At 41.8% G+C, this 65,000-nt stretch overlaps 3 protein-coding genes across 5 annotated transcripts; all 3 read right to left on the reverse strand.

Annotated features, from left to right (window-relative positions):
• Positions 1-4,279: 4,279 nt before the first annotated feature.
• LOC128633083 (C-C motif chemokine 3-like) lies at positions 4,280-5,592 on the reverse strand. Its single transcript, XM_053681739.1, has 3 exons — positions 5,455-5,592; positions 4,950-5,061; positions 4,280-4,726 (listed from the first exon to the last, which is right to left on the reverse strand). The coding sequence occupies exons 1-3, from the start codon at positions 5,522-5,524 to the stop codon at positions 4,603-4,605; spliced, it is 306 nt and encodes a 101-aa protein (XP_053537714.1). The 5' UTR covers positions 5,525-5,592; the 3' UTR covers positions 4,280-4,602.
• A 16,127-nt stretch (positions 5,593-21,719) lies between these two features.
• On the reverse strand, positions 21,720-33,034 carry LOC108268303 (C-C motif chemokine 3-like 1). 3 transcript variants are annotated; one of them, XM_053681741.1, is made up of 4 exons: positions 32,739-33,034; positions 32,227-32,338; positions 31,956-32,003; positions 21,720-21,934 (listed from the first exon to the last, which is right to left on the reverse strand). In XM_053681741.1, the coding sequence occupies exons 1-4, from the start codon at positions 32,806-32,808 to the stop codon at positions 21,838-21,840; spliced, it is 327 nt and encodes a 108-aa protein (XP_053537716.1). In that variant the 5' UTR covers positions 32,809-33,034; the 3' UTR covers positions 21,720-21,837. The 3 variants fall into 3 exon arrangements, with proteins under 3 accessions (XP_053537716.1, XP_053537717.1, XP_017328676.2); XM_053681742.1 differs by lacking the exons at positions 31,956-32,003; positions 32,227-32,338; positions 32,739-33,034 and adding exons at positions 22,085-22,196; positions 23,065-23,271; XM_017473187.3 differs by lacking the exon at positions 21,720-21,934 and having other exon boundaries at positions 31,611-32,003; positions 32,739-33,024.
• Positions 33,035-49,084: 16,050 nt separating this feature from the next.
• LOC108268304 (C-C motif chemokine 3-like 1) lies at positions 49,085-50,583 on the reverse strand. Its single transcript, XM_017473189.3, has 3 exons — positions 50,425-50,583; positions 49,459-49,570; positions 49,085-49,308 (listed from the first exon to the last, which is right to left on the reverse strand). The coding sequence occupies exons 1-3, from the start codon at positions 50,501-50,503 to the stop codon at positions 49,212-49,214; spliced, it is 288 nt and encodes a 95-aa protein (XP_017328678.1). The 5' UTR covers positions 50,504-50,583; the 3' UTR covers positions 49,085-49,211.
• Positions 50,584-65,000: the final 14,417 nt, after the last annotated feature.

The raw sequence follows: 65,000 nt of genomic DNA on the forward strand, positions 1-65,000 counted from the left end.
TAGTGTAGTATCTGTAGTATAGTGTAATACCTGTAGTATAGTGTAGTACCTGTAGTATAGTGTAATACCTGTAGTATAGTGTAGTACCTGTAGTATAGTGTAGTAACTGTAGTATAGTGTAGTATCTGTAGTATAGTGTAATACCTGTAGTATAGTGTAGTATCTGTAGTATAGTGTAATACCTGTAGTATAGTGTAGTATCTGTAGTATAGTGTAATACCTGTAGTATAGTGTAGTACCTGTAGTATAGTGTAGTATCTGTAGTATAGTGTAGTATCTGTAGTATAGTGTAATACCTGTAGTATAGTGTAGTACCTGTAGTATAGTGTAATACCTGTAGTATAGTGTAGTACCTGTAGTATAGTGTAGTATCTGTAGTATAGTGTAATAGCTGTAGTATAGTGTAGTATCTGTAGTATAGTGTAATAGCTGTAGTATAGTGTAGTATCTGTAGTATAGTGTAGTACCTGTAGTATAGTGTAGTACCTGTAGTATAGTGTAATACCTGTAGTGCAGTGTAGTACCTGTAGTATAGTGTAGTACCTGTAGTATAGTGTAAAACCTGTAGTGCAGTGTTGTACCTGTAGTATAGTGTAGTACCCGTAGTATAGTGTAATACCTGTAGTATAGTGTAATACCTGTAGTATAGTGTAGTACCTGTAGTATAGTGTAGTACCTGTAGTATAGTGTAGTACCTGTAGTGCAGTGTTGTACCTGTAGTATAGTGTAGTACCTGTAGTATAGTGTAGTACCTGTAGTATAGTGTAGTACCTGTAGTGCAGTGTAGTACCTGTAGTATAGTGTAGTACCTGTAGTATAGTGTAGTACCTGTAGTGCAGTGTTGTACCTGTAGTATAGTGTAGTACCTGTAGTATAGTGTAGTACCTGTAGTATAGTGTAGTACCTGTAGTATAGTGTAAAACCTGTAGTGCAGTGTTGTACCTGTAGTATAGTGTAGTACCTGTAGTATAGTGTAGTACCTGTAGTATAGTGTAGTACCTGTAGTATAGTGTAGTACCTGTAATACAGCTCACACAAACACACAGTTGTTGCAAACCTTTATCATTTATACCATCTTCTTAGGTTGCCCATGTCACCCCATGTCGTTTTCTCCATCTGATAAGGAACTTTTTCAAGCATTACAAGTATTACATTTAAAAATCATGAAGCTTCACTACAAATCTGAGAGCTGAGAGTATATCACCGCCCACTTCATGACCTGTTAAAGTCTGTAATCCAACCTGTTTTCTAAATGTAAAAAGTCTTGTGGATTGTAATTAATTTGAATAGGTTGAAATGTTCAGGGGGAAAAGAGCTGGCCTGTGTTATTCCACTAGGACCGGCTCGTCAAAGTATTTCAGCAGACTTAAAGCGCCTCTGTTATGCTATATAAAAGTGCCTAATTTTGTTTTAGAGCTCTCATACATGAATCCAAGGTCAAACGACTCGCTCAAGGATCCGTTCCCTCTAGACTCCTCCTTTCAGATAGCCTGTTCTGCTCTGATTGGTCAGATGTCCAAGTCTGTTGTGATTGGTCTACCAGTTACAGCTCGTGTAGGAAAGGAAACGCCCACTACCATATCTGAATTTCAGTTCAGGAATAATGTGGTGGGTTTTTCCCTACCAGTTTGACTTCGAGTCCGATAATGATGCATCGGAAGATCAACCCGAGCCAAAATCACAAGCATGACAAGAACAGGACGTCTCAGCGGTAAGTTTATATGTACTTTGTAAATAACGTGAGTTAGCCGGTTAGCAGAGGCTAACAGGCTAACAGCTGTGCACTGGCTGTACACCTATACAACACAAAACCTCGCATTTGGAACACTCGGTAGAAAATATATAAATAAATAAATAATCATACTTACAGGTTGTGATCCAGAGGTGCAAGATGGTCCAAATAAAGTGGGTACGACCCCGTCTTTAACGAATAATTGTTTCACAAATCCCACGTCGACTTCAGCTGGATTTGAGAAGCAGTGTTCAGTGAAATGACCGGAAAACGAACGAAGGTCGGAGTTGAACTGCTGTGGTATCGTTTTAAAATGAATTCTAAACACTGACGCTGTACAACCTCATCCTTTGGGAATCATCCTTTTATCCAATCACATGCATTTATGCAAATTATTTACAGCGGAACAAGAGACTCACTATATCGCGTGAGAAAATCACTTTTTAAAAATGTATTTTATATCCTTTCTGAGCTGATTGGTGAAGTGATGAGTTGGATTGACTGAAAAAGAAAGAGAAGTTGACGATGACAACAGAGTGTTGAAGGATGAATGGACAGAGGAGTAGGTTTATTCTCGTTTATTCTCCTCCATTCAAGCTCAAACCTGAAGTGTTTCATCAAGTGAAGCTCCAACACCGAATCACACACCACTTCAAACTGACTCCTCACACAATTCAGGTCCGAGATCAAACAACATACACCTCAGTTCAGTATAAAGGAGCAGCGGAGTGTTATTTAAATAGTAACGGGTAAAACAAAGCAATAAACTCAGGACCATAACCTCCACTAATCACAAATTGTGTTAATGACGTCACAATTGTTGCTTCAATCACCACATTCACCACATTTCTACTCATGGAAGAGATTTTAGACGTAGCCCCATCATCACAACACCAACTAAGGGAAGATATTCTGGAAGAACTGCATTCAGTTTATGGACTCCTGACCATCACACTCATATGTGCTTGTTGAACATCCCATTCCAGATTTATTCCCCTTTGTTGTTATAATGTGCTCCACTCTTTGGGGAAGGCTTTCCACTGGATTTTAGGGCGTGGCTGTGGGGATTTTGGGGCGTGGCTGTGGGGATTAGTGTTCATTCAGCTACAAGAGCGTTAGTGAAGTTGAGGTCAGGCGCTGATGTTGATGAGAGGAGGCTCCAGTTCCGGTTCATCCTAAAGGTGTTCAGTGGGGTTGAGGTCAGGGATCTGTGCAGGACACTCGAGTTCTTCGAGTTCTTCTTCCAACCTTCACACACCACGTCTTCATGGAGCTCGCTTTGTGCACATTGGGAACGGGTTCCGGCCTCTGAGTTCCAGTGAAGAGAAACTGTAAAGCTACAGCATACAAAGATGTTCTATACAACTGTGTGCTTGTAAACATTTGGAGAAGGCCCACATATGGGTTTGATGGTCGGGTGTCCGTATACTTTTGGCCATATTGTGTATTTCAGCGGTGTGTAGAATTAATGCAAAGGTGTATTGAAGCTGAATCTATTCTAGCGGATTGTGATGGCTAAATAAAACCTTTTATGTTTGTTTCTGTGTTAAATGTCACTGGTCTGTATTATTTAGTGACTGTCACGTCTTTTTCCTAACAAATTCTCTTCCATCTATCCTGCTGCATTAATACCAATGGACTGCAGGTGGCACCAGGTTAACAAGACAAACACACATTTTTAATATTATGGCTGATCTGTGTATTTGCTAATATAACTGTTAAATTCAGTTAAAGTGTTAAAAAAAACTTTTAAACTAAATTGTTAAGGTATTTTTTTTAATCAAAGACAATTAAGAAACTATCAAATAGAGGCATGAATTAGCCACGTTTATTTGAACAACTTTTGCAATTTGATATATTATAAGGATAAACACTTCAAATAAATATCTGAATACATTAAAATGTTTAACCAGTTAATAATTATGTGTTACGTGTGTTCCATTATAACAGTCTAGCCGACTTAATATCTGATAAACAGCTCACATTCTCTGATGAGTAATTAAGGAATAAAACTCTGTGTGTGGTGCTGTTACAGTAAAATAATCAGTAATGAAGCAGAGCTACTGTAACCACCCTGAAATGGATCCCGAAGTGCATCCCAAAACCTTTTATTCCTTTTATATCACAGCAATTTCCCAATTATAATTGTGTATTTATTAAAGTATGACATGTCATACTTTTTATCCATTTATAGTTACATTTAATTTTACGTATTGTCTGCCAAACATGTTAATTACTGCGCGCTGTACAAGTCCCTGTGAATAAGCTGTTACTGTTATTATTACTATTATTATTACTATTATTATTATTATTATTATTATTATTATTATTATTATTATTATTATTATTATTATTATTATTATTATTGCAAGATATAAGCATACTATTTCACTTATTATTTTATTTAGATATTTATTCAGATAACTGTTTTAATTTTTGCTATCGAAGATGTGACTTGAACATTTGAATGTCTTTCAACATAACCCACATGGTTTCCTTTTAAAATGTGAAAGAAAGAAAGAAAAAAACAGAAACAAAGCCAGAGTGTGTAAATAAAAAAAGTCCTTTAATGTATATAAGATTTATATAAAAACGACTTCATGCCCACAAGCCACACATTAATTGAGGTAAATATTGTTAGACTGCTTCAAGCTAAAGTTTATGATGGAATATGATTCATAATAATAATAAAGCATTATTCTGCCTGTCTAAATATAGCAAATTTTATATATATATATATATATATATATATATATATATATATATATATATATATATATATATATATATATGTATGTATGTATGTATGTATGTATGTATGTATGTATATAAATAGTATTATATATATTGTGCATTAACAGAGAGAGGATTTAACGGCTCGATTGAGGTTGGATCAGCTCTGAAAAAAAGCGCAGGTCAATATTCTTCATGTGATTCTTCACCCACAGATCTCCAGGGTCTGCACACACACGACGACCATTGTTTAGGATAAACCTGTAGAGGAGAGGAGATATACATCAGTGTCAAATTAACACTCACACGTCCCAAACCTCCAACATTATGACTTTAAATGTCATAAATTTCAAATACTATCAAGGTCATTTAGAATTATATTCTATTAAATTTAAATGATATTTTATATTACGATGAAATAATGATTGATATAGAGAAAAATTCTTATTATTTATTAAAATGAAAGAAGGGGTTGAAAACTTACACGATTCCAGCTTTTGTACAGTCAAGCCGAGTTTCTTTATACCCCTTAATCACTCGTAGAGGGATTTTATTCGTCTGGAATTTGAAACAGCATGATTCTGGTGTTTTTGCATCTGCAGGGGGAAAATCATTACTGAATCAGTCATGGCTTTGTAAACATGAGGTGATTTTATATCTGTTAGAGATGCTGCCTGTTAGAGATGAAACCATGGTGCTGATGTTCTTTAATAAATGAAAGGAAAACAATCATCTTCATGGTTGTCAGTCAGTATTTTACTGTAACAGCACGACAAACACACAGTGGTTTATTAACTCTGGTTATTCTCAGCAGCCTGGTCGTCTTCAGCATCATTATAAACCACAGGAGTGTTAGTGAGTAATGACTCCGGTATAGACGTTTTAGCGTTCTACTACAAGTCAACTATCTTACTAGTGTCTACTTAGTGCAGATAATAATATGTACAAAGCGACATGTTATAAAGTTGAAATGGTGAACTTTATCTTACTATTGGCCTCTGTGAAGGACTGAAGGCAGCCGAGAACCAGCAGAACCAGCAGGAGAGAACCGGAGGACATGACCGCTGATGGTGATGACGACGTGAACAGAAGCGTATTAATGCAGATATCACTTCAGCACTGGTCTTATAAGCTGATAAGAGGACGTGGGGGGATGTGGTTTGAGTGAGGGGCAGTTCGTAGGTGACAACACGTTTCACTTTGACTCAGACAGATCTAAAGAGCACCTCTTCCACAGGAAACCTGACTGCGGTTTTCACCTAAAACGCGAAAGATCTGATCAGCGCTCAGCACCTCACGGCCAAACTCCCATCTGTGTTAAATTAAATACGTAGAAATAAGTGCAGCTTCACTGGAGTTAAACAGTGAGGATTAACCAACACAATACACAAGAGACTAACAATCATTATTATTATTATTCACCATGCCTAATTATTACCAGCAGGGCCTGTAGTTGTTTACTCCCCTGACTGGGTTTCTAGTGTGAAGTGCTAATGCACAATATTCTGATTTATTTATTTATTTATTTATTTATTTATTTATTTATTTCTGAAGTTAGACTGAAAAGACAGCAGAATAAATGTATTTTTAAAATGTCATTTAAATGAGTGAAATGAAACGATTTACATGAATACGAGAGCGAGTGCTGTGAGGGAAAAAAATGCACAACATTGTTTGTTTTGTGGTGAACAGAAACTTGTGTTGGGGGGGATGGGGGGGATGGGGGGTAGTGGTATTCGAGCTATTTTGCACATCACCACACAGCATGTTTGCACGAGTCTGTCTTTCACATGAACAGCTGACAATATGGAAAGTTCAGTAAGCCACCATCTTAACCATAATGGCTAACAAATTAGATCACGAGCATTCACCTAAAATTTCAGAGGCCATGATAGACAATTCCATGTTTACAAACGGTCCAGATGAGTGATTAACATAATAACTCCAACTGTTGTTGTTTTCTTTGTCATAGTCATGCTTACTAACACTTTTGATCACTTTTGACTTTTCTTTAAACAATCTCTGTCATCATGCCACAAATCACACAGGAGAGCCAGCTCCATCAACCCCCTTCAGATGATTCAGAATGCAGCAGCACGCCTCGTCTTCAACCAGCCCAAAATAACACACCCCTCGTCATCTCCCTGCACTGGCTTCCTGTAGCCGCCCGCATCATATTCATCATGCTCACCTACAAGACCTTGTCAGGAACAGCGCCCCCTACCTCAACTCTCTCCTGAAGGTTTACGTTCCCTCACGCAATCTGGGATCAATCCACGACCGTCGCTTAGTAGTGCCTACTCAGCGTGGCTCAAGGTCCCTTTGCAGAACCTTCACACTAACTGATCCTCAGTGCTGGAATGAACTTCCAACCTCAATCCGGACTGCAGAATCTCGCACCATCTTCAAAAAACAGCTAAAGACCCACCTCTTCCGTCAACACCTAACTAATCCCTAAAACACCAACCCAACATTATCTTATGGCTCTTACACCTCGACTCTGCGCACGTTGCTTCTCTGTAACTCAATTATAAATCTTAGTATAGTACAGTAGCACTACTTGTATTGTTCTGCGCTTGATATATCACTTTGCTTGTATTTCCTTATTTGTAAGTCGCTTTGGATGAAAGAGTCTGCTAAATGAATAAATGTAAATGTAAATAAAGAATCTCTCCTTTTAAATATATAAATATTTACTCAATAACGTATGACTCGATAAACTGATGCAGAAGATCTGCTACAGAAGCCACAGTTCCAGAAGGTTCACGTTTCGAGCTGCTAAACTACAAGGGTTTTGTCATCTCCTTGTTTGAGTGAAATAACTGAAACACTTTGCTGGCTCTGCATCCGGACCACAGTCCTCCAGTCGACGAGTCCTGAACTGCTGCTCAGTGATTAAGGCCTTGAGCTACTGATCATGGAGTCCTGAGTTTAAATCCCTGTGCTGCCAAACTGCCCCTGCTGGGCCTTTAAGCAAAAACTATACATCTCTGGGTGCGTCTCAATCAGCTCCCTATTTCACTAGTTCAGGGCGCTGATCAGCGAGGCGGCCATTTTAAGTTCGGTCTCAATTGCAAAATCCTTCCAGTGCACTGGAACGTTCGATCCCTAAAAAAATCCCACAATGCACCGCAAAAACCAAGGAGCGTCGATGCTCACGATGTTCCCTTACTGTAAATGACACGACGTCATGTTTTCAGAAGCCTCTCAGCTCGAAATAAATGGCGTTGTTGTAGCTCTGAAATGATTGCTCACGTTAGCGTAGGCGTTTTTAACTTCATTTGACATTATATATACGGTTTGTTTAAGTCTAGCAATTTTTAAAATCGTTTTAATCGATTGTTGTAGTCTAACGATATAAGTTTAATGTTGTTGCTTTAAATCCACTAGCTAGCCTACGATCCTGCTGGAAGTACTGTGATAGAAATCCGTGTGATTAATTTAACAAATTGATATGACATATAAAATGTGATGTACATGGTCACGTCACCGGAAATTCAGTTATCAGTGTCCCAGTGTGTCGTGAGACGGGGTCCTTAACCGTGCCGCAACTCCTGTACGTAATGGTGGAGAGATTATGTGTTTGGGATGTCCGTCCGTCTGTCCGAGATTCTTGTTAGCGTGATATATCAAGAACGAGTGGTTCAATGCTTTTAGGATTTATATGGAAATATTCATGCAGCCAGGAGATGAACTGACTAGGTGTTGGAATCGAGCCATACAGGGTCAAGGTCAGAGCAAGGTCAAATGTTAGAATTCGTTTTTCTTCAATAGCTTCCTCCATGGTTGAAGTATATTTTAAGGTGTTTTTTTCCCCCTGGTGTACAGGTTAGTATTTAGTCATTAGTAGGACTAGATGTGATGGTGGAGGTGGAGGTGCAGGTGTCTCTGCATCAGTGCAGTTGGCGTCGTGTTCCACTTGTTCATGGCGTACTCACTTCCCCAACAGGGTTTTTATCTGATGGTTCTTTCAGGCCCTGACGTCTACAGTAAACCAGCATGTGGATGGTTTTTTTTTATTGATAAAGCACTTTTGATACGTTGCTCTGGATGAGGCATCTGCTAAAAGCTGTAAATGTAAATGTACGAACCGTAGCACTCAAGTGCTCGTACTGTTGCATCCTGTCTCATGTGTAAGTCGCTTTGGAGAATAAAAGCATCGGTTAATGTAAATGTTGGGGGTTTTTTTTCAAATTCAGCAAAATAACCTGCTAACAATTAGAGGTTATTATATGTTGTATAACATTTTCGGAAGAAATGGATTTACGTACATTTTGTTTCAACAGTGTTTAGTCTGCGTTTTCGGTCGTGGTGTGTGTGTGGGGAAGTGATATTAAAAGGGAAGTGTGTGGTAAAGGGGCTGTGTTGAATAAACCCATGACCTAATTCACTTCCTGTCCACCCCTCCTCCTCTCTTCCCTTACTCTGTATTTCCATTTCCATAAAGCTCTTACACTCCACTCTTTAACACATTGACCACTACGTGTGTGTGTGTCTGTGTGTCTGTGTGTATCTGTGTGTGTGTGCGTGTGTTTACGTGCATGTGTGTGTGTGTGTGTGTGTGTGTGTGTGTGTGTGTGTTCTCCATACATCCTGAACAGCAGCTCCCTCAAGTGGTGGTTTCATGCAGTAAGAATGACCATGACCTCTGACCTCTGTGTTCTCCCTGAACTGAAGAACTAAGAACTCGAGGAAGTTCTCAAAATGGGGATACATTTCAAATGAGTCCCTGTGACTGAGCTGTTACTATAGAAACGATAACGTACTAGAGTGAGCGCATTAATATAAATAAATCTGTGATTTGCAGCTGCACTTCTGTCAGAGCCGCTGTTACAGGAAATTAATCAACACTTTCTGACCAATCAGAATCCAGAACTCAGCGGGTGTAAATGTTACTAGTTGTTCAAGCTCTAAGACGTCTCCAACATTCAGGAATACCATTCCTGCAACATTCTAAGAACATCTGCTGTAATAAAGCTCTCTGACTGAATGTTCCCAGCTATATAAACAATAACATTACAGATGTTTGTCAGTACTGTAGGATGCAGCAATGATGCATGATAAATAGTATAAAGACCGTACTCAGAACATTCAGAAAACTCGAGGGAGGGAACATTGTTGGAACATAAATGGTTCTAGATCTGTTCTGCTAATCGAACGTTGTTTGAAAAAATAATAATAATAATGAGCAGCTAACGTAGCTCTCTTGATACCATTAAGACTTTATGCAGTTTAATTTAAATTTAAGTTTCGAATCATTAACTGAATAGATATTTAACAGTCTGTCATGTCTTAAGGAAGGAGGTAGAAGAAATTACCTGCAACTCAAATTTGAAAGTAAATAATGGGTGGATGGTGGGTGTAGAACATAACAGACACGACAGTCGTCATAACACAGATGTGTCGTGACGTTATTATCTAACATTATTAGCAGATACACAGATCAGCCATAACATTAAAACCACCTGCATAATATTGTGTAGGTCCTCCTCTCCTTGTGGCCGAAAAATAGCTCTGACCTGTCGAGGCCTGGACTCCACGAGACCTCTGAAGGTGTGCTGTGGTTTCTGGCACCAAGACGTTAGAAGCAGATCCTTTAAGTCCTGTAAGTTGTGAGGTCGGGCCTCTGTGGATCGGACTTGTTTGTCCAGAATATTCCACAGACGCTCGATCGGATTGAGATCTGGGGAATTTGGAGGCCAACTCAACACTTTGAACGCTTTGTCATTTTCCTCAAACCGTTCCTGAAGAGTTTTTGCAGTGTTTAGGTCGGTGGTACGTGTCAAAGTAACATCCACATGAATGCCAGAAGGTTTCCCAGCAGAACATTACCCAGAGCATCACATTCACATTTACATTTATTCATTTAGCAGACGCTTTTATCCAAAGAGACTTACAAATGAGGAAATACAAGCAAAGCGATACATCAAGCAGAGAACAACACAAGCATCACAACAACTCGCATTCTTCCCATAGTGCACCCTGGTGCCATCTCTTCCCCAGATAAGTGACACACACGCACCCGGCCTCCACGTAACGTAAAAGAAAATATGATTCATCAGACCAGACCACCTTCTTCCACTGCTCCATGGTCCAGTTCTGATGTCCATTGTAGGAGATTTTGGAGGTGTACAGGAGGTAAGCATGGACACTCTGACCGCTCTGCAGCTACGCAGCTCCATACGCAATAAGTTGTGATGCTCTGTGTGTTCTGACTCCTTTCTATCAGATCCAGCATGAACTTTTTCAGCAGTTTGTGCTGCAGTAGATCTTCTGTGGGATCGGACCAGACGGGATAGCCTTCAAAAAAGTTGACAGTGAAAACAAAGTGTTTATCGGTGTTTGTACAGAAAAGTGTACATCAAGTTCTGAAGAAGTTCCTCATCCGTTCAGAGCCAAAAGCAGCATCACTACGAATACAACATAGTCTAATCATAGCCAGTCACTTATCTGACGCTTTGTAAACAAGGAATTTTATGTAACTGAACCTTTACAAACTTTAGCTGGATCCCAGGCTGTTACTTAACCTTCAGGATCCACACCGTCTCCCTGTTCATGTAAAAAACAGACGCATTTAAATGCACCTGTGCGTTATATCTGTGCTACATAGCATGCTAATGTCTTTTGCATTACCGCTTCACCCCCCTCCCCCCATAAACAATACTTTCTGTACTGCTGTCATTGTTTTTCTCACACAATGTCCTGCAGTCTTTCTCTCTCACACACCTTCAGTCTTATTCGTGAAAACAGTCTTCAGTTTCAGTTTTCACTTAAGCACGGGGAGAACATGCGAGTGCCGTGCACACGGGGTAGAGGCGGGATTCGAAACCCCCAACCCTGGAAGTGACAGGCAAACTTGCTAATCGCTAAGCCATTGTACCCCCCTCACCAGTCATGTTACAAACCAGTGAACATGATATTTTACTTATTCCATTTATATAATTATTGGGAACTTTTCTAATTGTTCCTGTCAAAAATGTGACATTTCAATGACTTTTAACATAACCAATTTCCTTTAAAAAACAAAAAAACAAAGCCATAATGTGTAATTAAAAGTCCTTTAATGTATATAAGATAAAACGACTTCATGACCACAAGCCATAGATTAACTGAGATAAATAATGCTAGACTGCTTCAGTCAAGAGTTTATGATTAAATATGATTCATAATAATTATTTTTAAAAAGATTTATTCCTCCTGTCCAAATACAGCAAATGAAATGTAAAAAAGTACATTTTGTTAAAAAAATGTACTTGTTATTAACAGAAATGAGGATTTAACGGCCAATGGTCAATTTTCTTCATGTGATTCTTCACCCACAGATCTCCAGGGTCTGCACACACACCATTGTTTAGGGTAAACCTGTAGAGGAGAGGATATATATATATATATATATATATATATATATATATATATATATATATATATATATATATATATATATATATATATATATGTGTGTGTGTGTGTGTGTGTGTGTGTGTGTGTCAGTGTAAAACTATAATCCAAACAGAAAATCTAACACACTCACACGTCCCAAACCTCTAACATTATTTAAACTTTTATTATAATACATTTTTAATACTATCAAGATTAAAATTATATTCTATAAATTTATATAATATGTATAATCATACAATAATGATTGATATGTGGAAACATATTCTTATTATTTATTAAAATGAAACAAGGGGTTGAAAACTTACACGATTCCAGCTTTTGTACAGTCAAGCCGAGTTTCTTTATACTCCTTAATCACTCGTAGAGGGGTTTTATTCGTCTGGAATTTGAAACAGTATTGTTCTGGTCCGTTTGCCTCTGCAGGGGGAAAATCATTACTGAACCAGTCATGGCTTTGTAAACATGAGGTGATTTTATATCTGTTAGAGATGCTGCCTGGTGTATATTTAAATGAAACCATGGTGCTGATGTTCTTTAATAAATAAAAGGAAAACAATCATCTTCATAGTTGTCAGTCAGTATTTTACTGTAACAGCACGAAAAACACATGTGTAATGGCACCAGTCCAGATGTTTTAACTTTCTACTACAAGTCATCTTACTATCTTACTAGTGTCTACTCAGTGCTTCAGTGAATGCATGTGAACTGATTTAAATCAGTGATCACAAGTACAGATAATTATATGTACAAAGCGACATGTTATAAATGTTACGACACGGCGAAATCGGCGCGGCAGTTCACAAAGTGTAGCGCCGCCCAGGGACGTGGCGGAGGAGGACTAAACTTCCCAGTCATACCCGCGCTCGAGTTCGCCGGACTTCTGATTATGAACACCTGTACACACCTAAGGTTATATAAGGGCCTCCCTAGCATGAGCCACTTGCGAAGTAAACGCTCAGCAGCCTCGTCTCTGTTTGATTACCAAGCCGGTTTCATTATAAGTGTTTTCCCTGGTGCTCGATTTCACGCTCGTCCCTCACTACGCTTTTGCCTACGTCCCTGATATACAGCTTACCTGCTCGGTCCCGAGTCGATTCTCGTCCTGTGTTCAGTCACACGTCATCTCTCCGCTCGCCTGCGCTTGTCTCCGTCAGTGCCTCGTAACAGATTACTTCGCTGTACTATGGAGGCAACGGGCGCCTCGGATTGGAAACGTCTCATCCTGGAACAAAACCGCGCACTAACAGTTTTTCGGGATGAGATATCCACGTTGCGTGACGAAGTCTCGCGACTGAGCGTTTCCGCATCCACCAACGCCACGCCCCCGGCCCTCGCGTCACCACCGCCGACCGCCCCAGCGCATGTTCAGCCAACACCAGCGGCGCACAACCCGCCTCTGCTCACACCAGAGAGATACGCTGGAGAGCCGGAGCGATGCAAGGGCTTCATGTTACAATGTGCGCTGTTCTTCGAGAGTCACCCAGAGATGCCTGAGGTCCGTAAGTTGACCCATTTTATGGAATTACTCTCTGGAACAGCCTTGGCGTGGGCCACGGCTGAGTGGGAGCGAGGAGGGGGTGTCAGACTCTCATTAGATGACTTCCTTGCCTGGTTCCAGCGTGCCTTTGATCATTCTCCTGATGGCTGGGAGACTGGTGATGAGCTCATGCAACTCAAACAGGGCTCTCGTACTGCAAGAGAGTATGCGCTAGAGTTTCGCACTATCGCTGCCCGAAGTGGCTGGAACGAACCAGCCCTTAAGACCGCGTTCCGCCGTGGCCTTGATCCGAAGTTACTGCATGAGTTGGCCTGTCGGGGTGAACAGCTAACTTTTGATGACCTCGTGGATCTGACCATAAGGCTGGACCGTCTGCGCCGTACCAACCATTCCATGTCACACGGTTTACTGCCAGCTGAGCCAGGCGCAGCAAGCGAACCCATGCAGCTCGGAAGGGCACGGTCCCGCGAGGAGGAGAGGGAGAGAAGATGCAATGAGTTCCGGTGCTTCTACTGCGGTGAGGACACCCACGCCATCCGCCAATGCCCGCACCGGAGGCGCTGAGGGAATGGGGGGCGCACTGACAACCCACCTTGTCATGCCCGGGTGAGTCCTAACCAGTCTTGTAGGTCTCACGTATTTTCTGTACCTGTTGTGATAGAACATTCAGGCCGTTCTTTTGTTCTTTCAGCACTCATCGACTCCGGAGCGGCGGAGAACTTCATAGATGAGAGGACGGCGCAGGAGCTCGGCCTTCCCACACGTCCCCTCCTCCGTCCTCGTGAGCTCCAGTCCATTGATGGGTCGCCTATAGGGGGAGGCGTAATATCTCACAGCACACACCCTGTTTGCCTTCAAGTCAGCGCCCTTCACTACGAAACTCTGGTCCTTTACCTCACGGTCTCCACCAGACACCCCGTTATATTCGGACTCCCCTGGCTGGAACTGCACAACCCCCAAATCTCCTGGACTGACAAGCAACTCACCCAATGGTCCCCGTATTGCTTGCAGAATTGTTTGAGGGGCCCCACGGTCCCTCTGGCCACCACGACTGTGGAGAGTCCCCTGTCGCCTGCCTCAGTTAAAATTCCCCCCGAGTACCACGACCTCCTTGAGGTGTTCAGCAAGGAGAAGGCCAGTTGTCTCCCCCCTCACAGGTCCTACGACTGTGCCATTGGGGCCAGCCTACCTCAGGGCCGTGTTTACCTGCTCTCCCAAGCGGAGCAGCTGGCCATGGAGGAGTACATTCTGGAGGCTCTCCGGCAGGGGTACATCCAACCTTCCACATCCCCTGTGTCTGCCGGGTTCGTCTTTGTGGAGAAGAAAGGAGGGGGCCTCCGACCATGCATTGATTATTGGGCCCTCAACCAAGTGACCGTTAAGTACCGATATCCGCTGCCTCTCGTCCCCTCAGCCTTGGAGCAGTTACGGTCCGCCACCCTCTTCACTAAGCTGGACCTCCGCAGCGCTTATAACTTAATTCGTATTAGGGAGGGGGATGAGTGGAAAACGGCCTTCAGCACCACGTCCGGACATTGAGTACCTGGTCATGCCGTATGGGCTCGCTAATGCCCCCTCTGTGTTCCAGAACTTGATCAACGACGCTCTGAGGGACATGATAGGAAAGTACGTCATCGCCTACATTGACGACATCCTGATCTATTTGACCTCCCTGGAGGAACATGTCCAGCATGTCCGGCACGTGCTGCAACGCCTCCTGCAGTACCAGCTGTACGTAAAGGCAGAGAAGTGCGAATTCCCCCAGCACACAATGGCTTTCCTGGGGTATATCATTAGCCCAAGGGGAGTTGCCATGGACCAGCGTAAGATTCGGGCGGTCGTGGAGTGGCCCACTCCGCGAACCATCAGGGAGTTGCAGCGTTTCCTTGGCTTTGCAAATTTTTACCGAAGATTCTTTAGAGACTTCAGTAAAGTAGCGCAACCCCTGACGTCGCTCCTGAGAGGTAAGCCCAGGCGACTGCTGTGGACCCCAGCTGCCCAGGAGGCCCTGGAGAGACTTAAGCGGGCCTTCACCACAGCTCCCATTCTCAGACACCCGGATCCCTCCAGGCCGTTTGTCGTGGAGGTCGACACGTCGGAGGTGGGAGTGGGAGCAATTCTATCACAAAGGTTTGGCGAGAGTCCCAAGTTACACCCCGTGGCCTTTTTTTCCCGGAAGTTGTCGCCAGAAGAGTGCAACTATGATGTGGGGAACCGTGAACTTCTGGCCATCTAGCTGGCCCTTGAAGAGTGGAGACACTGGTTGGAGGGGGCAGTACACCCATTTGTTATCTTCACGGACCATAAAAATTTGGAATATCTGCGAACCGCCAAACGGCTCACTTCTTGCCAAGCCCGCTGGTCCTTATTCTTCTCCAGGTTCTAGTTCACCCTGTCTTACCGACCTGGGTCAAAGAATACAAAGGCCGACGCCCTGTCTCGCATTTATGCCCCAGAGCGGCCAGCGGAGCAAGAGAGCTACATTGTGCCTCCCTCCTGCATAGTGGGTGCCTTGGAGTGGCCCCTAGCACAGAACTTAGCCCGTATTCCCAGCGCAAGAATCCCAGCAGCCTGTCCTCCTGACAAGCAGTTCGTGCCCAAGCGGTACCGTCTTGAACTCATCACCTGGGCCCACACGACTTTGGCCACGAGCCACCCAGGGGCCCGCCGCACTTACCAACTGCTGGCCGAAAAGTACTGGTGGCCCAACATGCCCAGAGAGGTTCAGCGCATCGTATCCTCATGTTCCTCTTGCGCTCAGTCCAAAGGCCCACGTGCGCTCCCGGCTGGGAAGTTGGTGCCCTTACCCATACCTGAACGTCCATGGTCCCATCTGGCCCTCGATTTCATAACCGACCTGCCAAAGTCGCAGGGGAACTCCGCGATACTGGTGGTCATAGATCGGTTCTCGAAGTCCCTTCGCTTAATTCCATTACCAGCCATCCCATCTGCCTTCACCACAGCGGAACTCCTGTTTCAACACGTCTTTTGCTACTTTGGCATCCCCGAGGAGATTGTGACTGATAGGGGGCCACAGTTCACATCGTGGGTTTGGGCCAGCTTTATGAGGAAGATGGGGGTCGCCATTATTCTCAAGTCCGGTTACCACCCCCAGGCCAACGGACAGGCAGCACGGGCCAACCAGGAAGTCATACGGTTCCTGCGGACTTACTGCTCTACCAACCCAGGGATCTGGAGTCAGTACCTTCCATGGGCGGAATACGCCCAGAACTCGCTACGGCATTCCGCCACCCAGCTCACCCCATTCCAGTGTGTCTTGGGTTACCAACCGCCATTATTCCCCTGGAACGCGTCCCACACGGACTCGCCAGCAGTGTATGAGTGGTTCCGCCGAAATTAACAGGTCTGGGAACGTGCCCATCAACAGCTGGTGCAGGCATCCCACATCACTAAATGAAAGGCCGACCGGCGCCGGAGGGCTCACCTTAATTATCGACCCGGGGACCGGGTGTGGCTCTCCACAAGAGATCTGAGACCCCTCACGGGCACAAAACTTCAACCGAAGTATATCGGGCCCTTCCGAATACTGAGGCAAATTAATGAAGTCACGTATCGTCTGGACCTTCCGAGACACAGTCGCATCGCCCCGTCTTTCCACGTGTCACTTCTCAAACTGGTGATCTCAGGCCCCCTGGCCACAGCGGTGCCGGAGGATTCCCCACCGAAACCGTTGGAGATAGAAGGCCGCCCAGCCTACCGTGTCCGCAACATTCTAGACTCCAGACGGAGGAGAGGGGGCCTTCAGTATCTGGTAGACTGGGAGGTGTATAGACCAGAGGAACAGTGCTGGGTCCCAGCCTAAGACATTCTGGACGCAGGCCTGCGTAAGGACTTCCACGCGGCTCATCCAGACAAACCGGCCCCCCGGAAGGGTGGGAGGCCTCAGAGAACTTCGGCTCCCGGAGTGAGCCCTTTGGGGGGGGGGGGGGGCTCTGTTACGACACAGCGAAATCGGCGCGGCAGCTTGCAAAGTGTGTTGCTGCCCAGGGACGTGGCGGAGGAGGACTACACTTCCCAGTCATACCCGCGCTCGAGTTTGCCGGACTTCTGATTACAAACACCTGTACACACAAAGTTATATAAGGGCCTCCCTAGCATGAGTCGCTTGCGAAATAAATGCTCAGCAGCCTCGTCTCTGTTTGATTACCAAGCCGGTTTCATTATAAGTGTTTTCCCTGGTGCTTGATTTCACGCTCGTCCCTCACTACGCTTTTGCCTACGTCCCTGATATACAGCTTACCTGCTCGGTCCCGAGTCGCTTCTCGTCCTGTGTTCAGTCACACGCCATCTCTCCGCTCGCCTGCGCTTGTCTCCGTCAGCGCCTCGTAACAATAAAGTTGAAAAGGTGAACTTTATCTTACCCTGGGCCTCTGTGAAGGACTAGCAGGAGAGAACCGGAGGACATGACCGCTGATGGTGATGCGGAAATAACGGCATTAATGCAGATATCACTTCAGTAAGTTGTTATACACTGATAAGAGGAAAGATCTGAGCAGCGTTTCCACACTGGTGTTTAGTAAAGTCCAGGGGGTTCACTACTGCGAAGTAAAATGGGCGTTTCTGGAGGCGTGGCGAACACGCCCCCTTACAAAACTATTACAGGTCACCGAACATGCGCAAGATACTGTTTTTTTTTATTTGGGGGGGTTTTCCCAGGAAAAACAGTCATATCTGTAACTATTTTTTCGTTTAAAAAAATAATAAATCCTGTAAATGCTGTTTAACTAGTGGTTATTAGACTGAGGCTTCGTGGAGCACTGAAACTCCACGAAGTTGAAGAAAATGTGCCGTATTGTGTCGAGGCTTCTCAAACAGTGACACCTAGTGGTCACTTGCAGGTGTTGATCTGAAACAACCTTGACAACGAGTCAGATAAGCGTTGAAGAATTATAATATACAGTATCTCACAAAAGTGAGTACACCCCTCACATTTTTGTAAATATTTGATTATATCTTTTCATGTGACAACACTGAAGAAATGACACTTAAAATGATGTACCGCTATATATTTTTGTTGTCATTGAAAGATTATCCTAGCAGAGGCCGGTAACATTTACAAATAAATATCAGTTTACCCCATGATTACTTTCTTTACCGACACAGACGAAGATGAAAAGACTGCATCAATTAAAGCTCAGCTTTGGGAAGGGAAGCAACAGGGACAGGATGAGACTGAGGCAAAAAGAGAAGAAGATGGAGATGAGAGAGGAAGAGAGGGTTCTACCCACTGTGCACAGAATATGATTAGCATTACGTTACTGTGATGTTTAACACAAACAAAAACTTTTGGATGTACATGAACAATTTTTTAAAAATGTATTATTGTATACATTTATTATCTTTGTGTATATATATTTACTGAATGTATATTGTTCTGTTTTTGTTCTTACAATTGTATACAACTCCCATCGGGCATCCATAGTTCACTTTTACAATTCTGTACAAACTACGCGTGCAGTTTTCTCTCTAGATAAACGTCTGTGTAACCTGTCCTGGTGTGATAACATGTTCTTTTAGACTTCTGCGGTTACAGATTAGTCACAATTATTTCCTTCACTGCAGTTTGCAGCATTCATACTCAGCACCTCATGTAGATGACTACACAATGGTACAGAATTTTAACTAAACTGATGTGTTCTTATACAGATGTGTTCAGAGTCACAAGGTGAGCATTGTGTTACTGCTTATGCATGTATCTGTGTAGCTGGAAAAGGGCTGTGCAACCATCTAACAGCTCTGCTGTATCAGACGCCTACGATGTGCAGCTTCGTCTAAAATCTGTAGCACCAACAGTGGCCTGCACAAGTGAACCAGAGAGATGGCCTCGTCCAAGGACACAGGTAAATATAATGCGTGTTGGGGTGGAAAATATGTGTGTAATGTAAATTTCCCCAGTCCACCTGTACGTGGTAGTCAGTTTAGTCCATCCATCCATCTTCTACTGCTTACTCCTTTTCAGGGTCACGGGGAGTCAGTTTAGTACTAGTCTTAATTTTGTTCCTACTCACCATCAATCCCTTCATCTGGAGTCTATAAAGGTGTCCCACAACTTATCTTGTCAGATTGAACAGGGTACTAGACTACAGTCAAAATGTGCTGAGTGGGAACAAGTACGTCATCCAAGGGTCACTGCAAGTAGGTTCCGGGAGGTGCTTTGGGAATCAGCTAGCCAGTCATTAGCAGCACGAATTGTAAAGGGCACAAAACAGACAAGTGCTATGAAACGTGGACTTGAACTTGAGCCAGATATTTTGAAAAAATATTCTGAAACAGCCAATGTTAGTCTTCTACCTTGTGGTTTTGTTGTTCACACAGATGCACCACATCTGGGAGTCAGTCCAGATGAGAGAGTATACGATCCATCTGAAATCTTCCTATTTGGGCTGGTGGAAGTAAAAAAGCACATCTGCTGGCAATATAGGTCAGGCTTCATTTATTTAAATGCATAAGGGTCAAGCCAAACTCAAAGAAACTCAGAAAGACTACTGGCAGGTTCAAGGCCAGCGTGCAGTGACTGCTCTGCAGTGGTGTGACTTTGTGACCGACACAAAATCAGACATTACTGTACAGAGGATCTGGCGAAATGATGTCTTTATAGCATCCACGAAAGAGAAGCTATACATCTACTACTATGATGTTTACACAGAAATGTAGCTTTCTATGCTAGGAACACCTGACATTTGTTATGATACCTGAGGTGGAAGCAAGCGCAGGCGAAACAGAGGCAGGAAGGCAGGGGTCAGGCTGAAGGCGTAGTCGTAATGCAGGCAGTAGTCAGATGATCAGGCGAACAGACAATACTAGTCTTGGGCAGGGTATTGTAGTCGAAACATGAGGCGGGAAATCCGTAAACCAGTAAAATCCAAATCAAAGACAACAGCTTAGTGAACTACAGCGACGGGACTGCAGAGTGATTACTTTGCCAGGAACCAATGTTCTAGGCATGCTCTATATACTGTGTGGTTGTAATTGTGTGCAGGTGTCCGTGATCAGAACTCCGGAGAATGTGAACGCTTGCGTGCATGGGAAGTGTAGTCCTCGTCGGCCATGTTTGTAGTTTGCACTGCACTCTGAGAACTGTAGTCCCGAGTTCACAGCGACATGACAGAGCCCCCCCCCAGAAGGGCTCACTCCGGGAGCCGGATCCCTTCGGGCCTACCTCTCCTCTGCAGTCCTGGCCTTGCTGGGTGAGTGGCATGGAAGTCCCTACACAGGCCTGGGTCCAGGATGTCCTGGGACGGGATTCAGCACTGCTCTTCGGGGCCATATCCCTCCCAATCCACCAGGTACTCTAGTTTACCTCTCCGGCGCCTGGAGTTCAGGATGGTCCTGACGTGGTAGGCTGGTTGGCCGTCCACTTCTAAGGGCTCCAGTAGCGAGTCCCCGGGCACCGCCGTAGCTAATGAACCGGGGATAACCAGTTTAAGGAGGGAGACATGGAATGTCGAGGTGAGTGATATACTCTCAGCTCTCAGATTTGTAGTAATGCTTCATGATTTTTAAATGTAGTACTTGTAGATGTGGCTAAATGAAAACAGTCTTGTGGACTGTAATTAAATCAAACGATTCAGAAAAAGACAACAGATATACTAATTAGCCTGATATACTGATATACTCATTAGCCTGATATACTGATATACTGGTATACCGGTATACTGGTATACTGATATACTGATATACTGATTAGTCTGATATACTGATATAATGGTATACTGATATACTGATTAGCCTGATATACTGATATATTGATATACTGATTAGTCTGACATACTGGTATACTGATATACTGATTAGCCTGATATACTGGTATACTGACATATTGACATACTGACATAGTGATGTACTGATATACTGATTAGTCTGATATACTGATATACTGGTATACTGGTACAATGATATACTGATATACTGATTAGCCTGATATACTGATATATTGATATACTGATTAGTCTGATATACTGGTATACTGATATGCTGATATACAGATATACAGATATACTGATATACTGATTAGCCTGATATACTGATATACTGATATGTTCAGTATATATTAATGATGGTATCAAGGATGTGACTAACATTAAGTGCTTGAATGCAATCAATGAGCAATTTTATTATTTTTTTTAAACTATATAATTTATGCATTAAAATACATTTAATACATTTTACTGTCTGTAGAATAAATCAGTTAAATAACACGTCATTATTTATTTTTATATAAAAATGGAGCAGAGAGGGTTAAGGGCCCAATCAGAAACCCAGAGCCTTAACCATCAAGCCACCACTGCCCTTATTTATTTATTTATTTATTTATTATATTGATAATGAGTCGGCTTTATTACAGGAATAATCTTTATTCCTCCTGTCTGATTACATAAAAAGTGAATTTCGTAAAAGAAATATGAAAGACTTATTAATGGAGAGAGTTTTGAAACACTTGTTTGAGTTTGGATCAGGTAAAAAGGCGCCGGTCAATTATTTCCATGATGTTCTTCACCCACTCGACGCCGGGGTCTGCACACACACGACGACCTTTATTTAGGGTAAAGCTGTAGAGGAGAGAGAAGATTTACATCAGTGTTAAACTGCAATAAAATCAAAAGCTCCAAGATCATTTATATTCTATTACACATAACAGTAAAGCAGCAAATTCATTCAAATATTTACACACAATAATAAACGAGGGGGTGAACGCTTACATGACTCCAGGTTTTGTACACTGATGCTCTGTTTCTTCATACGCTGTAATATATTTTGCAGGGATTGGATGTGTCTGGTAATTGAAACAGCACTGTCCTGGTCCATGTCCATCTGCGTGAAAACATTTATGCATTCAGTTCTGTGATTAAATGTTCAATAATAAGATATTATACACTTTTATATCTAGTATGAGATGCAGACTATTGCAGCTATTAAATTGTATTACGTCACAGGTGAATTCTGGACTGTGATTGGGTAGAAGATGTTAGAAGCTCTGACTGTAGCGCAGATTTATATCAGTGCGCTCTCAGTTTAACACGTTATCGTTTCTATAGTAACGGCTCACTCATGGGGACGTGCACTGCGGGGACGTGTACTTTGCGTAAAGAGACATTAATTTAACTTTTATGGAAGGAGTCTCCAGTGTCAGGTTTTTTAACATGATAAAGAGAGGCTGGTGAGGGAGATATAACGTGATATAACGTGAGTAAGAACAGGAACTAACTTGTTTCACCAACATTAAATGTAACTATAAATGGAAAAAAAATGTATGAAAGGTCGTTCTTTAACTGTTAAAGATTGTAACCGTTGACAACATGTTGTGGTATAAGAGGAATAAAAGACTTGGGGCCGTGCTGTTACAGGAAAATAGTCAAGTTCAGGGTGTTAGCAGTAACTCCGCTTCATCACACCACCACATCGCTCAGTATTTTACTGTAACAGTAAAAACTGTATCTGTAAACACAGTTTATTAACGCTGGTTATTCTCAGAAACCTGCTCGTCTTTTTAGGGAATTCAGCATCATTATAAACCAGAGGAGTTTAGTGATACTTTTACTACTACTGCTACTACTACTACTACTACTACTAATAATAATAATAATAATAATAATAATAATAATAATTCTAGGGACAAAAAGGTTCAATATTAAAAAGTTTTTAAAATATATTTTAAATAATATTTAAAACTTTATCTTACTGTGGGCTGTTGTGAAGGACTGAAGGCAGGTGAGACCCAGCAGAACCAGCAGAACCAGCAGGAGAGAACGAGAGACCATGGTGATAATGATGATGATGATGAGGAGGAGGAGGAGGACGATGGTTACGATGTGAACAGAATGGTATTAATGCAGACTCATTCTTCAGTTTATATAGGCTGGTAAGGGGGGGGTGTGGTCTGGTTGTTTGTAGGTGACAAAAAAATGTTTCATTTTGACTAAGAAACAAAAAAAATCCATTTCTGTCACAGGAAACCCGTTTGCGGTTTTCGCCTACAGTGAGGAAGAACTGAGCGTTTAACACTTCATAATCAAACTCATCAACACACTACTGTACAAACTCTACAGTTTTACTCACACTGCCATGTGATCTCTTCATGCCATTATAACTGCACATGTGAGTTCAAGCACGCGTCAGTACATCTGATATCAAGTGAATAAAATGACATTTCATACTGTATGAAGAAACACGATTCAGGTGAAAAATGAAGCCACATGCACATACAGTGTCACTGTCAAGTTCATGTAGTTCAAGTAGTGGTCACTGTGTTAAAACTGGACTGTAAGAGCTTTAAAAGAACGTAAAAGAAAGAGAAGGGTGGGGGAGGGGTGGACAGGAACCACATTCGGTCATGGTTTTATATGACAGAGCTGCTTTACCACACACTTACCTTGTACTATTACACTGTGGAACAGAATGAGTTTAGCAAAATGATGACAAGAGAGAAAAATGATTCATTCTATTCAATTAATCGGAAATTATCAGTTCGTCAGACAGCATCATCACTAATTTGTGCTGATTTAATTTCTCGTTGGGTTTTAAAACAAATTTGTCTTCTTTTTTGGTCCCAGAACGTCAGAGGACATTAGCAATATTAGCATTAGCTTAAAATAAAAAAAGACATGGTGGTTTGGTCAGAAAGATGAATGGATTGATGGATGGATGAATTTACAGAATTACAGAGGGTCACAAAAAGATAGATAGAGGTGGATAAAGAGATTTTGAACAAAAGAGAACTTGGTAAGGAATAGAGAAATAGAATTAGAAAGTATAGGATGTGCATGTATGGATGGATGGATGGATGGATGGATGGATGGATGGATCGGTGGATGGGTGGGTGGGTGGATGGATGGATAGATGGATGGATGATGAATGCGTGAATGGGTGGGTGGATGGATGGGTGGGTGGATGAATGGGTGGATGGGTGGGTGGATGAATGGGTGGATGGGTGAATGGGTGGGTGGATGGGTGGGTGGATGGATGGACAAGGATCACACAGGATGGACTAATGGAGTGGTGGTGGGGTGGATGAAGGACTGAATAAGTTAATGATTTCAAATATCAACACACACACACACACACACAGAAGAAATAGAAAAGTCTCTGGATAGATGGATGGATCTGATCTTTTTTTATTTGTTTAGCATTTTTATTGAATGCAGTATTTCCATTATCACAGTTTCTAAAAATATCTCAATATGTTTTTGTTTTTTCTTTTTTTACATAAAAATACACATAAAAGCATGCGCTCATCCAAAAGCAAACCATACCCAATTGTAAATATACAGTATGTAATGTGCAGATGAAGAGGTAGGAGTCCTCCTCCTTTCACTGATGTGACTCTGTGCTGTGACTCTGTGCTGTGACTCTGTGCTGTGTCTCTACACCGACTTCGTGCTGAGGGACATGATGTTCATCTACAGAGCTAAAGATAGAGAACCGTCTGCTTTCCAGCTCACAGCACTGAACCTCATGAGTCATAAATACTACAGATGACTGATGGGGGGGTGATACGGGACAGTTCTCAGCTATGTGAGGTTAGTTTGTAAGATACAGTCAGTGACATGCAAGTGGTGAGCAGGTAGATTCAGAACCGAAACACACACACACACACAAACACACACACACACACATACACCAAGCCTTCCTAATTATAAAAAAAAAAAAAAACATGAATTTTCTTTATAAGGGTAGGAATTATAAAGTAAGTGACATTTAAAAGATGAGCAGAGAGTTTCAGAACTACACCACACAACTGTGGTACTCTGCAGTATACCTGTAGTATAGTGTAATACCTGTAGTATAGTGTAGTACCTGTAGTATAGTGTAGTACCTGTAGTGTAGTGTAGTACCTGTAGTATAGTGTAGTATATGTAGTATAGTGTAACACCTGTAGTATAGTGTAGTACCTGTAGTATAGTGTAGTATATGTAGTATAGTGTAACACCTGTAGTATAGTGTGGTATCTGTAATATAGTGTAAAACTTGTAATATAGTGTAGTACCTGTAGTGCAATGTAATACCTGTAGTGCAGTGTAGTACCTGTAGTATAGTGTAGTACCTGTAGTATAGTGTAATACCTGTAGTGCAGTGTAGTACCTGTAGTATAGTGTAGTACCTGTAGTATAGTGTAATACCTGTAGTATAGTGTAGTACCTGTAGTATAGTGTAGTACCTGTGGTATAGTGTAATACCTGTAGTATAGTGTAGTACCTGTAGTGCAGTGTAGTACCTGTAGTGGAGTGTAGTACCTGTAGCATAGTGCAGTACCTGTAGTGCAGTGTAGTACCTGTAGTATAGTGTAATACCTGAAGTGCAGTGTAGTACCTGTAGTATAGTGTAAAACCTGTAGTGCAGTGTTGTACCTGTAGTATAGTGTAGTACCTGTAGTATAGTGTAGTACCTGTAGTATAGTGTAAAACCTGTAGTGCAGTGTTGTACCTGTAGTATAGTGTAGTACCTGTAGTGCAGTGTAGTACCTGTAGTGCAGTGTAGTACCTGTAGTATAGTGTAGTACCTGTAATACAGCTCGTACAAACACATGGTTGTTGCAAACCTTTATCATTTATACCATCTTCTTAGGTTACCCATGTCACCCCATGTCATTTTCTCCATCTGATAAGGAACTTTTTCAAGCACTCAGTTCAGTCTGCTGAGATACTGTCTGGATCCACCAGTTGATGACCCAGTCCTAGTGGAATAACCGAGAATAGTTCTTTTTTCCCCAATTTGTTCGATTTATTTACTGTGCTCAAGACTGTTTAAATGTAAAAAACCAGGTTGGATTACGGCCTTTAGCAGACCATGAGGTGGGCGGTGATATAATCTAATCTCGGCTTTCTGAGAATATATCAACACGTGGTTTTTAAATCTAATAGAGGTGGCTAAATTAACTGTCATGTTTTACATCAGAATCGGCGTCTAACTACACTTCCCAGAACTTAACGCAGTCTACAAACATGGCTCCCTGTGAACACGCTGGTGCTACTGAAACGATATTGATTTAGAACTAGTGCATTAATACAAACCTGTGATTTGCAGATGCACTACTGTCAGAAAATTAATCAACACCTTCTGACCAATCAGAATTCAGAATTCAACAGTGCTGGGGCATAAAGACGGTGACTGTTACATTGCTCTGGAGGGGAGCCTGAGGTTGTAAATGATCTGCACTTACATATAACCTTAACAGTTCTACAAAGTGCCTTACACTGTTACACACACACACACACACACACATACACCAGTGGCAGCAGAGATTCCATGCAAGGCACTAGCATACCATCTGGAGCAACTTGGGGCTCAGTGTCTTGCCCAAGGCAAGACACACACTTCGGCATGTGGAGTCATGTGGACTGGGGATCGAACCGCCAACCCTATGATTAGTGGACGACCCGCTCTACCACCTGATCCACAGCCGCCTAGTGAACCTCTGCATTAACCTACAACATTTCAGTGTTGCACACAACACAGTGAAAATTGTCACATATTATTTTCATCATGGTCGCACACGCACGCACACACACACACGCATGCACACACGCACGCACGCACACACACATACACACACACACACACACACACACACACACACGCGCGAGCGCACACGCACACACACACACACACACACGCACGCATGCACACACACGCGCACACACACACACACACACACGCACGCATGCACACGCACACACACACACGCACGCATGCACACACACACACACGCGCGCACACACGCACGCACACACATTCAAGCACACTCAAAGTTTTTCTAAATATAAAAGGTGTGAATTTTCTTTGTTAGGGTTAGATACAAGCGGTGAGGAGTGAGACTTTCAGAACTGTAATACACACATGCGCACACACACGTACACACACGTACACACACACACACACACACACACCAAGTCGTCCTAATTATAAAAAGTGTGAATTTTCTTTAGAAGGGTAGGAATTATAAGGTAAGTCACATTTAAAAGATGAGCAGAGAGTTTCAGAACTACACCACACAACTGTGGTACTCTGCAGTACACCTGTGGTATAGTGTAGTACCTGTAGTATAGTGTAGTACCTGTAGTGCAGTGTAGTACCTGTAGTGCAGTGTAATACCTGTAGTATAGTGTAGTACCTGTAGTATAGTGTAATACCTGTAGTGCGGTGTAGTACCTGTAGTATAGTGTAGTACCTGTAGTATAGTGTAGTACCTGTAGTATAGTGTAGTACCTGTAGTATAGTGTAATACCTGTAGTATAGTGTATCACCTGTAGTATAGTGTAGTACCTGTAGTGCAGTGTAATACCTGTAGTATAGTGTAGTACCTGTAGTATAGTGTAACACCTGTAGTATAGTGTAGTACCTGTAGTATAGTGTAGTACTTGTAGTATAGTGTAGTACCTGTAGTGTAGTGTAATACCTGTAGTATAGTGTAGTACCTGTAGTATAGTGTAGCACCTGTAGTATAGTGTAGTACCTGTAGTATAGTGTAGTACCTGTAGTGCAGTGTAATATCTGTAGTATAGTGTAGTACCTGTAGTGCAGTGTAGTATCTGTAGTATAGTGTAGTATCTGTAGTATAGTGTAATACCTGTAGTATAGTGTAGTACCTGTAGTATAGTGTAGTATCTGTAGTATAGTGTAATATCTGTAGTATAGTGTAGTACCTGTAGTGCAGTGTAGTATCTGTAGTATAGTGTAGTATCTGTAGTATAGTGTAGTACCTGTAGTATAGTGTAGTATCTGTAGTATAGTGTAGTACCTGTAGTGCAGTGTAATACCTGTAGTATAGTGTAGTACCTGTAGTATAGTGTAGTACCTGTTGTATAGTGTAGTACCTGTAGTGCAGTGTAGTACCTGTAGTATAGTGTAGTACCTGTAGTGCAGTGTAATACCTGTAGTATAGTGTAGTACCTGTTGTATAGTGTAGTACCTGTAGTGCAGTGTAGTACCTGTAGTATAGTGTAGTACCTGTAGTATAGTGTAGTACCTGTAGTGCAGTGTTGTACCTGTAGTATAGTGTAATACCTGTAGTATAGTGTAGTACCTGTAGTATAGTGTAATACTTGTAGTATAGTGTAGTACCTGTAGTATAGTGTAGTACCTGTAGTGCAGTGTAGTACCTGTAGTGCAGTGTAGTACCTGTAGTATAGTGTAGTACCTGTAATACAGCTCACACAAACACACAGTTGTTGCAAACCTTTATCATTTATACCATCTTCTTAGGTTACCCATGTCACCCCATGTCGTTTTCTCCATCTGATAAGGAACTTTTTCAAGCATTACAAGTACTGCATTTAAAAATTATGAAGCTTCACTACAAATCTGAGAGCTGAGAGTATATCACCGCCTACCTCATGACCTGTTAAAGTCTGTAATCCAACCTGTTTTCTAAATGTAAAAAGTCTTGTGGATTGTAATTAATTTGAATAGGTTGAAATGTTCAGGGGGAAAAGAGCTGGCCTGTGTTATTCCACTAGGACCGGCTCGTCAAAGTATTTCAGCAGACTTAAAGTGCCTCTATTATGCTATATAAAAGTGCCTAATTTTGTTTTAGAGCTCTCATACATGAATCCAAGGTCATACGACTCGCTCAAGGATCCGTTCCCTCTAGACTCTTCCTTTCAGATAGCCTGCTCTGCTCTGATTGGTCAGATGTCCAAGTCTGTTGTGATTGGTCTACCAGTTACAGCTCGTGTAGGAAAGGAAACGCCCACTACCATATCTGAATTTCAGCTCAGGAATAATGTCGTGGGTTTTTCCCTACCAGTTTGACTTCGAGTCCGATAATGATGCGGTAAGTTTATATGTAGTTTGTAAATAACGTGAGTTAGCCGGTTAGCAGAGGCTAACAGGCTAACAGCTGTGCACTGGCTGTACAGCTATACAACACAAAACCTCGCATTTAATAAAGTGGTCCAAATAAAGTGGGTACGGCCCCGTCTTTAACGAATAATCGTTTCACAAATCCCACGTTGACTTCAGCTGGATTTGAGAAGCAGTGTTCAGTGAAATGACGGGAAAACGAACGAAGGTCGGAGTTGAACTGCTGTGGTATCGTTTTAAAATGAATTCTAAACACTGACGCTGTACAACCTTATCTTTTGGGAATCATCCTTTTATCCAATCACATGCGTTTATGCAAATTATTTACAGCGGAACAAGAGACTCGCTACAACGCGTGAGAAAATCACTTTTTAAAAATGTATTTTATACCCTTTCTGAGCTGATTGGTGAAGTGATGAGTTGGATTGGTTGAAAAAGAAAGAGAAGTTGATGATGACAACAGAGTGTTGAAGGATGAATGGACAGAGGAGTAGGTTTATTCTCGTTTATTCTCCTCCATTCAAGCTCAAAACTGAAGAGGTTCATCAAGTGAAGCTCCAACACCGAATCACACACCACTTCAAACTGACTCCTCACACAATTCAGGTCCGAGATCAAACAACATACACCTCAGTTCAGTATAAAGGAGCAGCTGAGTGTTATTTAAATAGTAAGGGGTAAAACAAAGCAATAAACTCAGGACCATAACCTCCACTAATCACAAATTGTGTTAATGACGTCACAATTGTTGCATTCAATCACCACATTCACCACATTTCTACTCATGGAAGAGATTTTAGACGTAGCCCCATCATCACAACACCAACTAAGGGAAGATATTCTGGAAGAACTGCATTCAGTTTATGGACACCTGACCATCACACTCATATGTGCTTGTTGAACATCCCGTTCCAGATTTATTCCCCTTTGTTGTTATAATGTGCTCCACTCTTTGGGGAAGGCTTTCCACTGGATTTTAGGGCGTGGCTGTGGGGATTTTGGGGCGTGGCTGTGGGGATTAGTGTTCATTCAGCTACAAGAGCGTTAGTGAAGTTGAGGTCAGGCGCTGATGTTGATGTGAGGAGGCTCCAGTTCCGGTTCATCCTAAAGGTGTTCAGTGGGGTTGAGGTCAGGGATCTGTGCAGGACACTCGAGTTCTTCGAGTTCTTCTTCCAACCTTCACACACCACGTCTTCATGGAGCTCCTTTTGTGCACATTGGGAACGGGTTCCGGCCTCTGAGTTCCAGTGAAGAGAAACTGTAAAGCTACAGCATACAAAGACGTTCTATACAACTGTGTGCTTGTAAACATTTGGAGAAGGCCCACATATGGGTTTGATGGTCGGGTGTCCGTATACTTTTGGCCATATTGTGTATTTCAGCGGTGTGTAGAATTAATGCAAAGGTGTATTGAAGCTGAATCTATTCTAGCGGATTGTGATGGCTAAATAAAACCTTTTATGTTTGTTTCTGTGTTAAATGTCACTGGTCTGTATTATTTAGTGACTGTCACGTCTTTTTCCTAACAAATTCTCTTCCATCTATCCTGCTGCATTAATACCAATGGACTGCAGGTGGCACCAGGTTAACACGACAAACACACATTTTTAATATTATGGCTGATCTGTGTATTTGCTAATATAACTGTTAAATTCAGTTAAAGTGTTTAAAAAAAACTTTTAAACTAAATTGTTAAGGTATTTTTTTTAATCAAAGACAATTAAGAAACTATCAAATAGAGGCATGAATTAGCCACGTTTATTTGAACAACTTTTGCAATTTGATATATTATAAGGATAAACACTTCAAATAAATATCTGAATACATTAAAATGTTTAACCAGTTAATAATTATGTGTTACGTGTGTTCCATTATAACAGTCTAGCCGACTTAATATCTGATAAACAGCTCACATTGTCTGATGAGTAATTAAGGAATAAAACTCTGTGTGTGGTGCTGTTACAGTAAAATAATCAGTAATGAAGCAGAGCTACTGTAACCACCCTGAAATGGATCCCGAAGTGCATCCCAAAACCTTTTATTCCTTTTATATCACAGCAATTTCCCAATTATAATTGTGTATTTATTAAAGTATGACATGTCATACTTTTTATCCATTTATAGTTACATTTAATTTTACGTATTGTCTGCCAAACATGTTAATTACTGCACGCTGTACAAGTCCCTGTGAATAAGCTGTTACTGTTATTATTATTATTATTATTATTATTATTATTATTATTATTGCAAGATATAAGCGTACTATTTCACTTATTATTTTATTTAGATATTTATTCAGATAACTGTTTTAATTTTTGCTATCGAAGATGTGACTTGAACATTTGAATGTCTTTCAACATAACCCACATGGTTTCCTTTTAAAATGTGAAAGAAAGAAAGAAAAAAAACAGAAACAAAGCCAGAGTGTGTAAATAAAAAAAGTCCTTTAATGTATATAAGATTTATATAAAAATGACTTCATGCCCACAAGCCACAGATTAATTGAGGTAAATATTGTTAGACTGCTTCAAGCTAAAGTTTACGATGGAATATGATTCATAATAATAATAAAGCATTATTCTGCCTGTCTAAATATAGCAAATTTTATATATATATATATATATATGTATGTATGTATGTATGTATGTATGTATATAAATAGTATTATATATATTGTGCATTAACAGAGAGAGGATTTAACGGCTCGATTGAGGTTGGATCAGCTCTGAAAAAAAGCGCAGGTCAATATTCTTCATGTGATTCTTCACCCACAGAAGTCCAGGGTCTGCACACACACGACGACCATTGTTTAGGATAAACCTGTAGAGGAGAGGAGATATACATCAGTGTCAAATTAACACTCACACGTCCCAAACCTCCAACATTATGACTTTAAATGTCATAAATTTCAAATACTATCAAGGTCATTTAGAATTATATTCTATTAAATTTAAATGATATTTTATATTACGATGAAATAATGATTGATATAGAGAAAAATTCTTATTATTTATTAAAATGAAAGAAGGGGTTGAAAACTTACACGATTCCAGCTTTTGTACAGTCAAGCCGAGTTTCTTTATACCCCTTAATCAGTCGTAGAGGGATTTTATTCGTCTGGAATTTGAAACAGCATTGTTCTGGTGTTTTTGCATCTGCAGGGGGAAAATCATTACTGAATCAGTCATGGCTTTGTAAACATGAGGTGATTTTATATCTGGTAAGAGATGCTGCCTGGTGTATATTTAAATGAAACCATGGTGCTGATGTTCTTTAATAAATGAAAGGAAAACAATCATCTTCATGGTTGTCAGTCAGTATTTTACTGTAACAGCACGACAAACACACAGTGGTTTATTAACTCTGGTTATTCTCAGCAGCCTGGTCGTCTTCAGCGTCATTATAAACCACAGGAGTGTTAATGAATAATGACTCCGGTATAGACGTTTTAACGTTCTACTACAAGTCAACTATCTTACTAGTGTCTACTTAGTGCAGATAATAATATGTACAAAGCGACATGTTATAAAGTTGAAAAGGTGAACTTTATCTTACTATTGGCCTCTGTGAAGGACTGAAGGCAGCCCAGAACCAGCAGAACCAGCAGGAGAGAACCGGAGGACATGACCGCTGATGGTGATGACGACGTGAACAGAACCGTATTAATGCAGATATCACTTCAGCACTGGTCTTATAAGCTGATAAGAGGACGTGGGGGGATGTGGTTTGAGTGAGGGGCAGTTCGTAGGTGACAACACGTTTCACTTTGACTCAGACAGATCTAAAGAGCACCTCTTCCACAGGAAACCTGACTGCGGTTTTCACCTAAAACGCGAAAGATCTGATCAGCGCTCAGCACCTCACGGCCAAACTCCCATCTGTGTTAAATTAAATACGTAGAAATAAGTGCAGCTGCTCTGGAGTTAAACAGTGAGGATTAACCAACACAATACAGAAGAGACTAACAATCATTATTATTATTATTCACCGTGCCTAATTATTATCAGCAGGGCCTGTAGTTGTTTACTCCCCTGACTGGGTTTCTAGTGTGAAGTGCTAATGCACAATATTCTGATCTATTTATTTATTTATTTATTTATTTATTTATTTATGAAGTTAGACTGAAAAGACAGCAGAATAAATGTATTTTTAAAATGTCATTTAAATGAGTGAAATGAAGCGATTTACATGAATAAGACAGCGAGTGCTGTGAGGGAAAAAAATGCACAACATTGTTTGTTTTGTGGTGAACAGAAACTTGTGTTGGGGGGGATGGGGGGATGGGGGGGTAGTGGTATTCGAGCTATTTTGCACATCACCACACAGCATGTTTGCACGAGTCTGTCTTTCACATGAACAGCTGACAATATGGAAAGTTCAGTAAGCCACCATCTTAACCATAATGGCTAACAAATTAGATCACGAGAGTTCACCTAAAATTTCAGAGGCCATGTTATAGACAATTCCATGTTTACAAACGGTCCAGATGAGTGATTAACATAATAACTCCAACTGCTGTTGTTTTCTTTGTCACAGTCATGCTTACTAACACTTTTGATCACTTTTGACTTTTCTTTAAACAATCTCTGTCATCACGCCACAAATCACACAGGAGAGCCAGCTCCATCAACCCCCTTCAGATGATTCAGAATGCAGCAGCACGCCTCGTCTTCAACCAGCCCAAAATAACACACCCCTCTTCATCCCCCTGCACTGGCTTCCTGTAGCCGCCCGCATCAAATTCAAGGCCTTGATGCTCATGTACAAGACCTTGTCTGGAACAGCGCCCCCTACCTCAACTCTCTCCTGAAGGTAGTGCCTACTCAGCGTGGCTCAATGTCCCTCTGCAGAACCTTCAAACTAACTGTTCCTCAGTGCTGGAATGAACTTCCAACCTCAATCCGGACCGCAGAATCTCTCACCATCTTCAAAAAACAGCTAAAGACCCACCTCTTCCGTGAGCACCTAACTAATCCCTAAAACACCAACCCAACATTATCTTATGGCTCTTACACCTCGACTCTGCGCACGTTGCTTCTCTGTAACTCAATTATAAATCTTAGTATAGTACAGTAGCACTACTTGTATTGTTCTGCACTTGATATATCACTTTGCTTGTATTTCCTTATTTGTAAGTCGCTTTGGATGAAAGAGTCTGCTAAATGAATAAATGTAAATGTAAATAAAGAATCTCTCCTTTTAAATATATAAATATTTACACAATAACGTATGACTCGATAAACTGATGCAGAAGATCTGCTACAGAAGCCACAGTTCCAGAAGGTTCACGTTTCGAGCTGCTAAACTACAAGGGTTTTGTCGTCTCCTTGTTTGAGTGAAATAACTGAAACACTTTGCTGGCTCTGCATCCGGACCACAGTCCTCCAGTCGACGAGTCCTGAACTGCTGCTCAGTGATTAAGGCCTTGAGCTACTGATCATGGAGTCCTGAGTTTAAATGCCTGTGCTGCCAAACTGCCCCTGCTGGGCCTTTAAGCAAAAACTATACATCTCTGGGTGCGTCTCAATCAGCTCCCTATTTCACTAGTTCAGGGCGCTGATCAGCGAGGCGGCCATTTTAAGTTCGGTCTCAATTGCAAAATCCTTCCAGTGCACTGGAACGTTCGATCCCTAAAAAAATCCCACAATGCACCGCAAAAACCAAGGAGCGTCGATGCTCACGATGTTCCCTTACTGTAAATGACACGACGTCATGTTTTCAGAAGCCTCTCAGCTCGAAATAAATGGCGTTGTTGTAGCTCTGAAATGATTCCTCACGTTAGCGTAGGCGTTTTTAACTTCATTTGACATTCTATATACGGTTTGTTTGAGTCTAACGATTTTTTTAACCGTTTAATCGATTGTTGTAGTCTAACGATATAAGTTTAATGTTGTTGTTTTAAATCCACTAGCTAGCCTACGATCCTGCTGGAAGTACTGTGATAGAAATCCGTGTGATTAATTTAACAAATTGATATGACATATAAAATGTGATGTACATGGTCATGTCACCGGAAATTCAGTTATCAGTGTCCCAGTGTGTCGTGAGACGGGGTCCTTACCCGTGCCCCAACTCCTGATATATATCAAGAACGAGTGGTTCAATGATTTTAGGATTTATATGGAAATATTCATGCAGCCAGGAGATGAACTGACTAGGTGTTGTAATCGAGCCATACAGGGTCAAGGTCAGAGCAAGGTCAAATGTTTGAAATCGTTTTTCTTCAATAGCTTCCTCCATGTTTGAAGTATATTTTAAGGTGTTTTTCCCCCCCTGGTGTACAGGTTAGTATTTAGTCATTAGTAGGACTGGATGTGATAGTGAAGGTGGAGGTGGAGGTGGTGGAGGTGGAGGTGGAGGTGGTGGAGGTGGAGGTGGTGGAGGTGGAGGTGGAGGTGGTGGAGGTGGAGGTGGTGGAGGTGGAGGTGGAGGTGGTGGAGGTGGAGGTGCAGGTCTCTTCTGCATCAGTGCAGTTGGCGTCGTGTTCCACTTGTTCACGGTGTACTCACTTCCCCAACAGGGTTTTTATCTGATGGTTCTTTCAGGCCCTGACGTCTACAGTAAACCAGCATGTGGATGTTTTTTTTATTGATAAAGCACTTTTGATACGTTGCTCTGGATGAGGCATCTGCTAAAAGCTGTAAATGTAAATGTACGAACCGTAGCACTCAAGTGCTCGTACTGTTGCATCCTGTCTCATGTGTAAGTCGCTTTGGAGAATAAAAGCATCGATTAATGTAAATGTTGTTGTTGTTTTTTTTCAAATTCAGCAAATGTAGACATATAACCTGCTAACAATTAGAGGTTATTATATGTTGTATAACATTTTCGGAAGAAATGGATTTACGTACATTTTGTTTCAACAGTGTTTCTTTTGCGTTTTCGGTCGGGGTGTGTGTGTGGGGAAGTGATATTAAAAGGGAAGTGTGTGGTAAAGGGGCTGTGTTGAATAAACCCATGACCTAATTCACTTCCTGTCCACCCCTCCTCCTCTCTTCCCTTACTCTGTATTTCCATTTCCATAAAGCTCTTACGCTCCACTCTTTAACACATTGACCACTACGTGTGTGTGTGTGTCTGTGTGTATCTGTGTGTGTGCGTGTGTTTACGTGCATGTGTGTGTGTGTGTGTGTGTGCGTGCTCTCCATACATCCTGAACAGCAGCGCCCTCAAGTGGTGGTCTCATGCAGTAAAAATGACCATGACCTCTGACCTCTGTGTTCTCCTTGAACTGAAGAACTAAGAACTTGAGGAAGTTCTCAAAATGGGGATACATTTCAAATGAGTCCCTGTGCCTGAGCTGTTACTATAGAAACGATAACGTACTAGAGTGAGCGCATTAATATAAATAAATCTGCAGCTGCACTTCTGTCAGAGCCGCTGTTACAGGAAATTAATCAACACTTTCTGACCAATCAGAATCCAGAACTCAGCGGGTTTAAATGTTACTAGTTGTTCAAGCTCTAAGACGTCTCCAACATTCAGAAAAACCATTCCTGCAACATTCTAAGAACATCTGCTGTAATAAAGCTCTCTGACTGAATGTTCCCAGCTATATAAACAATAACATTACAGATGTTTGTCAGTACTGTAGGATGCAGCAATGATGCATGATAAATAGTATAAAGACCGTACTCAGAACATTCAGAAAACTCGAGGGAGGGAACATTGTTGGAACATAAATGGTTCTAGATCTGTTCTGCTAATCGAACGTTGTTAGAAAAAATAATAATAATAATAATGAGAGCAGCTAACGTAGCTCTCTTGATACCATTAAGACTTTATTCAGTTTAATTTAAATTTAAGTTTCGAACCATTCATTGAATATATATTTAACAGTCTGTCATGTCTTAAGGAAGGAGTTAGAACAAATTAGCTGTAACTCAAATTTGAAAGTAAATAATGGGTGGATGGTGGGTGTAGAACATAACAGACACGACAGTAGTCATACCACAGATGTGTCGTGACGTTATTATCTAACATTATTACCAGATACACAGATCAGCCATAACATTAAAACCACCTGCATAATATTGTGTAGGTCCTCCTCTCCTTGTGGCCGAAAAACAGCTCTGACCTGTCGAGGCCTGGACTCCACAAGACCTCTGAAGGTGTGCTGTGGTTTCTGGCACCAAGACGTTAGAAGCAGATCCTTTAAGTCCTGTAAGTTGCGAGGTGGGGCCTCTGTGGATCGGACTTGTTTGTCCAGAACATCCCACAGACGCTCAATCGGATTGAGCTCTCGGGAATTTGGAGGCCGACTGAACACTTTGAACGCTTTGTCATGTTCCCGAAACCGTTCCTGAAGAGTTTTTGCAGTGTTTAAGTAGGTGGTACGTGTCAAAGTAACATCCACATGAATGCCAGAACCCAAGGTTTCCCAGCAGAACATTACCCAGAGCATCACATTCACATTTACATTTATTCATTTAGCAGACGCTTTTATCCAAAGAGACTTACAAATGAGGAAATACAAGCAAAGCGATACATCAAGCAGAGAACAACACAAGCATCACAACAACTCGCATTCTTCCCATAGTGCACCCTGGTGCCATCTCTTCCCCAGATAAGTGACACACACGCACCCGGCCTCCACGTGATGTAAAAGAAAATATGATTCATCAGACCAGACCACCTTCTTCCATCGCTCCATGGTCCAGTTCTGATGTCCATTGTAGGAGATTTTGGAGGTATACAGGGGGTAAGCATGGACACTCTGACCGCTCTGCAGCTACGCAGCTCCATACGCAATAAGCTGTGATGCTCTGTGTGTTCTGACTCCTTTCTATCAGATCCAGCATGAACTTTTTCAGCAGTTTGTGCTGCAGTAGCTCTTCAGTGGGATCGGACCAGACGGGATAGCCTTCAAAAAAGTTGACAGTGAAAACAAAGTGTTTATCGGTGTTTGTACAGAAAAGTGTACATCAAGTTCTGAAGAAGTTCCTCATCCGTTCAGAGCCAAAAGCAGCATCACTACGAATACAACATAGTCTAATCATAGCCAGTCACTTATCTGACGCTTTGTAAACAAGGAATTTTATGTAACTGAACCTTTACAAACTTTAGCTGGATCCCAGGCTGTTACTTAACCTTCAGGATCCACACCGTCTCCCTGTTCATGTAAAAAACAGACGCATTTAAATGCACCTGTGCGTTATATCTGTGCTACATAGCATGCTAATGTCTTTTGCATCACCGCTTCACCCCCCTCCCCCCATAAACAATACTTTCTGTACTGCTGTCATTGTTTTTCTCACACAATGTCCTGCAGTCTTTCTCTCTCACACCTTCAGTCTTATTCGTGAAAATAGTTTTCAGTTTCAGTTTTCACTTAAGCACGGGGAGAACATGCGAGTGCCGTGCACACGGGGTAGAGGCGGGATTCGAAACCCCCAACCCTGGAAGTGACAGGCAAACTTGCTAATCGCTAAGCCATTGTACCCCCCTCACCAGTCATGTTACAAACCAGTGAACATGATATTTTACTTATTTCATTTATATAATTATTGGGAACTTTTCTAATTGTTCCTGTCAAAAATGTAACCAATTTCCATAAAAAACAAAAACAAAGCAATAACATGTAATTAAAAGTCCTTTAATGTATATAAGATAAAACGACTTCATGACCACAAGCCATAGATTAACTGAGATAAATAATGCTAGACTGCTTCAGTCAAGAGTTTATGATTAAATATGATTCATAAAAATTATTTTTTTAAAAGATTTATTCCTCCTGTCCAAATACATCAAACGAAATGTAAAAAAGTACATTTTGTTAAAAAAAAATTTACTTGTTATTAACAGAGAGAGGATTTAACGGCTCGGTTGAGGTTGGGTCGGGTTTGCAAAAAAGCGCAGGTCAATTTTCTTCATGTGATTCTTCACCCACAGAAGTCCAGGGTCTGCACACACACGACCACCATTGTTTAGGGTAAACCTGTAGAGGAGAGGATATATATATATATATATATATATATATATATATATATATATATATATATATGTGTGTGTGTGTGTGTGTGTGTGTGTGTGTGTGTGTGTGTGTGTCAGTGTAAAACTATAATCCAAACAGAAAATCTAACACACTCACACGTCCCAATCCTCTAACATTATTTAAACTTTTATTATAATACATTTTTAATAATATCAAGATTAAAATTATATTCTATAAATTTATATAATATGTATAATCATACAATAATGATTGATATGTGGAAACATATTCTTATTATTTATTAAAATGAAACAAGGGGTTGAAAACTTACACGATTCCAGCTTTTGTACAGTCAGTCCGAGTTTCTTTATACTCCTTAATCACTCGTAGAGGGATTTTATTCGTCTGGAAGTTGAAACAGTATTGTTCTGGTCCGTTTGCCTCTGCAGGGGAAAATCATTACTGAACCAGTCATGGCTTTGTAAACATGAGGTGATTTTATATCTGTTAGAGATGCTGCCTGGTGTATATTTAAATGAAACCATGGTGCTGATGTTCTTTAATAAATAAAAGGAAAACAATCATTTTCATAGTTGTCAGTCAGTATTTTACTGTAACAGCACGAAAAACATATGTGTAATGGCACCAGTCCAGATGTTTTAACTTTCTACTACAAGTCATCTTACTATCTTACTAGTGTCTACTCAGTGCTTCAGTGAATGCATGTGAACTGATTTAAATCAGTGATCACAAGTACAGATAATTATATGTACAAAGCGACATGTTATAAATGTTACGACACGGCGAAATCGGCGCGGCAGTTCACAAAGTGTAGCGCCGCCCAGGGACGTGGCGGAGGAGGACTAAACTTCCCAGTCATACCCGCGCTCGAGTTCGCCGGACTTCTGATTATGAACACCTGTACACACCTAAGGTTATATAAGGGCCTCCCTAGCATGAGCCGCTTGCGAAGTAAACGCTCAGCAGCCTCGTCTCTGTTTGATTACCAAGCCGGTTTCATTATAAGTGTTTTCCCTGGTGCTCGATTTCACGCTCGTCCCTCACTACGCTTTTGCCTACGTCCCTGATATACAGCTTACCTGCTCGGTCCCGAGTCGATTCTCGTCCTGTGTTCAGTCACACGTCATCTCTCCGCTCGCCTGCGCTTGTCTCCGTCAGCGCCTCGTAACAGATTACTTCGCTGTACTATGGAGGCAGCGGGCGCCTCGGATTGGAAACGTCTCATCCTGGAACAAAACCGCGCACTAGCGGTGTCCCGGGATGAGATATCCGCGTTGCGTGCCGAAGTCTCGCGACTGAGCGTTTCCGCATCCACCACCGCGACGCCCCCTTCCCTCGCGTCACCACCGCCGACCGCCCCAGCGCATATTCAGCCAACACCAGCGGTGCACAACCCGCCTCTGCCCACACCAGAGAGATACGCTGGAGAGCCGGAGCGATGCAAGGGCTTCATGTTACAATGTGCGCTGTTCTTCGAGAGTCACCCAGAGATGCCTGAGGTCCGTAAGTTGACCCATTTTATGGAATTACTCTCTGGAACAGCCTTGGCGTGGGCCACGGCTGAGTGGGAGCGAGGAGGGGGTGTCAGACTCTCATTAGATGACTTCCTTGCCCGGTTCCAGCGCGCCTTTGATCATTCTCCTGATGGCTGGGAGACTGGTGATGAGCTCATGCAACTCAAACAGGGCTCTCGTACTGCAAGAGAGTATGCGCTAGAGTTTCGCACTATCGCTGCCCGAAGTGGCTGGAACGAACCAGCCCTTAAGACCGCGTTCCGCTGTGGCCTCGATCCGGAGTTACTGCACGAGTTGGCCTGTCGGGGTGAACAGCTAACTTTTGATGACCTCGTGGATCTGACCATAAGGCTGGACCGTCTGCGCCGTACCAACCATTCCATGTCACATGGTTTACTGCCAGCTGAGCCAGGCGCAGCAAGCGAACCCATGCAGCTCGGAAGGGCACGGTCCCGCGAGGAGGAGAGGGAGAGAAGACGCAATGAGTTCCGGTGCTTCTACTGCGGTGAGGACACCCACGCCATCCGCCAATGCCCGCACCGGAGGCGCTGAGGGAATGGGGGGCGCACTGACAACCCACCTTGTCATGCCCGGGTGAGTCCTAACCAGTCTTGTAGGTCTCACGTATTTTCTGTACCTGTCGTGATAGAACATTCAGGCCGTTCTTTTGTTCTTTCAGCACTCATCGAGTCCAGAGCGGCGAAGAACTTCATAGATGAGAGGACGGCGCAGGAGCTCGGCCTTCCCACACGTCCCCTCCTCCGTCCTCGTGAGCTCCAGTCCATTGATGGGTCGCCTATAGGGGGAGGCGTAATATCTCACAGCACACACCCTGTCTGCCTTCAAGTTAGCGCCCTTCACTACGAAACTCTGGTCCTTTACCTCACGGTCTCCACCAGACACCAGACACCCCGTTATATTCGGACTCCCCTGGCTGGAACTGCACAACCCCCAAATCTCCTGGACTGACAAGCAACTCACCCAATGGTCCCCGTATTGCTTGCAGAATTGTTTGAGGGGCCCCACGGTCCCTCTGGCCACCACGACTGTGGAGAGTCCCCTGTCGCCTGCCTCAGTTAAAATTTCCCCCGAGTACCACGACCTCCTTGAGGTGTTCAGCAAGGAGAAGGCCAGTTGTCTCCCCCCTCACAGGTCCTACGACTGTGCCATTGACCTCCTCCCCGGGGCCAGCCTACCTCAGGGCCGTGTTTACCCGCTCTCCCAAGCGGAGCAGCTGGCCATGGAGGAGTACATTCTGGAGGCTCTCCGGCAGGGGTACATCCAACCTTCCACATCCCCTGCGTCTGCCGGGTTCGTCTTTGTGGAGAAGAAAGGAGGGGGCCTCCGACCATGCATTGATTATCGGGCCCTCAACCAAGTGACCGTTAAGTACCGATATCCGCTGCCTCTCGTCCCCTCAGCCTTGGAGCAGTTACGGTCCGCCACCCTCTTCACTAAGCTGGACCTCCGCAGCGCTTATAACTTAATTCGTATTAGGGAGGGGGACGAGTGGAAAACGGCCTTCAGCACCACGTCCGGACATTATGAGTACCTGGTCATGCTGTATGGGCTCGCTAACGCCCCCTCCGTGTTCCAGAACTTGATCAACGACGCTCTGAGGGACATGATAGGAAAGTACGTCATCGCCTACATTGACGACATCCTGATCTATTCGACCTCCCTGAAGGAACATGTCCAGCATGTCCGGCACGTGCTGCAACGCCTCCTGCAGTACCAGCTGTACGTAAAGGCAGAGAAGTGCGAATTCCCCCAGCACACAATCGCTTTCCTGGGGTATATCATTAGCCCAAGGGGAGTTGCCATGGACCAGCGTAAGATTCGGGCGGTCGTGGAGTGGCGTACTCCGCGAACCATCAGGGAGTTGCAGCGTTTCCTTGGCTTTGCAAATTTTTACCGAAGATTCATTAGAGACTTCAGTAAAGTAGCGCAACCCCTGACGTCGCTTCTGAGAGGTAAGCCCAGGCGACTGCTGTGGACCCCAGCTTCCCAGGAGGCCCTGGAGAGACTTAAGCGGGCCTTCACCACAGCTCCCATTCTCAGACACCCGGATCCCTCCAGGCCGTTTGTCGTGGAGGTCGACGCGTCGGAGGTGGGAGTGGGAGCAATTCTATCGCAAAGGTTTGGCGAGAGTCCCAAGTTACACCCCGTGGCCTTTTTTTCCCGGAAGTTGTCGCCAGCAGAGTGCAACTATGATGTGGGGAACCGTGAACTTCTGGCCATCAAGCTGGCCCTTGAAGAGTGGAGACACTGGTTGGAGGGGGCAGTACACCCATTTGTAATCTTCACGGACCATAAAAATTTGGAATATCTACGAACCGCCAAACGGCTCACTCCTCGCCAAGCCCGCTGGTCCTTATTCTTCTCCAGGTTCCAGTTCACCCTGTCTTACCGACCTGGGTCAAAGAATACGAAGGCCGACGCCCTGTCCCGCATTTATGCCCCAGAGCGGCCAGCGGAGCAAGAGAGCTACATTGTGCCTCCCTGCTGCATAGTGGGTGCCTTGGAGTGGCCCCTAGCACAGAACTTAGCCCGTATTCCCAGCGCAAGAATCCCAGCAGCCTGTCCTCCTGACAAGCAGTTCGTGCCCAAGCGGTACCGTCTTGAACTCGTCACCTGGGCCCACACGACTTTGGCCACGGGCCACCCGGGGGCCCGCCGCACTTACCAACTGCTGGCCGAGAAGTACTGGTGGCCCAACATGCCCAGAGAGGTTCAGCGCATCGTATCCTCGTGTTCCTCTTGCGCTCAGTCCAAAGGCCCACGTGCGCTCCCGGCTGGGAAGTTGGTGCCCTTACCCATACCTGAACGTCCATGGTCCCATCTGGCCCTCGATTTCATAACCGACCTGCCAAAGTCGCAGGGGAACTCCGCGATACTGGTGGTCATAGATCGGTTCTCGAAGTCCCTTCGCTTAATTCCATTACTAGCCATCCCATCTGCCTTCACCACAGCGGAACTCCTGTTTCAACACGTCTTTCGCTACTTTGGCATCCCCGAGGAGATTGTGACTGATAGGGGGCCACAGTTCACATCGTGGGTTTGGGCCAGCTTTATGAGGAAGATGGGGGTCGCCATTATTCTCACGTCCGGTTACCACCCCCAGGCCAACGGACAGGCAGAACGGGCCAACCAGGAAGTCATACGGTTCCTTCGGACTTACTGCTCTACCAACCCAGGGATCTGGAGTCAGTACCTTCCATGGGCGGAATACGCCCAGAACTCGCTACGGCATTCCGCCACCCAGCTCACCCCATTCCAGTGTGTCTTGGGTTACCAACCGCCATTATTCCCCTGGAACGCGTCCCACACGGACTCGCCAGCAGTGTATGAGTGGTTCCGCCGAAGTGAACAGGTCTGGGAACGTGCCCATCAACAGCTGGTGCAGGCATCCCACATCGCTAAATGAAAGGCCGACCGGCGCCGGAGGGCTCACCCTAATTATCGACCCGGGGACCGGGTGTGGCTCTCCACAAGAGATCTGAGACCCCTCACGGGCACAAAACTTCAACCGAAGTATATCGGGCCCTTCCGAATACTGAGGCAAATTAATGAAGTCACGTATCGTCTGGACCTTCCGAGACACAGTCGCATCGCCCCGTCTTTCCACGTCTCACTTCTCAAACCGGTGATCTCAGGCCCCCTGGCCACAGCGGTGCCGGAGGATTCCCCACCGAAACCGTTGGAGATAGAAGGCCGCCCAGCCTACCGTGTCCGCAACATTCTAGACTCCAGACGGAGGAGAGGGGGCCTTCAGTATCTGGTAGACTGGGAGGTGTATGGACCAGAGGAACAGTGCTGGGTCCCAGCCTGAGACATTCTGGACGCAGACCTGCGTAAGGACTTCCACACGGCTCATCCAGACAAACCGGCCCCCCGGAAGGATGGGAGGCCTCGGAGAACTTCGGCTCCCGGAGTGAGCCCTTTGGGGGGGGCTCTGTTACGACACGGCGAAATCGGCGCAGCAGCTCACAAAGTGTATTGCTGCCCAGGGACGTGGCGGAGGAGGACTACACTTCCCAGTCATACCCGCGCTCGAGTTCGCCGGACTTCTGATTACAAACACCTGTACACACAAGGCTATATAAGGGCCTCCCTTGCATGAGCCGCTTGCGAAATAAATGCTCAGCAGCCTCGTCTCTGTTTGATTACCAAGCCGGTTTCATTATAAGTGTTTTCCCTGGTGTTTGATTTCACGCTCGTCCCTCACTACGCTTTTGCCTACGTCCCTGATATACAGCTTACCTGCTCGGTCCCGAGTCGCTTCTCGTGCTGTGTTCAGTCACACGCCATCTCTCCGCTCGCCTGCGCTTGTCTCCGTCAGCGCCTCGTAACAATAAAGTTGAAAAGGTGAACTTTATCTTACCCTGGGCCTCTGTGAAGGACTGAAGGCAGCCCAGAACCAGCAGGAGAGAACCGGAGGACATGACCGCTGATGGTGATGCGGAAATAACGGCATTAATGCAGATATCACTTCAGTAAAATATTATACACTGATAAGAGGAAAGATCTGAGCAGCATTTCCACACTGGTGTTTAGTAAAGTCCAGGGGGTTCACTATTGTGAAGTAAAATGGGCGTTTCTGGAGGCGTGGTGAACACGCCCCCTTTCAAAACTATTACAGGTCACCGAACATGCGCAGGATACTGTTTTTTTATTTGGTTTCCGGGCAGGGGGGGTTAGCGGGTTTTCCCAGGAAAAACAGTCATATCGGTAACTATTTTTTCGTTTAAAAAAATAATAAATCCTGTAAATGCTGTTTAACTAGTGGTTATTAGACTGAGGCTTCGTGGAGCACTGAAACTCCACGAAGTTGAAGAAAATGTGCCGTATTGTGTCGAGGCTTCTCAAACAGTGACACCTAGTGGTCACTTGCAGGTGTTGATCTGAAACAACCTTGACAACGGGTCAGATAAGCGTTGAAGAATTATAATATACAGTATCTCACAAAAGTGAGTACACCCCTCACATTTTTGTAAATATTTGATTATATCTTTTCATGTGACAACACTGAAGAAATGACACTTAAAATGATGATGTACCGCTATATATTTTTGTTGTCATTGAAAGATTATCCTAGCAGAGGCCGGTAACATTTACAAATAAATATCAGTTTACCCCATGATTACTTTCTTTACTGACACAGACGAAGATGAAAAGACTGCATCAATTAAAGCTCAGCTTTGGGAAGGGAAGCAACAGGGACAGGATGAGACTGAGGGAAAAAGAAAAAGAGAAGAAGATGGAGATGAGAGAGGAAGAGAGGGTTCTACACACTGTGCCCAGAATATGATTAGCATTACGTTACTGTGATGTTTAACACAAACAAAAACTTTTGGATGTACATGAACAATTTTTTAAAAATGTATTATTGTATATATTTATTATCTTTGTGTATATATATTTACTGAATGTATATTGTTCTGTTTTTGTTCTTACAATTGTATACAACTCCCATCGGGCATCCATAGTTCACTTTTACAATTCTGTACAAACTACGCGTGCAGTTTTCTCTCTAGATAAATGCCTGTGTAACCTGTCCTGGTGTGATAACGTTCTTTTAGACTTCTGCGGTTACAGATTAGTCACAATTATTTCCTTCACTGCAGTTTGCAGCATTCATACTCAGCACTTCATGTACATTACTACACAATGGTACAGAATTTTAACTAAACTGATGTGTTCTTATACAGATGTGTTCAGAGTCACAAGGTGAGCATTGTGTTACTGCTTATGCATGTATCTGTGTAGCTGGAAAAGGGCTGTGCAACCATCTAACAGCTCTGCTGTATCAGACGCCTACGATGTGCAGCTTCGTCTAAAATCTGTAGCATCAACAGTGGCCTGCACAAGTGAACCAGAGAGATCTCATCGTCCAAGGACACAGGTAAATATAATGCGTGTCGGGGTGGAAAATATGTGTGTAATGTAAATTTCCCCAGTCCACCAGTACGTGGTAGTCAGTTTAGTCCATCCATCCATCTTCTACTGCTTACTCCTTTTCAGGGTCACGGGGAGTCTGTTTAGTACTAGTCTTAATTTTGTTCCTACTCACCATCAATCCCTTCATCTGGAGTCTATAAAGGTGTCCCACAACTTATCTTGTCAGATTGAACAGGGTACTAGACTACAGTCAAAATGTGCTGAGTGGGAACAAGTACGTCATCCAAGGGTCACTGCAAGTAGGTTCCGGGAGGTGCTTTGGGAATCAGCTAGCCAGTCATTAGCAGCACGAATTGTAAAGGGCACAAAACAGACAAGTGCTATGAAACGTGGACTTGAACTTGAGCCAGATATTTTGAAAAAATATTCTGAAACAGCCAATGTTAGTCTTCTACCTTGTGGTTTTGTTGTTCACACAGATGCACCACATCTGGGAGTCAGTCCAGATGAGAGAGTATACGATCCATCTGAAATCTTCCCATTTGGGCTGGTGGAAGTAAAAAAGCACGTCTGCTGGCAGTATAGCTCAGGCTTCATTTATTTAAATGCATAAGGGTCAAGCCAAACTCAAAGAAACTCAGAAAGACTACTGGCAGGTTCAAGGCCAGCGTGCAGTGACTGCTCTGCAGTGGTGTGACTTTGTGACCGACACAAAATCAGACATTACTGTACAGAGGATCTGGCGAAATGATGTCTTTATAGCATCCACGAAAGAGAAGCTATACATCTACTACTATGATGTTTACACAGAAATGTAGCTTTCTATGCTAGGAACACCTGACATTTGTTATGATACCTGAGGTGGAAGCAAGTGCAGGCGAAACAGAGGCAGGAAGGCAGGGGTCAGGCTGAAGGCGTAGTCGTAATGCAGGCAGTAGTCAGACGATCAGGCGAACAGACAATACTAGTCTTGGGCAGGGTATTGTAGTCGAAACATGAGGCGGGAAATCCGTAAACCAGGAAAGTCAAAGACAACAGCTTAGTGGACTACAGCGACGGGACTGCAGAGTGATTACTTCGCCAGGAACCAATGTTCTAGGCATGCTCTATATACTGTGTGGTTGTAATTGTGTGCAGGTGTCCGTGATCAGAACTCCGGAGAATGTGAACGCTTGCGTGCATGGGAAGTGTAGTCCTCGTCGGCCATGTTTGTAGTTTGCACTGCACTCTGAGAACTGTAGTCCCGAGTTCACAGCGACATGACAGAGCCCCCCCCCCAGAAGGGCTCACTACGGGAGCCGGATCCCTTCGGGTCTACCTCTCCTCTGCAGTCCTGGCCTTGCTGGGTAAGTGGCATGGAAGTCCCTACACAGGCCTGAGTCCAGGATGTCCTGGGACGGGATTCAGCACTGCTCTTCGGGGCCATATCCCTCCCAATCCACCAGGTTCTCTAGTTTACCTTTCCGGCGCCTGGAGTTCAGGATGGTCCTGACGTGGTAGGCTGGTTGGCCGTCCACTTCTAAGGGCTCCAGTAGCGAGTCCCCGGGCACCGCCGTGGCTAATGAACCGGGGATAACCAGTTTAAGGAGGGAGACATGGAATGTCGAGGTGAGTGATATACTCTCAGCTCTCAGATTTGTAGTAATGCTTCATGATTTTTAAATGTAGTACTTGTAGATGTGGCTAAATGAAAACAGTCTTGTGGACTGTAATTAAATCAAACGATTCAGAAAAAGACAACAGATATACTGATTAGCCTGATATACTGATATACTCATTAGCCTGATATACTGATATACTGGTATACCGGTATACTGGTATACTGATATACTGATTAGTCTGATATACTGATATAATGGTATACTGATATACTGATTAGCCTGATATACTGATATATTGATATACTGATTAGTCTGATATACTGACATACTGATATACTGATATACTGATTAGTCTGATATACTGATATACTGGTATACTGGTACAATGATATACTGATATACTGATTAGCCTGATATACTGATATATTGATATACTGATTAGTCTGATATACTGATATACTGATATGTTCAGTATATATTAATGATGGTATCAAGGATGCGACTAACATTAAGTGCTTGAATGCAATCAATGAGCAATTTTATTATTTTTTTAAACTATATAATTTATGCATTAAAATACATTTAATACATTTTACTGTCTGTAGAATAAATCAGTTAAATAACACGTCATTATTTATTTTTATATAATATAAATATTTTATTATTATATTTATATAATCATCAGTTTATGTTTAAATATAAGTTATAATGAGTCTTTATGAGCCTTTCTTTGTCATATATATTCACTTATCAAAGCATGTTAGGAAGTTGGGGTCAGAGCGCAGGGTCAGCCATGATACAGCGCCCCCTGGAGCAGAGAGGGTTAAGGGCCCAATCAGAAACCCAGAGCCTTAACCATCAAGCCACCACTGCCCCTATTTATTTATTTATTTATTTATTTATTTATTTATTTATTTATTATATTGATAATGAGTCAGCTTTATTACAGGAATAATCTTTATTCCTCCCGTCTGATTACAGAAAAAGTGAATTTCGTAAAAGAAATATGAAAGACTTATTAATGGAGAGAGTTTTGAAACACTTGTTTGAGTTTGGATCAGGTAAAAAAGCGCCGGTCAATTATTTCCGTGATGTTCTTCACCCACTCGACGCCGGGGTCTGCACACAAACGACGGCCGAGATTTAGGGTAAAGCTGTAGAGGAGAGAGAAGATTTACATCAGTGTTAAACTGCAATAAAATCAGAAGCTCCAAGATCATTTATATTCTATTACACATAACATTAAAGCAGCAAATTCATTCAAATATTTACACACAATAATAAACGAGGGGGTGAACGCTTACATGACTCCAGGTTTTGTACACTGATGCTCTGTTTCTTCATACGCTGTAATGAATGTTACAGGGATTGGATGTGTCTGGTAATTGAAACAGCACTTACTTGGTCCATGTCCATCTGCGTGAAAACATTTATACATTCAGTTCTGTGATTAAATGTTCAATAATAAGATATTAGACACTTTTATATCTAGTATGAGAAGCAGACTATTGCAGCTATTAAATTGTATTACGTCACAGGTGAATTCTGGACTGTGATTGGGTAGAAGATGTTAGAAACTCTGACTGTAGCGCAGGTTTATATCAGTGCGCTCTCAGTTTAACACGTTATCGTTTCTATAGTAACGGCTCACTCACGGGGACGTGCACTGCGGGGACGTGTACTTTGCGTAAAGAGACATTTGTTTAACTTTTATGGAAGGAGTCTCCAGTGTCAGGTTTTTTAACATGATAAAGAGAGGCTGGTGAGGGAGATATAACGTGATATAACGTAAGTAAGAACAGGAGCTAACTTGTTTCACCAACATTAAATGTAACTATAAATGGAAAAAAATTGTGAAAGGTCATTCTTTAACTGTTAAAGATTGTAACCGTTGACAACATGTTGTGGTATAAGAGGAATAAAAGACTTGGGGCCGTGCTGTTACAGGAAAATAATCAAGTTCAGGGTGTTAGCAGTAACTCCGCTTCATCACACCACCACATCGCTCAGTATTTTACTGTAACAGTAAAAACTGTAACTGTAAACACAGTTTATTAACGCTGGTTATTTTCAGAAACCTGCTCATCTTTTTAGGGAATTCAGCATCATTATAAATCAGAGTTTAGTGATACTTTTACTACTACTACTACTAATAATAATAATAATAATAATAATAATAATAATAATAATAATAATTCTAGGGACAAAAAGGTTCAATATTAAAAAGTTTTAAAAATATATTTTAAATAATATTTAAAACTTTATCTTACTGTGGGCTGTTGTGAAGGACTGAAGGCAGGTGAGACCCAGCAGAACCAGCAGAACCAGCAGGAGAGAACGAGAGACCATGGTGATAATGATGATGATGATGAGGAGGAGGAGGAGGACGATGGTCACGATGTGAACAGAATGGTATTAATGCAGACTCATTCTTCAGTTTATATAGGCTGGTAAGAGGAGGGGGGGCGTGTGTGTGTGGTCTGGTTGTTTGTAGGTGACAAAAAAATGTTTCATTTTGACTAAGAAACAAAAAAAGCCATTTCTGTCACAGGAAACCCGTTTGCGGTTTTCGCCTACAGTGAGGAAGAACTGAGCGTTTAACACTTCGTAATCAAACTCATCAACACACTACTGTACTAAACTCATACAATAAAGATCCAAACTCTACAGTTTTACTCACACTGCCATTTGATCTCTTCATGCCATTATAACTGCACATGTGAGTTCAAGCACGCGTCAGTACATCTGACATCAAGTGAATAAAATGACATCTCATACTGTATGAAGAAACACGATTCAGGTGAAAAATGAAGCCACATGCACATACAGTGTCACTGTCAAGTTCATGTAGTTCAAGTAGTGATCACTGTGTTAAAAACTGGACTGTAAGAGCTTTAAAAGAACGGAAAAGAAAGAGAAGGGTGGGGGAGGGGTGGACAGGAACCACATTCGGTCATGGTTTTATATGACAGAGCTGCTTTACCACACACTTACCTTGTACTATTACACTGTGGAACAGAATGAGTTTAGCAAAATGATGACAAGAGAGAAAAATGATTCATTCTATTCAATTAATCGGAAATTATCAGTTCGTCAGACAGCATCATCACTAATTTGTGCTGATTTAATTTCTCGTTGGGTTTTAAAACAAATTTGTCTTCTTTTTTTGGTCCCAGCACGTCAGAGGACATTAGCAATATTAGCATTAGCTTAAAATAAAAAAAGACATGGTGGTTTGGTCAGAAAGATGAATGGATGGATGGATGGATGGATTTACAGAATTACAGAGGGTCACAAAAAGATAGATAGAGGTGGATAAAGAGATTTTGAACAAAAGAGAACTTGGTAAGGAATAGAGAAATAGAATTAGAAAGTATAGGATGTGCATGGATGGATGGATGGATGGATCGGTGGATGGGTGGGTGGGTGGATGGATGGATAGATGGATGGATGATGAATGCGTGAATGGGTGGGTGGATGGATGGATAGGTGGATGGATGGGTGGATGGATGGATGGGTGGATGGATGATGATGGTGGATGGATGGATGGATGAATGGGTGGATGGATTATGAATGCGTGGATGGATGGATGGATGGATGGATGATGAATGCGTGGATGGATGGATGGATGGATGGGTGGGTGGATGGATGGATGGGTGAATGGATGGATGGATGGGTGGGTGGATGAATGGGTGGATGGGTGGGTGGATGAATGGGTGGATGGATGAATGGGTGGGTGGATGAATGGGTGGATGGGTGGGTGGATGGATGGATAAGGATCACACAGGATGGACTAATGGAGTGGTGGTGGGGTGGATGAAGGACAGAATAAGTTAATGATTTCAAATATCAACACACACACACACACACACACACACACACACACACACACACACACACACACACACAGAGAAGAAATAGAAAAGTCTCTGGATAGATGGATGGATCTGATCTTTTTTTATTTGTTTTGCATTTTTATTGAATGCAGTATTTCCATTATCACAGTTTCTAAAAATATGTCAATATGTTTTTGTTTTTTCTTTTTTTTACATAAAAATACACATAAAAGCATGCGCTCATCCAAAAGCAAACCATACCCAAATGTAAATATACAGTATGTAATGTGTAGATGAAGAGGTAGGAGTCCTCCTCCTTTCACTGATGTGACTCTGTGCTGTGACTCTGTGCTGTGACTCTGTGCTGTGACTCTGTGCTGTGTCTCTACACCGACTTCGTGCTGAGGGACATGATGTTCATCTACAGAGCTAAAGATAGAGAACCGTCTGCTTTCCAGCTCACAGCACTGAACCTCATGAGTCATAAATACTACAGATGACTGATGGGGGGGGTGGATACGGGACAGTTCTCAGCTATGTGAGGTTAGTTTGTAAGATACAGTCAGTGACATGCAAGTGGTGAGTAGGTAGATTCAGAACCGAAACACACACACACACACAAACACACACACACACACACACATACACCAAGCCTTCCTAATTATAAAAAAAAACAAAAAAACATGAATTTTCTTTATAAGGGTAGGAATTATAAAGTAAGTGACATTTAAAAGATGAGCAGAGAGTTTCAGAACTACACCACACAACTGTGGTACTCTGCAGTATACCTGTAGTATAGTGTAGTACCTGTAGTATAGTGTAGTACCTGTAGTATAGTGTAGTACCTGTAGTATAGTGTAGTACCTGTAGTGCAGTGTAGTATCTGTTGTATAGTGTAGTACCTGTAGTTTAGTGTAGTACCTGTAGTGCAGTGTTGTACCTGTAGTATAGTGTAGTACCTGTAGTATAGTGTACAACCTGTAGTGCAGTGTAGTACCTGTAGTATAGTGTAGTACCTGTAGTATAGTGTAGTACCTGTAGTGCAGTGTTGTACCTGTAGTATAGTGTAGTACCTGTAGTATAGTGTACAACCTGTAGTGCAGTGTAGTACCTGTAGTATAGTGTAGTACCTGTAGTATAGTGTAATACCTGTAGTGTAGCATATGTAGTATAGTGTAATACCTGTAGTATAGTGTAATACCTGTAGTATAGTGTAGTACCTGTAGTATAGTGTAATACCTGTAGTGCAGTGTAGTACCTGTAGTATAGTGTAATACCTGTAGTGCAGTGTAGTACCTGTAGTATAGTGTAGTATCTGTAGTATAGTGTAATACGTGTAGTATAGTGTAGTACCTGTAGTGCAGTGTAGTACCTGTAGTATAGTGTAATACCTGTAGTATAGTGTAGTACCTGTAGTATAGTGTAATACCTGTAGTATAGTGTAATACCTGTAGTATAGTGTAGTACCTGTAGTATAGTGTAGTACCTGTAGTATAGTGTAGTACCTGTAGTGCAGTGTAGTACCTGTAGTATAGTGTAGTACCTGTAGTGCACTGTAGTACCTGTAGTATAGTGTAGTACCTGTAGTATAATGTACAACCTGTAGTGTAGTGTAGTACCTGTAGTATAGTGTAGTATATGTAGTATAGTGTAATACCTGTAGTATAGTGTAATACCTGTAGTATAGTGTAGTACCTGTAGTATAGTGTAATACCTGTAGTGCAGTGTAGTACCTGTAGTATAGTGTAATACCTGTAGTGCAGTGTAGTACCTGTAGTATAGTGTAGTACCTGTAGTATAGTGTAATACCTGTAGTATAGTGTAATACCTGTAGTGCAGTGTAGTATCTGTAGTATAGTGTAATACGTGTAGTATAGTGTAGTACCTGTAGTGCAGTGTAGTACCTGTAGTATAGTGTAATACCTGTAGTATAGTGTAGTACCTGTAGTATAGTGTAGTACCTGTAGTATAGTGTAGTACCTGTAGTGCAGTGTAGTATCTGTTGTATAGTGTAGTACCTGTAGTATAGTGTAGTACCTGTAGTATAGTGTAGTACCTGTAGTGCAGTGTTGTACCTGTAGTATAGTGTAGTACCTGTAGTATAGTGTACAACCTGTAGTGCAGTGTAGTACCTGTTGTATAGTGTAGTACCTGTAGTATAGTGTAGTACCTGTAGTGCAGTGTTGTACCTGTAGTATAGTGTAGTACCTGTAGTATAGTGTACAACCTGTAGTGCAGTGTAGTACCTGTAGTATAGTGTAGTACCTGTAGTATAGTGTAGTACCTGTAGTATAGTGTAGTACCTGTAGTATAGTGTACAACCTGTAGTGTAGTGTAGTATATGTAGTATAGTGTAATACCTGTAGTGCAGTGTAGTACCTGTAGTATAGTGTAGTACCTGTAGTGCAGTGTAGTACCTGTAGTATAGTGTAGTACCTGTAGTATAGTGTAGTACCTGTAGTATAGTGTAATACCTGTAGTACAGTGTAGTACCTGTAGTATAGTGTAATACCTGTAGTATAGTGTAGTACCTGTAGTATAGTGTAATACCTGTAGTGCAGTGTAGTACCTGTAGTATAGTGTAGTACCTGTAGTATAGTGTAATACCTGTAGTATAGTGTAGTACCTGTAGTATAGTGTACAACCTGTAGTGCAGTGTAGTACCTGTAGTATAGTGTAGTACCTGTAGTATAGTGTAGTACCTGTAGTGCAGTGTTGTACCTGTAGTATAGTGTAGTACCTGTAGTATAGTGTACAACCTGTAGTGCAGTGTAGTACCTGTAGTATAGTGTAGTACCTGTAGTATAGTGTAGTACCTGTGGTATAGTGTAGTACCTGTAGTGCAGTGTAGTACCTGTAGTATAGTGTAGTACCTGTAGTATAGTGTAGTACCTGTAGTATAGTGTAATACCTGTAGTACAGTGTAGTACCTGTAGTATAGTGTAGTACCTGTAGTATAGTGTAGTACCTGTAGTGCAGTGTAGTACCTGTAGTATAGTGTAGTACCTGTAGTGCACTGTAGTACCTGTAGTATAGTGTAGTACCTGTAGTATAATGTACAACCTGTAGTGTAGTGTAGTACCTGTAGTATAGTGTAGTATATGTAGTATAGTGTAATACCTGTAGTGCAGTGTAGTACCTGTAGTATAGTGTAGTACCTGTAGTGCAGTGTAGTACCTGTAGTATAGTGTAGTACCTGTAGTATAGTGTAGTACCTGTAGTATAGTGTGGTATCTGTAATATAGTGTAAAACTTGTAATATAGTATAGTACCTGTAGTGCAGTGTAATACCTGTAGTATAGTGTAGTACCTGTAGTATAGTGTAGTACCTGTAGTGCAGTGTAGTACCTGTAGTATAGTGTAGTACCTGTAGTGCAGTGTAGTACCTGTAGTATAGTGTAATACCTGTAGTATAGTGTAGTATCTGTAGTATAGTGTAGTACCTGTAGTGCAGTGTAGTACCTGTAGTATAGTGTAGTACCTGTAGTATAGTGTAGTACCTGTAGTATAGTGTAGTACCTGTAGTATAATGTACAACCTGTAGTGTAGTGTAGTACCTGTAGTATAGTGTAGTGTATGTAGTATAGTGTAATACCTGTAGTATAGTGTAATACCTGTAGTATAGTGTAGTACCTGTAGTATAGTGTAATACCTGTAGTGCAGTGTAGTACCTGTAGTATAGTGTAATACCTGTAGTGCAGTGTAGTACCTGTAGTATAGTGTAGTACCTGTAGTATAGTGTAATACCTGTAGTATAGTGTAATACCTGTAGTGCAGTGTAGTATCTGTAGTATAGTGTAATACGTGTAGTATAGTGTAGTACCTGTAGTGCAGTGTAGTACCTGTAGTATAGTGTAATACCTGTAGTATAGTGTAGTACCTGTAGTATAGTGTAGTACCTGTAGTATAGTGTAGTACCTGTAGTGCAGTGTAGTATCTGTTGTATAGTGTAGTACCTGTAGTATAGTGTAGTACCTGTAGTATAGTGTAGTACCTGTAGTGCAGTGTTGTACCTGTAGTATAGTGTAGTACCTGTAGTATAGTGTACAACCTGTAGTGCAGTGTAGTACCTGTTGTATAGTGTAGTACCTGTAGTATAGTGTAGTACCTGTAGTGCAGTGTTGTACCTGTAGTATAGTGTAGTACCTGTAGTATAGTGTACAACCTGTAGTGCAGTGTAGTACCTGTAGTATAGTGTAGTACCTGTAGTATAGTGTAGTACCTGTAGTATAGTGTAGTACCTGTAGTATAGTGTACAACCTGTAGTGTAGTGTAGTATATGTAGTATAGTGTAATACCTGTAGTGCAGTGTAGTACCTGTAGTATAGTGTAGTACCTGTAGTGCAGTGTAGTACCTGTAGTATAGTGTAGTACCTGTAGTATAGTGTAGTACCTGTAGTATAGTGTAATACCTGTAGTACAGTGTAGTACCTGTAGTATAGTGTAATACCTGTAGTATAGTGTAGTACCTGTAGTATAGTGTAATACCTGTAGTGCAGTGTAGTACCTGTAGTATAGTGTAATACCTGTAGTGCAGTGTAGTACCTGTAGTATAGTGTAGTATCTGTAGTATAGTGTAATACGTGTAGTATAGTGTAGTACCTGTAGTGCAGTGTAGTACCTGTAGTATAGTGTAATACCTGTAGTATAGTGTAGTACCTGTAGTATAGTGTAATACCTGTAGTATAGTGTAATACCTGTAGTATAGTGTAGTACCTGTAGTATAGTGTAGTACCTGTAGTGCAGTGTAGTACCTGTAGTATAGTGTAGTACCTGTAGTGCACTGTAGTACCTGTAGTATAGTGTAGTACCTGTAGTATAATGTACAACCTGTAGTGTAGTGTAGTACCTGTAGTATAGTGTAGTATATGTAGTATAGTGTAATACCTGTAGTATAGTGTAATACCTGTAGTATAGTGTAGTACCTGTAGTATAGTGTAATACCTGTAGTGCAGTGTAGTACCTGTAGTATAGTGTAATACCTGTAGTGCAGTGTAGTACCTGTAGTATAGTGTAGTACCTGTAGTATAGTGTAATACCTGTAGTATAGTGTAATACCTGTAGTGCAGTGTAGTATCTGTAGTATAGTGTAATACGTGTAGTATAGTGTAGTACCTGTAGTGCAGTGTAGTACCTGTAGTATAGTGTAATACCTGTAGTATAGTGTAGTACCTGTAGTATAGTGTAGTACCTGTAGTATAGTGTAGTACCTGTAGTGCAGTGTAGTATCTGTTGTATAGTGTAGTACCTGTAGTATAGTGTAGTACCTGTAGTATAGTGTAGTACCTGTAGTGCAGTGTTGTACCTGTAGTATAGTGTAGTACCTGTAGTATAGTGTACAACCTGTAGTGCAGTGTAGTACCTGTTGTATAGTGTAGTACCTGTAGTATAGTGTAGTACCTGTAGTGCAGTGTTGTACCTGTAGTATAGTGTAGTACCTGTAGTATAGTGTACAACCTGTAGTGCAGTGTAGTACCTGTAGTATAGTGTAGTACCTGTAGTATAGTGTAGTACCTGTAGTATAGTGTAGTACCTGTAGTATAGTGTACAACCTGTAGTGTAGTGTAGTATATGTAGTATAGTGTAATACCTGTAGTGCAGTGTAGTACCTGTAGTATAGTGTAGTACCTGTAGTGCAGTGTAGTACCTGTAGTATAGTGTAGTACCTGTAGTATAGTGTAGTACCTGTAGTATAGTGTAATACCTGTAGTACAGTGTAGTACCTGTAGTATAGTGTAATACCTGTAGTATAGTGTAGTACCTGTAGTATAGTGTAATACCTGTAGTGCAGTGTAGTACCTGTAGTATAGTGTAGTACCTGTAGTATAGTGTAATACCTGTAGTATAGTGTAGTACCTGTAGTATAGTGTACAACCTGTAGTGCAGTGTAGTACCTGTAGTATAGTGTAGTACCTGTAGTATAGTGTAGTACCTGTAGTGCAGTGTTGTACCTGTAGTATAGTGTAGTACCTGTAGTATAGTGTACAACCTGTAGTGCAGTGTAGTACCTGTAGTATAGTGTAGTACCTGTAGTATAGTGTAGTACCTGTGGTATAGTGTAGTACCTGTAGTGCAGTGTAGTACCTGTAGTATAGTGTAGTACCTGTAGTATAGTGTAGTACCTGTAGTATAGTGTAATACCTGTAGTACAGTGTAGTACCTGTAGTATAGTGTAGTACCTGTAGTATAGTGTAGTACCTGTAGTGCAGTGTAGTACCTGTAGTATAGTGTAGTACCTGTAGTGCACTGTAGTACCTGTAGTATAGTGTAGTACCTGTAGTATAATGTACAACCTGTAGTGTAGTGTAGTACCTGTAGTATAGTGTAGTATATGTAGTATAGTGTAATACCTGTAGTGCAGTGTAGTACCTGTAGTATAGTGTAGTACCTGTAGTGCAGTGTAGTACCTGTAGTATAGTGTAGTACCTGTAGTATAGTGTAGTACCTGTAGTATAGTGTGGTATCTGTAATATAGTGTAAAACTTGTAATATAGTATAGTACCTGTAGTGCAGTGTAATACCTGTAGTATAGTGTTGTACCTGTAGTATAGTGTAGTACCTGTAGTGCAGTGTAGTACCTGTAGTATAGTGTAGTACCTGTAGTGCAGTGTAGTACCTGTAGTATAGTGTAATACCTGTAGTATAGTGTAGTATCTGTAGTATAGTGTAGTACCTGTAGTGCAGTGTAGTACCTGTAGTATAGTGTAGTACCTGTAGTATAGTGTAGTACCTGTAGTATAGTGTAGTACCTGTAGTATAGTGTATTACCTGTAGTATAGTGTAGTACCTGTAGTATAGTGTAGTACCTGTAGTATAATGTACAACCTGTAGTGTAGTGTAGTACCTGTAGTATAGTGTAGTATATGTAGTATAGTGTAATACCTGTAGTATAGTGTAATACCTGTAGTATAGTGTAGTACCTGTAGTATAGTGTAATACCTGTAGTGCAGTGTAGTACCTGTAGTATAGTGTAATACCTGTAGTGCAGTGTAGTACCTGTAGTATAGTGTAGTACCTGTAGTATAGTGTAATACCTGTAGTATAGTGTAATACCTGTAGTGCAGTGTAGTATCTGTAGTATAGTGTAATACGTGTAGTATAGTGTAGTACCTGTAGTGCAGTGTAGTACCTGTAGTATAGTGTAATACCTGTAGTATAGTGTAGTACCTGTAGTATAGTGTAGTACCTGTAGTATAGTGTAGTACCTGTAGTGCAGTGTAGTATCTGTTGTATAGTGTAGTACCTGTAGTATAGTGTAGTACCTGTAGTATAGTGTAGTACCTGTAGTGCAGTGTTGTACCTGTAGTATAGTGTAGTACCTGTAGTATAGTGTACAACCTGTAGTGCAGTGTAGTACCTGTTGTATAGTGTAGTACCTGTAGTATAGTGTAGTACCTGTAGTGCAGTGTTGTACCTGTAGTATAGTGTAGTACCTGTAGTATAGTGTACAACCTGTAGTGCAGTGTAGTACCTGTAGTATAGTGTAGTACCTGTAGTATAGTGTAGTACCTGTAGTATAGTGTAGTACCTGTAGTATAGTGTACAACCTGTAGTGTAGTGTAGTATATGTAGTATAGTGTAATACCTGTAGTGCAGTGTAGTACCTGTAGTATAGTGTAGTACCTGTAGTGCAGTGTAGTACCTGTAGTATAGTGTAGTACCTGTAGTATAGTGTAGTACCTGTAGTATAGTGTAATACCTGTAGTACAGTGTAGTACCTGTAGTATAGTGTAATACCTGTAGTATAGTGTAGTACCTGTAGTATAGTGTAATACCTGTAGTGCAGTGTAGTACCTGTAGTATAGTGTAGTACCTGTAGTATAGTGTAATACCTGTAGTATAGTGTAGTACCTGTAGTATAGTGTACAACCTGTAGTGCAGTGTAGTACCTGTAGTATAGTGTAGTACCTGTAGTATAGTGTAGTACCTGTAGTGCAGTGTTGTACCTGTAGTATAGTGTAGTACCTGTAGTATAGTGTACAACCTGTAGTGCAGTGTAGTACCTGTAGTATAGTGTAGTACCTGTAGTATAGTGTAGTACCTGTGGTATAGTGTAGTACCTGTAGTGCAGTGTAGTACCTGTAGTATAGTGTAGTACCTGTAGTATAGTGTAGTACCTGTAGTATAGTGTAATACCTGTAGTACAGTGTAGTACCTGTAGTATAGTGTAGTACCTGTAGTATAGTGTAGTACCTGTAGTGCAGTGTAGTACCTGTAGTATAGTGTAGTACCTGTAGTGCACTGTAGTACCTGTAGTATAGTGTAGTACCTGTAGTATAATGTACAACCTGTAGTGTAGTGTAGTACCTGTAGTATAGTGTAGTATATGTAGTATAGTGTAATACCTGTAGTGCAGTGTAGTACCTGTAGTATAGTGTAGTACCTGTAGTGCAGTGTAGTACCTGTAGTATAGTGTAGTACCTGTAGTATAGTGTAGTACCTGTAGTATAGTGTGGTATCTGTAATATAGTGTAAAACTTGTAATATAGTATAGTACCTGTAGTGCAGTGTAATACCTGTAGTATAGTGTAGTATCTGTAGTATAGTGTAGTACCTGTAGTGCAGTGTTGTACCTGTAGTATAGTGTAGTACCTGTAGTGCAGTGTAGTACCTGTAGTATAGTGTAATACCTGTAGTATAGTGTAGTATCTGTAGTATAGTGTAGTACCTGTAGTGCAGTGTAGTACCTGTAGTATAGTGTAGTACCTGTAGTATAGTGTAGTACCTGTAGTATAGTGTAGTACCTGTAGTATAGTGTAATACCTGTAGTATAGTGTAGTACCTGTAGTATAGTGTAATACCTGTAGTGCAGTGTAGTACCTGTAGTATAGTGTAATACCTGTAGTGCAGTGTAGTACCTGTAGTATAGTGTAGTACCTGTAGTATAGTGTAATACCTGTAGTATAGTGTAATACCTGTAGTGCAGTGTAGTATCTGTAGTATAGTGTAATACCTGTAGTGCAGTGTAGTACCTGTAGTATAGTGTAGTACCTGTAGTATAGTGTAATACCTGTAGTATAGTGTAGTACCTGTAGTATAGTGTAATACCTGTAGTATAGTGTAGTACCTGTAGTATAGTGTAGTACCTGTAGTATAGTGTAGTACCTGTAGTATAGTGTAGTACCTGTAGTGCAGTGTTGTACCTGTAGTATAGTGTAGTACCTGTAGTATAGTGTAGTATCTGTAGTATAGTGTAATACCTGTAGTATAGTGTAGTATCTGTAGTATAGTGTAATACCTGTAGTATAGTGTAGTATCTGTAGTATAGTGTAATACCTGTAGTATAGTGTAATACCTGTAGTGCAGTGTAGTACCTGTAGTATAGTGTAGTACCTGTAGTATAGTGTAATACCTGTAGTATAGTGTAGTACCTGTAGTATAGTGTAATACCTGTAGTATAGTGTAGTACCTGTAGTATAGTGTAATACCTGTAGTATAGTGTAGTATCTGTAGTATAGTGTAATACCTGTAGTATAGTGTAGTATCTGTAGTATAGTGTAATACCTGTAGTATAGTGTAGTATCTGTAGTATAGTGTAATACCTGTAGTATAGTGTAATACCTGTAGTGCAGTGTAGTACCTGTAGTATAGTGTAGTACCTGTAGTATAGTGTAATACCTGTAGTATAGTGTAGTACCTGTAGTATAGTGTAATACCTGTAGTATAGTGTAGTACCTGTAGTATAGTGTAATACCTGTAGTATAGTGTAGTACCTGTAGTATAGTGTAGTACCTGTAGTATAGTGTAGTACCTGTAGTGCAGTGTTGTACCTGTAGTATAGTGTAGTACCTGTAGTGCAGTGTACAACCTGTAGTGCAGTGTAGTACCTGTTGTATAGTGTAGTACCTGTAGTATAGTGTAGTACCTGTAGTGCAGTGTTGTACCTGTAGTATAGTGTAGTACCTGTAGTATAGTGTACAACCTGTAGTGCAGTGTAGTACCTGTAGTATAGTGTAGTACCTGTAGTATAGTGTAGTACCTGTAGTATAGTGTAGTACCTGTAGTGCAGTGTAGTACCTGTAGTATAGTGTAGTACCTGTAGTGCACTGTAGTACCTGTAGTATAGTGTAGTACCTGTAGTATAGTGTACAACCTGTAGTGTAGTGTAGTACCTGTAGTATAGTGTAGTATATGTAGTATAGTGTAATACCTGTAGTGCAGTGTAGTACCTGTAGTATAGTGTAGTACCTGTAGTGCAGTGTAGTACCTGTAGTATAGTGTAGTACCTGTAGTATAGTGTAGTACCTGTAGTATAGTGTAATACCTGTAGTATAGTGTAGTATCTGTAGTATAGTGTAGTACCTGTAGTGCAGTGTTGTACCTGTAGTATAGTGTAGTACCTGTAGTGCAGTGTAGTACCTGTAGTATAGTGTAATACCTGTAGTATAGTGTAGTATCTGTAGTATAGTGTAGTACCTGTAGTGCAGTGTAGTACCTGTAGTATAGTGTAGTACCTGTAGTATAGTGTAGTACCTGTAGTATAGTGTAGTACCTGTAGTATAGTGTAATACCTGTAGTATAGTGTAGTACCTGTAGTATAGTGTAATACCTGTAGTGCAGTGTAGTACCTGTAGTATAGTGTAATACCTGTAGTGCAGTGTAGTACCTGTAGTATAGTGTAGTACCTGTAGTATAGTGTAATACCTGTAGTATAGTGTAATACCTGTAGTGCAGTGTAGTATCTGTAGTATAGTGTAATACCTGTAGTGCAGTGTAGTACCTGTAGTATAGTGTAGTACCTGTAGTATAGTGTAATACCTGTAGTATAGTGTAGTACCTGTAGTATAGTGTAATACCTGTAGTATAGTGTAGTACCTGTAGTATAGTGTAATACCTGTAGTATAGTGTAGTACCTGTAGTATAGTGTAGTACCTGTAGTATAGTGTAGTACCTGTAGTATAGTGTAGTACCTGTAGTGCAGTGTTGTACCTGTAGTATAGTGTAGTACCTGTAGTATAGTGTACAACCTGTAGTGCAGTGTAGTACCTGTAGTATAGTGTAGTACCTGTAGTATAGTGTAGTACCTGTAGTATAGTGTAGTACCTGTAGTGCAGTGTAGTACCTGTAGTATAGTGTAGTACCTGTAGTGCACTGTAGTACCTGTAGTATAGTGTAGTACCTGTAGTATAGTGTACAACCTGTAGTGTAGTGTAGTACCTGTAGTATAGTGTAGTATATGTAGTATAGTGTAATACCTGTAGTGCAGTGTAGTACCTGTAGTATAGTGTAGTACCTGTAGTGCAGTGTAGTACCTGTAGTATAGTGTAGTACCTGTAGTATAGTGTAGTACCTGTAGTATAGTGTAATACCTGTAGTATAGTGTAGTATCTGTAGTATAGTGTAGTACCTGTAGTGCAGTGTTGTACCTGTAGTATAGTGTAGTACCTGTAGTGCAGTGTAGTACCTGTAGTATAGTGTAATACCTGTAGTATAGTGTAGTATCTGTAGTATAGTGTAGTACCTGTAGTGCAGTGTAGTACCTGTAGTATAGTGTAGTACCTGTAGAATAGTGTAGTACCTGTAGTATAGTGTAGTACCTGTAGTATAGTGTAATACCTGTAGTATAGTGTAGTACCTGTAGTATAGTGTAATACCTGTAGTGCAGTGTAGTACCTGTAGTATAGTGTAATACCTGTAGTGCAGTGTAGTACCTGTAGTATAGTGTAGTACCTGTAGTATAGTGTAATACCTGTAGTATAGTGTAATACCTGTAGTGCAGTGTAGTATCTGTAGTATAGTGTAATACCTGTAGTGCAGTGTAGTACCTGTAGTATAGTGTAGTACCTGTAGTATAGTGTAATACCTGTAGTATAGTGTAGTACCTGTAGTATAGTGTAATACCTGTAGTATAGTGTAGTACCTGTAGTATAGTGTAATACCTGTAGTATAGTGTAGTACCTGTAGTATAGTGTAGTACCTGTAGTATAGTGTAGTACCTGTAGTATAGTGTAGTACCTGTAGTGCAGTGTTGTACCTGTAGTATAGTGTAGTACCTGTAGTATAGTGTAGTATCTGTAGTATAGTGTAATACCTGTAGTATAGTGTAGTATCTGTAGTATAGTGTAATACCTGTAGTATAGTGTAGTATCTGTAGTATAGTGTAATACCTGTAGTATAGTGTAATACCTGTAGTGCAGTGTAGTACCTGTAGTATAGTGTAGTACCTGTAGTATAGTGTAATACCTGTAGTATAGTGTAGTACCTGTAGTATAGTGTAATACCTGTAGTATAGTGTAGTACCTGTAGTATAGTGTAATACCTGTAGTATAGTGTAGTACCTGTAGTATAGTGTAGTACCTGTAGTATAGTGTAGTACCTGTAGTGCAGTGTTGTACCTGTAGTATAGTGTAGTACCTGTAGTATAGTGTACAACCTGTAGTGCAGTGTAGTACCTGTTGTATAGTGTAGTACCTGTAGTATAGTGTAGTACCTGTAGTGCAGTGTTGTACCTGTAGTATAGTGTAGTACCTGTAGTATAGTGTACAACCTGTAGTGCAGTGTAGTACCTGTAGTATAGTGTAGTACCTGTAGTATAGTGTAGTACCTGTAGTATAGTGTAGTACCTGTAGTGCAGTGTAGTACCTGTAGTATAGTGTAGTACCTGTAGTGCACTGTAGTACCTGTAGTATAGTGTAGTACCTGTAGTATAGTGTACAACCTGTAGTGTAGTGTAGTACCTGTAGTATAGTGTAGTATATGTAGTATAGTGTAATACCTGTAGTGCAGTGTAGTACCTGTAGTATAGTGTAGTACCTGTAGTGCAGTGTAGTACCTGTAGTATAGTGTAGTACCTGTAGTATAGTGTAGTACCTGTAGTATAGTGTAATACCTGTAGTATAGTGTGGTATCTGTAATATTGTGTAAAACTTGTAATATAGTATAGTACCTGTAGTGCAGTGTAATACCTGTAGTATAGTGTAGTATCTGTAGTATAGTGTAGTACCTGTAGTGCAGTGTAGTACCTGTAGTATAGTGTAATACCTGTAGTGCAGTGTAGTACCTGTAGTATA

This window comes from Ictalurus punctatus, chromosome 7 (genome assembly GCF_001660625.3).
Source record: "Ictalurus punctatus breed USDA103 chromosome 7, Coco_2.0, whole genome shotgun sequence".
In the NCBI taxonomy this organism is placed as follows: domain Eukaryota; kingdom Metazoa; phylum Chordata; class Actinopteri; order Siluriformes; family Ictaluridae; genus Ictalurus; species Ictalurus punctatus.

Bases quoted from the DNA above. Each gene is read 5' to 3' on its own strand.
- LOC108268303 (XM_053681741.1), bottom strand. From the start codon at position 32,808: ATGTCCTCCGGTTCTCTCCTGCTGGTTCTGCTGGTTCTGGGCTGCCTT. The intron at 32,339-32,738 runs GTAAGATAAAGT...TTCCCCCTGCAG, and splicing joins GTCCTTCACAGAGGCCAATA to ATGCAAAAACACCAGAACAA. The intron at 32,004-32,226 runs GTAAGTTTTCAA...TCTCCTCTACAG, and splicing joins TGTACAAAAGCTGGAATCGT to GTTTATCCTAAACAATGGTC.
- LOC128633083 (XM_053681739.1), bottom strand. From the start codon at position 5,524: ATGTCCTCCGGTTCTCTCCTGCTGGTTCTGCTGGTTCTCGGCTGCCTT. The intron at 5,062-5,454 runs GTAAGATAAAGT...TTCCCCCTGCAG, and splicing joins GTCCTTCACAGAGGCCAATA to ATGCAAAAACACCAGAATCA. The intron at 4,727-4,949 runs GTAAGTTTTCAA...TCTCCTCTACAG, and splicing joins TGTACAAAAGCTGGAATCGT to GTTTATCCTAAACAATGGTC.
- LOC108268304 (XM_017473189.3), bottom strand. From the start codon at position 50,503: ATGGTCTCTCGTTCTCTCCTGCTGGTTCTGCTGGTTCTGCTGGGTCTC. The intron at 49,571-50,424 runs GTAAGATAAAGT...GTTTTCACGCAG, and splicing joins GTCCTTCACAACAGCCCACA to ATGGACATGGACCAAGTAAG. The intron at 49,309-49,458 runs GTAAGCGTTCAC...TCTCCTCTACAG, and splicing joins TGTACAAAACCTGGAGTCAT to CTTTACCCTAAATCTCGGCC.